The sequence below is a fragment of the Lactuca virosa genome, chromosome 2, assembly GCF_052849685.1.
Source record: "Lactuca virosa cultivar CGN04683 chromosome 2, Lactuca_virosa_CGN04683_v6, whole genome shotgun sequence".
NCBI lineage: Eukaryota > Viridiplantae > Streptophyta > Magnoliopsida > Asterales > Asteraceae > Lactuca > Lactuca virosa.
This window is the reverse complement of record NC_136427.1, coordinates 111213901-111285989: the sequence shown is the minus strand read 5'-3', so window position 1 is coordinate 111285989 and position 72089 is coordinate 111213901.

Below are 72089 nucleotides of genomic sequence, written 5' to 3'. Positions count from 1 at the left end.
ATGCAAATATCACACTTGCTATCTGCCTAAAATCTACTTAGTGAAAGCGTTTCCTCACCATCATTTTCATCAATCGGATAGAAACCTTATGACACTTAGATTTTATGGTGTATGCGTTCCTATCCATGTGAATTTGTCAAAACCATAATCACAAGACAAGGTTAGTGACAAATCCAAACTCATATGGATTGAACTTGTGCAGTCTTAACTTCTTGCCACCTGGCAGCACAAGGGCCTGCCATTGCTTCTAAGTTGTTATGCAACCAATTGAGAACTCTCAGAACTCATATGCAATGCCAACTTCAACTGGAATGGGCACAGAAATAGGAATATGTCAACACGATCGGTTATAAACCACACGTTGTGTGCTAGTGATAAACTTACAGGTTTTTATTCTTGATTAGATCTTGAAGCCTTTTCAAGATCATTAAGACTCCCACTATCCTCTTGACATATAAGACTCTCTTGCCAAGACCCATTCTGTCACACCCCAAAACCGGAACGGCAGAAACGTTCGGGGGTGGAGGACGTCATGTTCAATATCACAACAATGAAAAGTAGTAAATAAGAAACAATATCATCCATTGCATTAATAATATAATTTCATACAAGTGTGTTCTGTCAAGTTATCTAGACACCAAAATAATATACATCAAAATAAAGATGAGTCTTGGACAAGCTCCATCTTCCCAAAAACCTAGCTCCGGTACCTGTCTACTGGCGACCTGAGAATACAAGTTATTTTGAAAGAGTTTATCAACTTTAAAGCTGGTGAGATCATAAGTATATTAGTGTCTGTGTTTGTATGAAAGTGGTTGTAAGTCTTGTAATGTATAAGTTTTGTAAAAGTTTGTAATTGTTTGAACTCTCCTAGAAAACCCTATGTTTTCTACTCAAAGCAGCCTTCTACCAAGGCATCTAATGTCTGTGGGTGTGTCTCTTGTAAGAGTATGTATTTTCCCAATTCTGACTATCATTAATCAAAAATATAGTTTCTACATTATTGTTTATTGTGTGAATATCACAGAGTAAATGTAAAGGGAAAATGAAATAGTACTGTAGTGTTGTATTAAGTAACTACTGATGTACTAATTACTTTAAACCTATTGTTATTTAAAGTACCATGTGATCGGCCTGTATCCTGCTACCGACTCTAGTAAAATGACAATGTAAGATGTCATAAGAAATGACGTTTGGCACCCGTAGACTTGCAAGTCCCACTGTAGCGAGCAGCAAGGTGTAGGATAGTCAATCCAGTATAGATCTATACGCAAACTCATACGCTCCCCAATTAAGGAGATTCTGGATACAAAACGGGTCATGACAGGTAGTGCCATGCTCCCGTTAAGTGGCTCATATAACTGTATGTAATGTATATGTATATGTAGGTGCTAGCTGTATTGTGTGTTCTTTCTCTGTCTAGCCTGTATGTTTTGTTTCTCATCACTCTGTATTATGTTTGTTTCTCATCACTCTGTATTATGTTTGTTTCTCATCACTCTGTATTATGTTTGTTTCTCATCATTATGTATTACTCATGAATGAACTGACTCATTGTATGTTTCATTGTTCTAGTAATAGTATCTCTCTAAACTATACCTATTATAGTTTACTAGTAATGTTGTTTGTGTATATGTACATGCTTGTATACCTTTGCTACCCAAAGGCATTGAACTGAATGAAAGAAGTAACCTTTTATATCTATATACATATACATAATATATAACTAGGATTCAAACGACCTTCGGACAAATAACCCTGATACCCTAAGTCCACAACCAAACAAGGAACAGGAAGCAAGGTAGGCTATCAGTTCTAAGTCCTTTCAATCCTACTTATATAACTATATCTACATAGATACACAGAATATAAGTTAAAAGAGTTTACTAAAAGCATTTGATATGAAAAAGAGTTTGTAAAACAGTTTAAAGTAAAACAGTTTGGTAACACAGTTTGAAAAGTAAGAAATCCTCATGTTTGGTAGTTATTAATCACATGTGATTGATATAATAACTATAATTGATCAACTTGTATTCCCCCCCCCCCCCATAAAAGCATTTAAAAACATTTAAAAGGTTAATTAGGGGTATGAACTCACCTATGGTGAGTGGTTTGGATGTACTGAAGATATAGGATTGCTAGGTGTCAAGTGAAGACTTGTACACACTCAATGATCCTAGTTAACATATAATAACACATATATGTACCCAATTAGTCTTTAAACAACTAAATAACAAAGTTAAGACATCCTAGGACATGTAAAACACCTTATATAAGTGCTATAAGCACTAAGGATTGCATCTAAGTGTTGTAGGACATTGCTATTGGGTTTAGGGTTCAAGGGAACCCCTTACATGAGTTTACGCTTTATTGACCATAACTCATTGATTTTAAGGTCGTAAACCCATGAGTTTACGGCCGTAAACTCATACTTCTTTGACCATTTGTTGCTTTGAAGCTCTACAAGTCCTTAGAAACATTTCCACTTGAAGTATAAGTCTATGGAAGTGATTAGGGCACCATTTCACTCCTAGATGGAGTTTACGGTCCCTAGACCATTTGTCCTTGGGTTTACGACCGTAAACCCTTATGGTTTATGGTATTTTGATGTTTTCAAGTCCTAAACATATCAAGGAAAGGATCTATGCTAGTTTCCAAGGCTTAGGAAGGACTAGGGCACACATTGGTACCCTTTTTAGGGTTTACGGTCCAAGAACATCTTGGACCGTAAACACCTTGATCTTGGTGTTTCTTGGGTGTTTTCTTGATTTAAAGAAGTGTAACAAGCTCTATGATACTCTAGGATATAAGTACTTACAAGATAGAAGCTTGAAAAGGTCCAAAAGTCCAAGAACACTAGTTTGTGTTCTTGGTGAAACTTGAAGATCTAACCTTTTGGAATGATTTCACGGATGGAAGTGTGTTAAATCACTAGATTAAGTGATATACCAACTTAAAAGGGCTAGAAACACTTACAAGTTGAAGATCTTGAAAAACGTTTGGATGATACTTGAGAGAGAATTGAGTTTGGATCTTGAATTTGTGAAAAAGGGTAAATAATGACTAAGTGTCATATATATACCCCCAAATTAGGGTTTACGGCCGTAAACACCTTTGTTTAGGCCGTAAACTCCAAACTCTTGGAGTTTTGGGACATTATTGTTGCACAATAAACCCTAGGGCATCCTCTCTCCTCATATCTCCTGAAGTGTTAATCCTAAAATTCTCAAACTTACTCCTAAAAGCTTGAAAATTAGCAGAAATAATTCTGACTTCTATTGAATTGAAATGTTGTACAGAATAGAAATTTCGAGTTGTCACATCATCCCCTCCTTAGAAGGAATTTTGTCCCGAAATTAGAATTTAAGCAAATAAGTAGTTACAAATAACTAAGTAAAAAGATGAGGATATTTCAGTTTCATCTGATCCTCTCGCTCCCAAGTGAATTCAGGTCCTCGCTTGGCGTTCCAGCGAACCTTCACTATCGGGATACGGCTTTGTTTCTTTTGCTTGACCTCACGGTCCATGATCTCTACAGGTTCTTCCATGAAGTTGAGGCTCTCGTTGATCTCGATCTCGTCGAGTGGGATTACAAGAGTCTCGTCGGACAGACACTTTTTCAAGTTCGAGGCGTGGAAGGTAGAATGTACGTTACTGAGCTCGCGTGGTAAGTTAAGTTTGTAAGCTACAGGGCCGATTCTGGCGAGAATCTCGAAAGGCCCAATGTACCTTGGATTTAGCTTTCCACGCTTTCCGAAGCGTATCAAGCCCTTCCAGGGTGAGACCTTTAATAGAACACGGTCGCCCACCTGGAATTCCAACGGTTTTCTTCATTTATCAGCGTAGCTTTTCTGTCGGTCTCTAGAGGCTTTCAATCGTTCACGAATTTGAACGATCTTCTCTGTCGTTTCCCGAATGATTTCCGGACCCATGAGAGTGCTTTCAGGAACTTGTCCCTTAGCTAACTGGGTATCACCCACCTCAGCCCAGCACAGAGGGGATCTGCACTTGCGGCCATAGAGGGCCTCGAATGGAGCTGCCTTTGTGCTTGTGTGATAACTATTGTTGTAGGAAAATTCTACAAGGGGTAGATGAGTATCCCATGCTTTCCCAAAGTCAATCACACAGGCCCGCAACATATCTTCCAAGGTTTGGATAGTTCTCTCACTTTGCCCGTCGGTCTGCGGATGGTAGGCTGTACTCATGTCTAGCCTAGTTCCTAGGGAACTTTGTAGCGACTGCCAGAACCTCGAAGTGATCCTACTATCTCTGTCCGAGATAATGGATACGGGCACACCGTGCAGTCGTACAATCTCCCTAATGTAAGTTCTTGTAAGCTTCTCCATCTTGTCTGTTTCTTTGATCGGCAGGAAGTGCGCCGACTTGGTCAATCTATCGACGATGACCCATATGGTATCAAGTCCACCCGTTGTCTTGGGCAACTTGGTTATGAAATCCATAGTGATCCGCTCCCACTTCCATTCCGGTATCTCTGGTTGTTGTAGAAGACCTGAGGGCTTCTGGTATTCGACCTTAACCTTTGCGCAAGTAAGGCATTTACTTACGAAGGTAGCAATCACTGCTTTCATGTTAGGCCACCAGTATAGCTTTTTAAGATCCAGATACATCTTATCTGAACCTGGGTGGACGGAATAACGAGTGTTGTGCACCTCGTTCATGACTAAGTCTCTGAAACCACCAAGTTTCGGGGTCCAGATCCGATCCATGAAACAATAAGCTCCGCCACCCTTAACCTCAAAGTTCTTATACATCCCTCTCAGGGATTCACCCGCCACATTTTCAGGTTTCAAAGCGTCGAGCTGAGCCTCCTTAATTTGTGTGGACAAGTGTGAATGGATGGTCATAGTAAATGATTTGACTCTACGACCAAAATATTCTTTCCGACTTAGGGCGTCAGCTACTACATTGGCTTTACCAGGATGATAATGAATTTCACATTCGTAATCACTGAGTAGCTCGACCCACCGTCGTTGTCTCATGTTGAGCTCTTTTTAGTCGAGTATGTGTTGTAGGCTTTTATGGTCTGTAAAGATCGTGCTTTTTGTACCATATAGGTAGTGTCTCCAGATCTTCAGAGCAAACACAACTGCTCCTAGCTCAAGATCGTGTGTGGTGTAGTTGACCTCATGTGCCTTCAGCTGTCTCGAGGCATAGGCGATGACCTTACCTCGCTGCATCAGAACACATCCGAGTCCTTGATTAGACGCATCGCAATAGACTACAAAGTATTCTATCCCTTCGGGGAGGGATAGTATTGGTGCGGTGCATAAGGCTCGTTTGAGCGTTTGGAACGCTCTCTCCTGCTTCTCTTCCCAGTCAAAGGCCACGCCCTTCTGGGTCAGTGTGGTAAGAGGCTTCGCAATGCGGGAGAAGTTCTGAATGAACCTGCGATAGTAGCCAGTGAGGCCTAGAAATTGATGAATTTCTGTAGGCGTCTTCGGTGCTGACCAGCTCTCAATGGCTTTAATTTTGGAAGGGTCCACGTGTATTCCCTCTTCGCTAACCACGTGCCCTAAGAATTCGACTCTTCGGATCCAAAATTCGCATTTCGAGAACTTTGCATAGAGCTTCTCCGAACGTAGCGTTTCTAAGACTTGACGAAGATGTTGGCTATGTTCCTCCTTACTACGCGAGTAGATAAGTATGTCATCGATGAAGACGATGACGAACTGATGTAAGTAAGGACGACACACCCTATTCATTAAATCCATGAATACTGCGGGGGCGTTTGTTAATCCGAACGGCATCACTACGAATTCGTAGTGCCCATAACGAGTTCGGAAGGCTGTCTTCGGAACATCCTCCCCTAGTACTCGTAGTTGGTGATATCCGGATCTTAAGTCGATTTTGGAAAAGAAATTCGCCCCTTGAAGTTGATCAAATAAATCGTCTATCCGAGGCAAAGGATAACGATTTTTGATGGTCAGTTTGTTGAGCTCCCTGTAGTCGATGCACATACGAAATGATCCGTCTTTCTTCTTGACGAACAAGACTGGAGCTTCCCAGGGTGAGAAGCTTGGTCTTATAAAGCCCTTGCTGAGCAGTTCGTTAAGTTGACAGGACAGTTCTTGCATCTCTGCATGTTCTAGACGGTAGGGCGATTTGGCTACGGGGGTAGCCCCTGGAACTAAGTCGATTCTGAACTCGACTTGACGTTGCGGAGGTAATCATGGAAGTTCTTCTGGAAAGATGTCGGGAAAGTCACGTACTACTGGGATGTTCTGAATGTCTTTCGTTTCTTGGCTCACATCGACCACATGAGCAAGGAATGCACGACATTCCTTTCGCAAGAATTTCTGAGATTGTATGCTCGAGATGATACGAAGGTTTGTGCCGGGTTTGTCGCAATATACTACTAGAGTTTCGCCAGACGACAGATTAAGGCGTACAACCTTTTCGTAACACATGATGTCGGCACGATGAAGACTCAACCAATCCATGCCGATTATAACGTCGAAACTTTTAATTGAGACCGGCATGAGGTCGATCGAAAAGGAATGGCTATCTAGTGTTAGGGTACACCCTACGAATATGCTGCTAGTGCTCTCTGTCTTTCTATTAGCCATTTCTACAGTGAAGGGTTCTTTAAGTGCTCGTGATTTTTGCTCAAGTAATTGAGCAAATTTTTGGTTCACGAAGCTCCTCTCCGCTCCACTATCAAATAGAATACATGCATATGAGTTATCGAGGAGAAACGTACCAGTGACCACTGTGGGGTCGGCTACCGCTTCCTCGTGGCCTATGGCCAGCACTCGTCCCATTCTACCGGCATTTCCTGCCTTCGGGCAGTTCCTTTTGTAGTGGCCCACCTCGCCACAACCGTAGCAAGTTTGGCTCACACCAGCGTCAGGGACTTGGGTGATTGGCTTCGTCGGGGCTTTGCAGAAACGGGCAGTGTGCCCCTTCCTATTACAGTTTAAACACTACATTTCTCGGCAGGCTCTCACGTGGTGGAAGTTGCACTTGTTGCACTTGGGCAAACTCCCTACGTACTGCTTTGTTGGAGCAGCAGCAGTGGCAGGTGCTATCGCACTATGAACTACCACGATCTGCTGCTTCTTGGCAGCCTTCTTCTTCTTCTTGTCATCCCAGAATTTCCGCTTGGACTCAGCGGTCCTGACAGGTTCTGAGATGGCCAGGGTCGTTGTTGTTGCGGCCGGGGTACGAACCCCATGGTCTATGAGCCGTTGTGACAATCGCTTGCCACTATCAAATGTAGTGGGGTGTGATGCCAAAACATTTCCCTGGTATGGAGGCATCAACCCCCATATATATCTCTCGATCTTTTTCCCCTCGGTATGAACCATATTGGGACAGAGGGCCACCAGTTCACAGAACCTGGCGGTATACGAGACGATGTCGGAGCCCTTCATGGTCAGGCTCCACAGCTCCTCCTCCAGCTTTTGGATTTCGCCCCTCGGGCAGTACTCCTCAATCATGAGGTCTTTCATGGTATCCCAGCCCATAGCATTAGCCACTACTAGAGATAGTGACTTAACATGGCTATTCCACCATGTTAGGGCTTTTGATTCGAAGGTACAAGCGGCAAACTTGACCTTGCTTCCCTCCGGGCATGAGCAGATCTCAAAGACCGACTCTGTCTTCTCGAACCATTGCGAGAGGACAATGACTCCGCCAGTTCCTTTAAAGGATAATGGCTTGCAGTTTGTGAAGTCCTTGTAGGAGCACTCTCTCGAGCGTACAGGAGCTTCACCCAGAGTAGATTGAACAGGGGTTCCTCCCCCAGTGGATCCTGAATAATTATATTGAGCCATGGCTGTAGCCACAGCCGCAACCACATAAGCATTTAGAGCTGCTGTATCGATTTGAGGAGCAGGTGGAGTTGGTGCGGGAGGATCGCGTCTTGTTGATTTACGAGGAGGCATCTTTCAACTATAAGTTTAGAAAGATGAAGACATTGATAAGAATTTAATAGAAAAATTGATGAGAATGACTCATGGACTAACTCTCCATAGCCCAACAGCACAATTGAACGATAAACTAGTACTAGCAGATGATAGCAATTGGATATTGATTTCCTTAAGATAGATATCTGTCAATAATATTGGAATTACAGATGTAATGAGTTCGGAAAAATGACCTAGAAGTAGGTCTTACATCAACCAAGATGGAAAAATTTTGACAGAACTATGACCTAATCAAGACCTAACAGGTCTAAGATTTACAAAGATAGGGAATTAGACTAGAGTTTTTACACAACTAGGTTATATCCAAAAGAGGAGTCGATAAGACTCTATCGGCGACGAGAACTGCTAGAGTGAGTTCTTGAATCCGATAGGAGACGCTCTATGTCCCTCACACGCCTATCAGATCTTGCTTGCTGAGCTCGAAGTTCCCTGACTTCAGCTTGGGTCTCAGTAAGTTCCCTCTGTAGAACTGCATTGCGGACCTGAGTCCTTTCGTGAGCAGACTCAAGTTGGCGAATGTGAACTGTGTTAATGCCAGAGTTGGCGTCAATCTCCACGACTCGGTCGATAGTTGCTCGACCTTGTACGTCATTCCGAGAAATCCTACGAACCATGATGGGTAGGACCTGTCAGCAGAACCTCCCTCAGTGAGGTTGTAGAAGCTTCTGTCTCCATTGTAGGGAAAGGGTTGACCCTGTTCCTGACTCCATCTGTTCAAGTTTGTGGCCCACAGATGGGTCCTTGAAATGTTGGACGATGGTTCAGGTTTGGGTCTTGAGCAGCTGGGGGTTGGTTGTTGACTTCTGGCTCAGAGTCAGAACCGTCAGAAAAGCCTTCAGCTTCATGATCATCCAAAGGGATTGGGTGATCATCTTCTGGCTCTTCTCCCAGCCATCCTGCATTGCCGTGGTTGGGGTAGTACGGGTCTCCGGGGTTATGGAATCCAGCCATGAAATCTACGCGAGAAAAGGGATATAAGAAATAACTGAATAGACGAACTAATTAGATAATTATAAGATGATCTTTATCAGTTACTTCAACATTTGTGTAGTGCATACCAGTCATATGTAACCTAGACAGGATAGGCCTTCGAATAAGTGACCCTAACTCTAAGCCCACAACCAAACAAGGAACAGGAAGTAAAGCAAAAATCATATATTCTAAGTCTATGACATCCTAGTTATATATAACCTTAGCGTATCCACTCCGCAACTATTGATATATGTCACACCCCAAAACCTAAGAACGGCGGAAACGTTCTGGGGCGGAGGACGTCATGTACAGTATCACAACAATGAATAGTAGTAAACAAGAAACAACATCATCCATTGCATTAATAATATAATTTTAATACAAGTGTGTTCTGTCAAGTTATATAGACACCAAAATATAAATCAAAATGAAAGATGAGTCTTTAACAAGCTCCATCTTCTCTAAACCTTGCACCGGCACCTGTCTACTGTTGACCTGAGGATACAAGTTATTTTGAAAGCGAGTATCAGCTTTAAAGCTGGTGAGATCATAAGTATTTTAATGTCTGTATTTGTAAGAAAGTGCTTGAAAGTATGTACTATGTAAGTATGTAAAAGTTTGTGAATGTTTTGAAAAGGTTTGAATCTCCTAGAAAACCATATGTTTCCTACTAAAGTAGCCTTCTACCAAGGCATCTAGTATCTGTGTGTGTGTCTCTCGTAAGAGTGTGTATTTTCCCAAATCCGACTATCATTAACCAAAAATATAGTTTTTTTTACATTACCGTACATCGTGTGAATGTTCACGAAGTGAATGTAAAGGGAAAAATATTATAGTACCGTAGTATTGTATTAAGTAACTACTGCTGTACTATCTACCTTAAACCAATTGCTATTTAAAGTAACATATGATCGGCATGTACCCTGCTACCGACTCAATAGTAAAACGACGATGTAAGACGCCGTAAGAAATGACATTTGGTACCCGTAGACTTGCAAGTCCCACTGTAGCGAGCAGCAAGGTGTAGGATAGTCAATCCAGTATAGATCTATACGCAAACTCATACGCTCCCCAATTAAGGAGATTTTGGATACAAAAACGGTCATGGCAGGTAGTGCCATTCCCCGTTTAGTGGCTCACATAACTGTAATAATGTTCTAGTATTTGTATGCTAGCTGTATTGTGTGTTCTTTCTCTATCTAGCCTGTATGTTCTCTCTGTATAGTATTGTAATGTACTGTGTGCTAGCTGTATTGTGTGTTCTCTCTCTATCTAGCATGTATTATAATGTTCTGTGTGTACTAGCGGTATTGTGTGTTCCCTCTCTATCTAGCATGTATTGTAATGTTCTGTGTGTACTAGCTGTATTGTGTGTTCCCTCTCTATCTAGCATGTATTGACTCATGAATGAACTGACTCATTGTATGTTTCATTGTTCTAGTAATAGTATTAGTAACTTCCTAAACTATGCATATCGTAGTTTACTAGTAATATGACTTGTACGTATGAACATGAAAGTATACCCTTGCTACCCAAGGGTATTGAATTGACCGATAGAACTTTTATGTCTATACATGTATACATAATATATAACTAATATTTAGACGACCTTCGGACGAATAACCGATGCCCTAAAGCCACATCCCAACGAGGAAAAAGAGATAAAGCGAGCTAGCCTTCCTAAGTCCTTTAAACATTACTTATATAACTATACATATATAGGCATGCAATTGAAAATATAAAAGTATAAAAGAAGTTTTGTAAAAATCTTATAAAAGTTTAACAACTAAGAAAAGATGACTTGATGTCAGTTTGTAAAACGGTTTGAAAACAGTTCATTTGATAAGAACAGTTTTAAGTATAAGGAAAACCTTTGTTTGAAACATAATTGTAACAGAGTTTGAAAAGAATCATTCAGTATGTAAGACAGTTTGATAAAGAGTTTTAAACAAGTAAAAATGTTTTGGAAAGCCATTTGAAGTAATCTGTTTGGTAAAACAGCTAAAAGTGTAATAAATCCATTTGTATGCTAGTTATTAATCACATGTGATTGATATAATAACTAGCATGATTCAACTTGCATCCCCCCCCCATAAAGGCATTTAAAAACAATTTAAAAGGTTAATTAAGGGGTATGAACTCACCTGTAGTGAGTGGTTTGGATGAACGGACTGTATAGGCTGCTAAGTGTCAAGTGAAGACTTGAGCACACACAAGGATCCTAGTTAACATATAATGACACATATATGTATCCAATTAGTCTTTAAACAACTAAATAACAAAGTTTAAGACATCCTAGGGCATGCTAAACACCTTATATAGGTGTTATAAGTGCTAATGATTGCATCTAAGAGTTGTAGGACATTGCTATTGAGTTTAGGGTTCAAAGGAACCCCTTTCATGAGTTTACGGTTTTAAGACCATCACTCATTGAGTTTACAGTCGTAAATCCATGAGTTTACGGCCGTAAACTCAAGCCTCTTTGACCATTTGGTGTTTTGAAGCTATTCAAGTCATTGGGAAGCATCCTACTTCAAGTATAAGCCTATGGAAGGGATTAGGGCACCAATTCACCCCTAAATGGAGTTTACGGCCCTAAGACCATTTCCCTTTGGGTTTACGGCCGTAAACCCTTATGGATTATGGTATTTTGATGTTTTCAAGTCCTTAACATATCAATGATGGGATCTATGCTAGTTACCAAGGCTTAGGATTGGCTAGGGCACACATTGGTACCCTTTTTAGGGTTTACGGTCCAAGAACATCTTGGACCGTAAACACCTTGATCTTGGTGTTTCTTGGGTGATTTCTTGATATATGGATGTATAACAAGCTCTATGATACTCTAGGATAGAAGTACTTACAAGATAGAAGCTTGAAATGAGCCAAAAGTCCAAGAACACTAGTGTGTGTTCTTGGTGTTCTTGGTGAAACTTGAAGATCTAGCCTTTTGGAACATTTTTACGGATGGAAGTGTGTTAAAACACTAGATTAAGTAATATACCAACTTAAAAGGGCTAGAAACACTTACAAGTTGATGATCTTGAAAAACTTTTGGATGATACTTGAGAGAGAAATGGATTTGGATCTTGAGTTTTGTGAAAAAGGGTAAAAAATGACAAAGTGTCATATATATACCCCCATTTAGGGTTTACGGCCGTAAACACCCTTGTTTAGGCCGTAAACTCCAAACTCTTGAAGCTTTGGGGTATTATTGTTGCACAATAAACCCTAGAGTATCCCCTCTCCTGATATCTCCCTAAGTACTAACTCCTAGATACTCAAACTTATTCCAAAAAAACTTGAAAATTAGCAGCAACTGTTATGACTTCTATTGAATTGAAATGTTGTACAGAATAGAAATTTTGGGTTGTCACATCATCCCCCCGTTAGAAGGAATTTCGTCCCGAAATTAGGATTTAGGTAAAGGAGTAGGCATGAATAATCGAGCCAAGAAGTGGGGAATACTTCCTAATCGATTGATTTTCGCGCTCCCAAGTGAATGCAGGTCCTCGGTTGGCATTCCAGCGAACCTTCACTAATGGGAAACGGCTATGAACCGTTCGCATGACCTCTCGGTCCATGGTCTCTACGGTTCTTCTACGCAGGTGAGGCTCTTGTGGAACTCGATCTCTTTGAGTGGGATTTCAAGAGTCTCTTCGGATAGATACTTTTGCAAGTTCGAAACGTGAAGGGTAGAATGTACGTTACTAAGATCGCGTGGTAGATTGAGTTTGTGAGTTACAGGGCCATTCTGGCAAGAATCTCGGAGGTCCTGACTATCTTGAATTTAGCTTTCCATGCTTTATGAAGCGTATTAAGCCTTCCCAGAGTTAGACTTCCAAAGGATTTGGTCTCTCACCTGGAGTTCCAAGGGTTTCTCCCTTTTGCTTCTCTTCCCAGTCAAGGGTCGCTCCCTTCTGGGTCAAAGTCGTAAGGGGTTCCGTAATTTGCGAGGAGTTCTAAATGAACTACGACAGTAGGCCTGTGAGACCTAGAATCTAGCGAATTCCCGACGGCGTCTTCGGTGCTGACAAATTCTCAACGGTTTTGATAAATTGAAAGGGTCCTCAAGAATTCCCACATCACTAATAGCATGTCTTAGGAATTTGACTCTTCAATTACCAAACTCGTATTTAGAGAAATTCGCGCAAAGCTTCTCTGATCGCATTGGTTCCATGGTTTGTTGTAGATGCTATTTGTGATTTCGTTCTTACTACTAGAGTAGATAAGTAAGTCATTTACAAAGTTAATGACGAACTGATCCAAGTAAGAATGGCGTACCCTATCCATTAAGTTAATGAATACTACGAGCGTATTGGTCCTATCCGAGGGGTATCACTACGGACTCGTAGTGTCCGCATCGAGTTCGGAAGGTCGTCTTCGGGACATCCTTCGCTAACACTCGTACTGGTGAAATTCAGATCTTAGGTAATTCGTTCCTTGCGTTTGTGCAACCAACTCATCTATGTGAGGCAGAGATAATAATTTCCAATGGAAATCTTGACGAGGTCTCCGATAGTCGATGTACTTATGATACAATTCGTCTATCTTTTTGTAGAATAAGACCGGAGCTCTCCAGGGCGAGAAGCTTGGTCTTTCAGTTCCATTTGTTGTGTAGTCGTTAAGCTGTCCGGACGGTTCTTGTATCTTCGCAGGTGTTAGACTGTAGGGCGATCTTGTTACATGAGTCGTACTGGGTTCTAAGTTTGTTCGCATGACGATGCGATTACTCGTAGTCTTGGGCAGTCTCCGTCCTGAAGTTCATATTAGAATTCATACATGGTTCATCGATCACAGTCTCGTGTATACGAGTCGTATATAATTAAGATTGAAAAGGAAGTCGAATAAATGATTCTTCTTTAAGCTCACATCCCAACGAGGAAAAGAAGTAAAAGGGGAATCATTAATTCTAAACCTGTAGAACCTTGATTATATACCACCCTTGTGTATACATTCTTCATCGATAGATTAACCGTAAGAGTCCTTGTATTGAACTTGACGTACTGTACGAGTGGTACTTCGGGGAGGTTTGCAGAAGTTTCTCCGGAAGGGATAAGAAACATGAGGCACTCTACGCATGAGTACTTTGGAGTTCTGAAATGACGGCTTTGCTTAAAAAAAACGTCTACAGAGAAAGGGATGTACGTACGAAACTGGTATTGTGCGTATCGAATTGAATCAAGCTGTATGATAATATCAGACTCACTTGGGAATAAAGACATTAGACTTGATCATAAAGGCGTTACAGACAAAATCTAACAGTGCAACTTTTAACAGAGTTACAGTACTATAGATTCACTACAAAACCATTGCTGCGAACTAGGTATACTATAAAAGACAAGTATACGCAGCACGAGCATCCCTTTACTGATGGGATCTCGCAAAAGATAAGACTCAAGTTGCACTAGTTTCTAACAGTTTATAAGTCTACTATTACAAAGCAGCTTGCCTTAGTATTTCAACGTGGGTCCGGAGTAGTCTCCCCTGCAGCTGTGATCCTTAGAATCTTCCCGTCTGCGCCAGAGTTCTTTGCTATTGGACAATCCTTCTTGGGATGTCCAATCTCACCACATAAATGACAAATCTGGCTTGTACCAGCATCAGTGGTGGAAGTGAAGTGTCGAGTCGGAGTTATGTGGACCCGGTTGCTTTCGTTGATCTTTCTACAATTTCTATGATAGTGCCCTGCCTCACCACAACTATAGCAAACTAAGCTGGCTCCAGTGGTGGAGGTAGTGCTACAGAAACGAGCAATGTGCCCCATTTTGTTGTAATTGTTGCATTGCAATACTCGGCAAATTCCCTTATGGTGATACATGCACCTGTTACACTTCGAGAGTGTTCCCTCATATCGCTTCACCGGCGCTGAGGGTCGCCACTGGTTGCCGTTGCATGGCAATCCTCTGAATTCGCTTGCGTTCCACCTGGGCTTGACGCTTTCGTTTCTTAAACTCTGAGTTGTGGCCTTGAGTGTTTGCAACCGTTATCATCTGTTGACTCCCAGGGTTGTTACTACGATCGGGATTGTCAACCCCCTTGTCAACATTGCTTGCGTTGATAGCGCTGCGGTTTGCAAGGACAGCGGCCACGGCAGCCGTCACGGCAGCTGTAACTGCGGCTTGGAAAGTAGCGGCGTCCATAGGAAATGCAGGGGTTTCGTTGTTCGGCCGACTACTTCCGGATGACGACATGATTCTGTAACACGAAAGATAAGGAGTTTGTGAGTGAATATGGTTGACTCTAGATGTATTTCGATCGTTCATGAAAAGAGTAGAAGTATGTTATCGAAGGTTTGACCTACATCCCTATGATGCAGTCCTTAGTACGGAGTAGAAGTAAGTTCATAGAATGGTCACAAGATGCTTGACGTCTAAAACAAGGTACTATCGGTTGGTAAATAAAATGATCCAACTTTTGATAGAGAATTGGGAATGATCCCTGAGCTAAATTTCCCTAGTCCAGCAACTTGACCAGAGTGGGTTTCAGATAGACTTCCATGATAGCATGATGAAAGTATTTGAATAAAGAATGACACATAAGTTAGCCGACTGTCAATATCTTTGATATTCATGACGCAAAAGTTCGGGAAAAGTTGACCTTGTAGAAGGTCTTACATCATATCCAGAGTAGAAAGGTTTTGGCCGTATAAAGGCCTAACTAAAAGTACCTATAGTACAAGATAGTTTCATAGAAAAATGCCACATATGACATTGACAGGAAAAACAATTCCTTTTAACATGGAAAGAAAGTAAGACATCTACTACTGGTGACGGTCATCCCTCTGGTGAACTCTTAGTTCAGCCAGTTGACGTTCCATATCAAGCAGGTGTCTTTCGTACACCCTCTGGCGTACTCGGAGTTCTATGACTTCGGCTCGTGATTCAGCCAGTGCTTGTATCAGGGTTTCATGGTCTCTCTCAGATCTCTCACGAGCATCTCCCAGACGAATGGTGCGGAGGGTATGCATTCTTGCATTGGTGACAACTTATGTGATTTGATGTAGGGCTGTCCTGCCTTGAATCTCATTCCGGGCGACTCTGCGGACTAGGATTGGCAAGACTCTGTCTGTTGAGCCCCCTTCGCTCAGGTCATAAAAGCTTCGGTCTCCATTAAATGGCATGGGTTGATCCTGTCCTTGGCTCCATGTTTCCAAGCTTTCTACCCATGGAGGCGTCAGACCTTGAAAAGCCGAACGATGGTTAGGATTCGGAACAAGAGCCATCGGGGGTAGGTTCTCAACCTCAGGCTCGGAGTCAGAACCATCTCCAAAGCCTTCAGCCTGGTGACCATCCACAGGGATTGGGTGGTCATTTCCTGGATCAGCTTCAAACCCGCCTTCATTACCTTGGTTAGGGAAGTACAAGTTTCCGTAGGGATGGAATCCAGCCATATTATCTACGCGAGAAAAGAGATATAAGAATCTAGCACATAAGTAGCTTGTAGTAACACAAAATACCCCTATAGTATTTTAAGTTTAGGTTCTATTGTTCTCGTTGTGGTATTGTGGGTAAGTTTTTAGACTTGTTGCAACCTCACAACCACACTTAGGCACATGCTAGTCAACCCCCGGATAATATAGTTGATCAGGCTATATCTTCCCAGTTTTGACTATATGTCTCTAAGTCTACTTGTGCTGCCCAACAATCGTAATACTTTTGTACTGTCCTAGTGACACTGTTTTTAATATGAATGCAGGCACGTATACTTAATTAAATATTTTATTATTTAAAGTATAACTCTTTGTCAGAGTATTTTAATCCCATTGTATTTATAGTCTGTATATCTTTTATGGGTTGATATACTCAATTCACTATAAACAATGCTCTGATACCAATCTGTCACACCCCAAAACCTAAGAACGGTGGAAACGTTCTGGGGCGGAGGACGTCATGTATAGTATCACAACAATGAATAGTAGTAAACAAGCAACAACATCATCCATTGCATTAATAATATAATTTTAATACAAGTGTGTTCTGTCAAGTTATATAGACACCAAAATATAAATCAAAATGAAAGATGAGTCTTTAACAAGCTCCATCTTCTCTAAACCTTGCACCGGCACCTGTCTACTATTGACCTGAGGATACAAGTTATTTTGAAAGCGAGTATCAGCTTTAAAGCTGGTGAGATCATAAGTATTTTAATGTCTGTATTTGTAAGAAAGTGCTTGAAAGTATGTACTTTGTAAGTATGTAAAAGTTTCTGAATGTCTTGAAAAGGTTTGAATCTCCTAGAAAACCATATGTTTCCTACTAAAGTAGCCTTCTACCAAGGCATCTAGTATCTGTGTGTGTCTCTCGTAAGAGTGTGTATTTTCCCAAATCCGACTATCATTAACCAAAAATATAGTTTTTTTTACATTACCGTACATCGTGTGAATGTTCACGAAGTGAATGTAAAGGGAAAAATATTATAGTACCGTAGTATTGTATTAAGTAACTACTGCTGTACTATCTACCTTAAACCAATTGCTATTTAAAGTAACATGTGATCGGCCTGTACCCTGCTACCGACTCAATAGTAAAACGACGATGTAAGACGCCGTAAGAAATGACATTTGGTACCCGTAGACTTGCAAGTCCCACTGTAGCGAGCAGCAAGGTGTAGGATAGTCAATCCAGTATAGATCTATACGCAAACTCATACGCTCCCCAATTAAGGAGATTCTGGATACAAAAACGGTCATGGCAGGTAGTGCCATGCCCCGTTTAGTGGCTCACATAACGGTAATAATGTTCTAGTATTTGTATGCTAGCTGTATTGTGTGTTCTTTCTCTATCTAGCCTGTATGTTCTCTCTGTATAGTATTGTAATGTACTGTGTGCTAGCTGTATTGTGTGTTCTCTCTCTATCTAGCATGTATTATAATGTTCTGTGTGTACTAGCGGTATTGTGTGTTCCCTCTCTATCTAGCATGTATTGTAATGTTCTGTGTGTACTAGCTGTATTGTGTGTTCCCTCTCTATCTAGCATGTATTGACTCATGAATGAACTGACTCATTGTATGTTTCATTGTTCTAGTAATAGTATTAGTAACTTCCTAAACTACGCATATCGTAGTTTACTAGTAATATGACTTGTACGTATGAACATGAAAGTATACCCTTCCTACCTAAGGGTATTGAATTGACCGATAGAACTTTTATGTCTATACATGTATACATAATATATAACTAATATTTAGACGACCTTCGGACGAATAACCGATGCCCTAAAGCCACATCCCAACGAGGAAAAGGAGATAAAGCGAGCTAGCCTTCCTAAGTCCTTTAAACATTACTTATATAACTATACATATATAGGCATGCAATTGACAGTATAAAAGTATAAAAGAAGTTTTGTAAAAATCTTATAAAAGTTTAACAACTAAGAAAAGATGACTTGATGTCAGTTTGTAAAACGGTTTGAAAACAGTTCATTTGATAAGAACAGTTTTAAGTATAAGGAAAACCTTTGTTTGAAACATAATTGTAACAGAGTTTGAAAAGAATCATTCAGTATGTAAGATAGTTTGATAAAGAGTTTTAAACAAGTAAAAACGTTTTGGAAAGCCATTTGAAGTAATCTGTTTGGTAAAACAGCTAAAAGTGTAATAAGCCCATTTGTATGCTAGTTATTAATCACATGTGATTGATATAATAACTAGCATGATTCAACTTGCATTCCCCCCCCCCATAAAAGCATTTAAAAACAATTTAAAAGGTTAATTAAGGGGTATGAACTCACCTGTAGTGAGTGGTTTGGATGAACGGACTGTATAGGCTGCTAAGTGTCAAGTGAAGACTTGAGCACACACAAGGATCCTAGTTAACATATAATGACACATATATGTATCCAATTAGTCTTTAAACAACTAAATAACAAAGTTTAAGACATCCTAGGGCATGTTAAACACCTTCTATAGGTGTTATAAGTGCTAAGGATTGCATCTAAGAGTTGTAGGACATTGCTATTGAGTTTAGGGTTCAAAGGAACCCCTTTCATGAGTTTACGGTTTTAAGACCATCACTCATTGAGTTTACAGTTGTAAATCCATGAGTTTATGGCCGTAAACTCAAGCCTCTTTGACCATTTGGTGTTTTGAATCTATTCAAGTCATTGGGAAGCATCCTACTTCAAGTATAAGCCTATGGAAGGGATTAGGGCACCAATTCACCCCTAAATGGAGTTTACGGCCCTAAGACCATTTCCCTTTGGGTTTACGGCCGTAAACCCTTATGGATTATGGTATTTTGATGTTTTCAAGTCCTTAACATATCAATGAAGGGATCTATGCTAGTTACCAAGGCTTGGGATAGGCTAGGGCACACATTGGTACCCTTTTTAGGGTTTACGGTCCAAGAACATCTTGGACCGTAAACACCTTGATCTTGGTGTTTCTTGGGTGATTTCTTGATATATGGATGTATAACAAGCTCTATGATACTCTAGGATAGAAGTACTTACAAGATAGAAGCTTGAAATGAGCCAAAAGTCCAAGAACACTAGTGTATGTTCTTGGTGTTCTTGGTGAAACTTGAAGATCTAGCCTTTTGGAACATTTTTACGGATGGAAGTGTGTTAAAACACTAGATTAAGTAATATACCAACTTAAAAGGGCTAGAAACACTTACAAGTTGATGATCTTGAAAAACTTTTGGATGATACTTGAGAGAGAAATGGATTTGGATCTTGAGTTTTGTGAAAAAGGGTAAAAAATGACAAAGTGTCATATATATACCCCCCATTTAGGGTTTACGGCCGTAAACACCCTTGTTTAGGCCGTAAACTCCAAACTCTTGAAGCTTTGGGGTATTATTGTTGCACAATAAACCCTAGAGTATCCCCTCTACTGATATCTCCCTAAGTACCAACTCCTAGATACTCAAACTTATTCCAAAAAAAACTTGAAAATTAGCAGCAACTATTCTGACTTCTATTGAATTGAAATGTTGTACAGAATAGAAATTTTGGGTTGTCACAATATACTAATAAAGACCTTTAATTCTCAGATAAGTAATTGATATTAGCACAAAATACTCCTATAGTATTTTAAGTTTATGTTCTGTTCTACTGTTCTCGTTGTAGTAGTGTTGGTAAGTTTTTAGACTTGTTGCAACACCACAACCATACTTAGGCACATGCTAGTCCCTCCTCGGATAATGTAGTTGATCAGGCTACATCTTCCCAGGGTTGACCATATGTCTCTAAGTGTACTTGTGCTGCCCAACAATCGTAATACTTTTGTTTTGTCCTAGTGACACTGATTTTAGTATGAATGCAGGTATGTATACTTAATTGAATATTTTATTATTTAAAAGTATAAACTCTTTATCAGAGTATTTTAATCCCGCTTGTGCTCATAGTTCGTATATCTTTTATGGGTTGATACACTCGATTCACTATAAACAATGCTCTGATACCAATCTGTCACACCCCAAAATCGGAACGGCGGAAACGTTCGGGGGTGGAGGACGTCATGTTCAGTATCACAACAATGCAAAGTAGTAAATAAGAAACAACATCATCCATTGCATTAACAATATAATTTCATACAAGTGTGTTCTGTCAAGTTATCTAGACACCAAAATAATATACATCAAAATAAAGATGAGTCTTGGACAAGCTCCATCTTCCCAAAAACCTGGCTCCGGTACCTGTCTACTGGCGACCTGAGAATACAAGTTATTTTGAAAGAGTTTATCAGCTTTAAAGCTGGTGAGATCATAAGTATATTAGTGTCTGTGTTTGTATGAAAGTGGTTGTAAGTCTTGTAATGTATAAGTTTTGTAAAAGTTTGTAATTGTTTGAACTCTCCTAGAAAACCCTATGTTTTCTACTCAAAGCAGCCTTCTACCAAGGCATCTAGTGTCTGTGTGTGTGTCTCTTGTAAGAGTATGTATTTTCCCAATTCTGACTATCATTAATCAAAAATATAGTTTCTACATTATTGTTTATTGTGTGAATATCACAAAGTAAATGTAAAGGGAAAATGAAATAGTACTGTAGTGTTGTATTAAGTAACTATTGTTGTACTAATTACTTTAAACCTATTGTTATTTAAAGTACCATGTGATCGGCCTGTATCCTGCTACCGACTCTAGTAAAATGACAATGTAAGATGTCATAAGAAATGACGTTTGGCACCCGTAGACTTGCAAGTCCCACTGTAGCGAGCAGCAAGGTGTAGGATAGTCAATCCAGTATAGATCTATACGCAAACTCATACGCTCCCCAATTAAGGAGATTCTGGATACAAAACGGGTCATGACAGGTAGTGCCATGCTCCCGTTAAGTGACTCACATAACTATATGTAATGTATATGTATATGTAGGTGCTAGCTGTATTGTGTGTTCTTTTTCTGTCTAGCCTGTATGTTTTGTTTCTCATCACTCTGTAGTATGTTTGTTTCTCATCACTCTGTATTATGTTTGTTTCTCATCACTCTATATTATATTTGTTTCTCATCACTTTGTATTATGTTTGTTTCTCATCACTATGTATTACTCATGAATGAACTGACTCATTGTATGTTTCATTGTTCTAGTAATAGTATCTCTCTAAACTATACCTATTATAGTTTACTAGTAATGTTGTTTGTGTATATGTACATGTTTGTATACCTTTGCTACCCAAAGGCATTGAACTGAATGAAAGAAGTAACCTTTTATATCTATATACATATGCATAATATATAACTAGGATTCAAATGACCTTCGGACAAATAACCCTGATACCCTAAGTCCACAACCAAACAAGGAACAGGAAGCAAGGTAGGCTATCAGTTCTAAGTCCTTTCAATCCTACTTATATAACTATATCTACATAGATACACAGAATATAAGTTAAAAGAGTTTACTAAAAGCATTTGATATGAAAAAGAGTTTGTAAAACAGTTTAAAGTAAAACAGTTTGGTAACACAGTTTGAAAAGTAAGAAATCCTCATGTTTGGTAGTTATTAATCACATGTGATTGATATAATAACTATAATTGATCAACTTGTATTCCCCCCCCCCCCATAAAAGCATTTAAAAACATTTAAAAGGTTAATTAGGGGTATGAACTAACCTGTGGTGAGTGGTTTGGATGTATTGAAGATATAGGATTGCTAGGTGTCAAGTGAAGACTTGTACACACTCAATGATCCTAGTTAACATATAATAACACATATATGTACCCAATTAGTCTTTAAACAACTAAATAACAAAGTTAAGACATCCTAGGACATGTAAAACACCTTATATAAGTGCTATAAGCCTTAAGGATTGCATCTAAGTGTTGTAGGACATTGCTATTGGGTTTAGGGTTCAAGGGAACCACTTACATGAGTTTACGCTTTATTGACCATAACTCATTGAGTTTACGGTCGTAAACCCATGAGTTTACGGCCGTAAACTCATACTTCTTTGACCATTTGTTGCTTTGAAGCTCTACAAGTCCTTAGAAGCATTTCCACTTGAAGTATAAGTCTATGGAAGTGATTAGGGCACCATTTCACTCCTAAATGGAGTTTACGGTCCCTAGACCATTTGTCCTTGGGTTTACGACCGTAAACCCTTATGGTTTATGGTATTTTGATGTTTTCAAGTCCTAAACATATCAAGGAAAGGATCTATGCTAGTTTCCAAGGCTTAGGAAGGACTAGGGCACACTTTGGTACCCTTTTTAGGGTTTACGGTCCAAGAACATCTTGGACCGTAAACACCTTGATCTTGGTGTTTCTTGGGTGATTTCTTGATATATGGATGTATAACAAGCTCTATGATACTCTAGGATAGAAGTACTTACAAGATAGAAGCTTGAAAAGGTCCAAAAGTCCAAGAACACTAGTGTGTGTTCTTGGTGTTCTTGGTGAAACTTGAAGATCTAACCTTTTGGAATGATTTCACGGATAGAAGTGTGTTAAATCACTAGATTAAGTGATTTAGGCATCATTCCTAAAATAAACTAGTGCTTGTGTCCATTTAGGTGTACTACCTAACATATTTTAGACACACTCCTCACGATCAATACTTAGCATTCTAAGTTTAAGTCTAGAAATTTCCTACAAATTCCTAGTTCGCTTAAACTAATGCTCTGATACCAACTGTGACATCCCCAATTTCTCGGCCAGAAAAGACCGATTTTGTTTATGCTTTGTTTTATAAATCAGAGTAATCTTTTAAAGAAAACGGTTGCGGAATTTGTTCCCAAATAAGACATGATAAAAATTTATCAAAACATTTCTCAAAGAGAATGTACTTTTCATTAAATAATAAAATCTCGGGATGTCATGTTCCGATACAGACCAAAAGCATAAACAGTACCATATAGGCCTTACAACATTTATTTATATCTAATGGCCTATAATCCAAAATCTCTCGTCAAGTCCACCAACTTATACTCTTGTGCCATTACCTGTAATGCAAAGAAAACTGAGTGGGTCAGGCTTGGGAGCCTGGTGAGCATATAGTGTTTTCAACCCACAATATTATAATTTTTATATTTAATCATCAAACAAACAATCCAATCACCCATCCCCATTATCTTCTTTATTTCTTAAGTTCTTACCTTAAGAATCCACTATCATTCATTCGTTCGTTCCTAAGGATTGACCTAAGGAATTGGCACAAAGTCCATTGCTGCCTGAGGTTCATTTACGCAGTACTAAATCCATAGCTACCAAGGCTCATCTATACGGTACTAAATCCATAGCTACCAAGGTTCATCTATACGGTACTAAATCCATAGCTACCATTGTATTTATATAAGACACTAAGTCCATAGCTGCCAGGGTTTTTAGAGTACACCGGTGAACACATCGTTCACAACACCTACAAGTTGCGAGCTTGCTAGTGTTCCGCAGGACTGTCTAGAATAGTTTGTGGTTGTCATCCCTACTCTGTTGAATGACGGGGGCCATCGTTTGGGTAACGGTTTCACTCATTTTTCACCTGTCACCCTCATCTCATGATCTATATCATCTTTCGTCTCATCCTCAAACAAATCTTTCATCACTCACCAACTATTTCATCTACCCATGTTCTACCCAACATATTTGTAGATATAAATTACGTATATAGTTTAAATCATATACAAACCTGTATAAAACATTCCTCCAACATCCATCTCAAATAAAAAAATATAAACACATAACACGTATTTCATAGCAAATACTTCATATTTATGTGTTAGAAGAAAGTAACTGTACACTCACTTGATAACACGATGATCAGACAGCACCTCGTCTCTTAAAATAATCTTTTCCGATAAAACCGGGATGTTTTCTCCAAAACCGGGCTTTACGCGGGCAGAATCTCGGCTCGGAAACTTTACTTCTCGGGATCCTCGGGGTTTCGGGGCTCGGGAATGATACCGGGGCTTCAGGATAGTTCTTGCACGCAAAACGAGGAGAATATGGGAGAGAAAGAAGATTTTGAGCAAAAAGAATCGGCAGCCCACGACATCTATTTATAGGGTGCTAAAACCCCGATTTACGCTGGGTGTAAATCCTAGTTACGCTGGGCGTAAGCAGTACGCTGGGCGTACATAGAGTATGTTGGGCGTACTCTTCGGATAAGCTTTGGTATGCGTGCCACGATCTTCAAAAATTCATAACTTTCGCATACGAGCTCCGTTTTCGACGTTCTTTATATCCACGTGTAGGTGAGATTATGCTCTACAACTTTCATTTAGACTCCGTCGGCAAATTTTGACTTTATTTTTATTATATTATTTTTAGTAGGCCGGGACAGGAAAACTTCGTTATAAAATCATAACTTCTTCATCTGACGTCTGTTTTCGTCTGTCTTTTTACCGTTGGACTACTAACGACAAGATCTTCGATTCTCGTTTAGATTGCTTCGGCCAAATATCGCTCGATCTCATATTCGAACTTCGGGCTGTACACTGCTAAGCCGAAACTTCGAAAAATCATAACTTCCTCACACGAAGTCAGATTTGGGCGTTCTTTTTATGGGTGCTCTCGGTTTAACGTTTTCTACGACTTTCGTTTAGATTGCTAAGTCTAAATATTGCTCTAACGTAAATTCACTATTTACGTTGCGCTGTGTCGTGCCGGTTCTGTCGCGAAACTTCGACAGGTCATAACTTCTCCGTTATAACTCGGATTTCAACGTTCTTTATATGCACGGAATCCTTGTGACATATACTTCAACTTGGTTAAGATTATTCATTCTAAACAAACTTCCATCAAAAAGTCATTTTTGATGCTTATCGTCTCTAAATTGACTAGCCCTGATCTACGAGCGTTACAATTAGCAGAAATAATTTTGACTTCTATTGAATTGAAATGTTGTACAGAATAGAAATTTCGGGTTGTCACACATTCCTTGACAAACAAATATTCAAGAGATAGTGCAGATTCTTATCAAGACAAACACTTCACACAATTGGCCTAAGTTGGTCTCTGTTTTATCCAAAACATCACAACTTACCAATTTCAAATGTACAAGAGTAGGACACATTTTACTCTTTACATTTGACAAGTGTTAATAAACCTTCTTTAAGATGTGTCACTCAAATTACAATCTTGGAGTATGATTCTAAGACTTGTTTTGGGACGAAGTATGTATTCACCTTCTTGATTTAACCATTTCAATAATTCATGACTCCTCTTTTTAGCCATAAGAATGCACTAAGATGTCCCTAGAGGATGAATTGTGATATGGTCTCACAATCATTAAGGTGATCATAAAACATGATACTAAAGTACTCTCCCATTTTTCCAGATTTGAGAAACTTTTATCTTTCTGCCAAATTTGATTCTTCTCATTCGTTCTGCCATACATCGAAACTTTTCCAATGTTTCAGAATTATACTTAAACTTGTAAGTATAACCATATTTACTAAACTTTATTAAATCATGACGAATAGTCTTATCGATCTTTGTGGTGGACTTGACCAGTGCACAAGAATGTGTACTCGATCCCTTAGTCCTTCACTTGACATACATGTGAACAAGGAATTAGTCTTAATTTTCCAAAGGTGAAAGTTCTCATTCGTCATACTATACAACTTGCATGATTCCAAGTTTCGGTCCAATTGAAAACTTGGGTGATGAGAATCTTTCCTTATTTGGTAAATTTAGACACTACCACAAAAGAAAGAATCAAATTCATATTTCCATTATTGCTAGAAACATACAAACATCAATTTTTTTTCATAAATGCCATTGCAAGGAGATATAATAAAATAAAACAAAATTTTATTTCTTTATAAAATGAGGAAAAACGTTTTCCTTACAATGCAACTTTAAATGAAAACTATGATATTACATATTTCCTAGCAATCTATCATAACTCCTAAGTAGTAGCTCAAGAATCCGATCTTCGAACCATGCGATTGAAATCCATCTTCGCGATCAGATTCAACATACTCTTCTTTTAAGTTTCCTTCCCTTTGCTTGATCCCGCCATACATCAAAATGTATTAAGAACCTTCAAATAGGAACTTAAGAGAGTTAGATAGTGGACTTACCTGAAGCAGAGTCAAACTTTTTGACTTGACCTTCTCTCAGATCTTTCAGGTAGTTAGGGCAGCTTCGCAACCAATGCCCCTTCCTTTGGCAATAGAACCATATGGACTCTTTGGTAATGGTACATGGGACTATCTCAGACTTAGCCTTTCTCTTTACCATTTGGTCAACTGAGTTGACTATGACAGATCCCTTTCCATTGGGAAGAGAAGGCTTTTCTGGATATCCAATGTTACCATTGTTAATGTCCATGGAGGTTTGGGAAGTTTAATCTTCTAATCAAATTTGCTTTACCAGTCCTCTAAATCATTGCTGATTCAGCAGCACCAAGCAAATAGATAAGATCATTAAGGGTCATGTCATAGTCTGTTTCATAGTAGTCCCAAAGGAAACTCACTATGTGACTTAGAAATTGATTGAACAACCAACTTTCTCAAGACTTTGACACCCAACTCTCCCGGTGTGACAACCCGATATTTCAAGTCGATGTAATGACCTAGAAGTCAAAGATTTGTAATCTACTTTTGATAATAAAAATAGCGTCAAAAATAAAATGTTCTAAAGTCTCAATTGGGTTGCATAAAGTATTAGATATCGTATCATGGTTTTCAGAAATATAGAGAACACAAAAATCCGAGTTATAACGAAGAAGTTATGACCAATCGAAAATCGGCAGCAAAACCGGTAAAACACTGTTAAGCGTAAAACGAGAAATTTCAATAAAATACTTTTTAGCCTTATGTATCTAAATGAATGTCGTAGATATCATTAAACCATGAACGCACATAAAAATAACGTCCAAATCTGACTTCGTATGAGGAAGTTATGATTTTTCTAAGTTTCGGAGTAGCGGTAGACAGCTAAAAACTCGAAATAGAGATCGAGCGATATTTAGCCGACACGACCTAAACGAGAATTGAAGGTATCGAAAATAGTAATACAACGGTAAAAAGACAGACGAAAACGGACATCAGATGAAGAAGTTATGAATTTTTAACGGTCTTTTCTTGTCCCGGCCTATTAAAAATAAATAATTAAAAATAAAGTCAAAATTTGCCAACAAAGTCTAAATGAAAGTTGTAGATTACATTCTCACCTATGCGTGGATATAAAGAACGTCAAAAACAGAGCTCGAATGCGAAAGTTACGCATTTTAGAAGATTGGGGCACACAAACCGAGAGGGAGTACGCTATAGCGTACGAGGGTACGCCCAACGTACTCAGTACGCGGCCTCGGATTGACCACGTCTCCCCAATGCACTCTAGCCCGTCCCATCCGAAGTCTGGTATCTGACGAAGACGTCATCGCTGACGTACGCCCCGCGTACGCGAGTACGCCCAGCGTACGAGGGCCAGTCCCACCCCTATAAAAAGGGTGCGAGACTTCCGAACTTCTTTGCTAATTCACAACATCTCTCCTATATTTTCACACTCTCGAGCCTCTCGAAACTATCCCGACGCTCCGGTTACGTATCCAAGCCCCGGTGAAGGTCCGAATGTCCGAAACTCCCGAGAAATTTTCCACTTTCCAATCGAAGTGCTGCCCGAGAAAAATCTCGTTTTCTTCAAATCATCACACTTTCTAGGTGAGTTCATACCCCTATATTTTCACGTTTTTATTATATTTTAGGGGGAGAAATACAAGTGAAACACAAGAAAAACTTATGTTAAAAGTGCAAGTCGTTACATACAGTTTCAAACGCTTTATCTACATTTTGGGTATAAATGTTAAATACGTAAAATAACGTTATTACAAATGTTATACTTTACATGCAAGGTTGATAATACATTAAGGTTTATCATTCAAATGAAACACAGTTTTGAAAAACTATAATAGGTATAGTTTACGAGATATTCATGACATTTTACACTTTATAAACACTATAGAAAGGAAACACGTACATTTACAAGAAAAATGGACTTTTCATACGTATATCTATTTGATACAAACTTTTGTGAGACATTTAACTTCACGTACTTTCAAGTATGCATTTCAAGTCCTGTGTTATAAACCATAATATCCTGTAGGGAGAGAGTGATACTTGTGTATAGATCTATACGGGATTGACAATCCTGCACCTAAACTGTTAGCTACAGTTAGACCGGAAGGTCTGGGGTGACAAACGTCATATCATTTCAACGCCTGAAGAACGTTGTTACAGGCAGTTTGGGTCATTAGCACGGTTATAAAACTCACACAAAGTACTAGAACATTTGATTTACGGGGCTATCAAACGTCTTATATACATATATAAATCTACTTACACTATTTTAGGTATGGAAAATACTTATGCATTTCGGTTTTCGAATCTTTTAAAACTACTACACATTTATGGAAAATATTGGATTTTCTAGGAAACCAACACAGTTATTTTTACAGAAAGCATACAATTCTAATACAAAACGCTTATGAACTCACCAACTTAATTGTTGACACATTTTCAAAACTACTTGTATTTCTCAGGGATTCAGTAATACAGGTAAACAACAGCTTTTGGGGAAGGGACGCTAAGGCGTCAATTTCAAACTTAATATATCATCATAATGTAATTTCTTTTGAAACATGTAATACTATCAACAATGTAACTTTTTAAATTATATTTATGATGGTTGTGTTTGCTTTCTTTACTATTTACTCAACCGTTATGATACTACATGAAGTCATCCACCCCCGAACGTTTCCGTCGTTCTGGTTTGGGGGTGTGACAGATTGGTATCAGAGCACTGTTTATAGTGAACTAAGTATATCGAACCACATAAGATATACAAACTATAAATGCTTAGGGACTAAAATCTCTGTCAAAAAGTTTTACACCCGATCCATATTTTTTTTAAACTTCAATTTTTAGTTTCATAAAAGTACAAAGACATGCATGCAAACGATTTATTTCCATAGTTAGAACTATACAAAAGTATTAAGACAAGTTGGAAACTACGACTAAGCCTCGGAATGTGTAATCGGATTTGGGACGAATATAGCCTGATCAACTATATTTATCCGAGATGTGACCAATGTATGTCGAGGAATAGTCGTAGTGAACAACAAGTCAAAAACTTACCAAGGTAACACTACAATCAAACTTTCAAATTAAAATACTATAGGAGTATTTATGACACAATAAAAACTATAACAAGCGAGTAAACCCCGACATTTCGGTAGGACTAGGAGCGTCAATTAAAAAAATTAGCTTATAAAAACTAAAAACCTTCACTAACAGGGCTATAATTGCAAAGTGCATACTTTAAGGTTACACATGAGTGAGGTTGCATGGACTTAGGACTTATGATTTCGCTTTAGGCTCTTTTCCTTGTTTGGATGTGGGCTTGGAGTGAAACTACTTATCCAACGGTCCATTCAATCTCAATTGTATGTAATTCGTATACACTAGGTAATTATAGGAGGACTCGGTGTAGGTCTCATCATAAAATTTTCTCTTTACACTCAAATTCTATATATAATTCTATTATCTTCATTATCGATCAGACGAAATGGCAGGATTTCATATCCCCGGGGATCCCTACTACCCAAATCAGGGCAATGGTGGTTGGATCGAAGAAGATCCAGAAGAGGATCCCGAAGAGGTTTTCGAGGAGGACCCAGAAGAGGATCCCGAGGATGAAGAAGAGGAGGAAGAGGAAGAAGAAGGAGATGCAGACGATGAAGGCACAGACTCGGAACCAGAAGTCTATGACCCTCCCCAAGTGGTACCAAATCCCCGATGGAACTTTCAGGGCCCGGCGCCCCTATGGGCTATAGTGTCACACCCCAAAACTGAGAACGGCGGAAACGTTCTGGGGTGGAGGACGTCATGTACAGTATCATAACAATGCATAATAGTAAAGGCAAGCAACAACATCCATTGCATTAATATAATAATTGTAATACAAGCGTGTTCTGTATAGTTGTAAGACACCAAGAGTATAATCAAAATAAAAGATGAGTCTTATATGTGCTCCATCTTCTCAAAAGCTTCATCTGTACCTGTCTACTGATGACCTGAGAATACAAGTTATTTTGAAAGCGAGTATTAGCATAAAGCTGGTGAGTTCATAAGTATATTAGTGTCATTGCTTGTATAAACACGTTAGTAACAATGTAGTGTAGTAGTTGATTTCAAATGTTTTGGAAATAGGATACTCTCTAGAAAACCCTATGTTTTCCAGTATAAACGTAGTCTTCTACCAAGACCCGCTTGTTTGTATAATTGTTCTTTTGTAAATGTAAAGGTTTTTTCCCCCAGTGAAACTATTTGTATAAAAATATAGTTTACTAAAACGAGTATGTGACAAAGTCACAAAGTAATGAAATACAGACCCCAGGTAGTACTACATGTGCAGTACGCCTCGAAAAGTCTAAAGTAGAAATGTACAGACTCCAGGTGGTATTAAATGAACAATAAGCCTCGAAAAGTCTAAAGTAGAAATGTATAGACTCCAGGTGGTATTAAATGAACAATACGCCTCGAAAAGTCTAAAGTAGAAATGTATAGACTCCAGGTGGTATTAAATGAACCATATGCCTCGAAAAGTCTAAAGTAGAAATGTATAGACTGCAGGTGGTATTAAATGAACAATACGCCTCGAAAGGTCTAAAGTAGAAATGTATAGACTCCAGGCAATATGCCTCGAAAAGTCCCTTTTTGCCTTAAATCTTTGTTTAGTTAATTTAAGGTTTGAATGTGAACTCGTATGTAACCATGCTGATCGACGGCTGAATAACTGATGACCCTCCAGGTCACATGTAGTATGGTGACATTTTGTCACCCCTGGGCCTTAACGGCTCGGACTGTAGCTAGCAGTCGGGATGTGGGAGTGTCTGTCCCGTATAGATCTATACACATAATGCCCGCTCTCCCTCCAGGAGACTCTGGTTACACGGTGATAGCACAATGAAGTGTCGTATCAAGAAGTAGTATGTCACATTCTATTATAGCATTCACATGTTTGTATTGTGTATAGAATGTTCTATTGTATAGTGTATAGTATGTTCTCTTGTATAGTGTATAGTATGTTCTCTTGTATAGTGTGTAGTACGTTCTCTTGTATAGAGTGTAGTACGTTCTCTTGTATAGTGTGTAGTATGTTCTCTTGTATAGTGTATAGTATGTTGTAAACCCTTAACTATACCTATTATAGTTAAATAGTAGTGTGGTTTGTATGCCTCTTGTTACACAAGGTACTGAACTGTAGTAAAGACTTTTATATCCAACACAAATATACATGATATATAACTAAGAATTCAACGACAGTCGTACAAATAACAGGATACCCTAAGTCCACAACCAAACAAGGAACAGGAAATAAGGTGAGCTATCAGTCCTAAAGCCTTCAAGTCTTACTTATATAAATATATTGGTGTAGATATGTGTTTGAAAATAATGTAAGTTTAAAAGAGCTTCAAAACAGTTTTAGCATTTAAGAGTTAAATAAAAGGTTTGAAACACTTGAAAAATCCAAAGTTTGATAGTAAATCTTGCTGTTTGTTCTAGTTATCAATCACATATGATTAAAGCAATAACTAGAAATGTTCAACTTGTATTCCCCCCCATAAAAGCATTTAAAATCATTTAAAAGGTTAATTAAGGGGTATGAAACTCACCGGCAGTGAGTAATTCAAATGATAGGTCGATGTAGGATCGTCGGGTGTCAATTGAAGTCTTGAGCACAAACGAATCCTATTTTCATGTAATAGTACATATATGAATACGTTTAGGATATATGACCACTAAAAGACACTTGGACACGCCTTAGGGTCATGAAAGCACCTAGAATTTAGTGTTACAAACACCTCTTGAAGTCCCTAGTGAGTGTAGGGCCTTAAATTTGAGTGTAAGGCCACCAAACTGAACTTTTTGTGAGTGTGCGGCCAGAGTGTGCTGCCAGACCTGTGTGCGGCCAGAGTGTGCGGCCAGGCCTATGTGCGGTCGCACACACTCTTGTAAATGTGTCCAGATCGATTTTCCAAGGCCTTGCGATGAGCCTAAGAAGGTATTTTGGTCGATGCTAGGCTTGGATGAGTGTTTAAGCCCCTTTTTAGGACCAAAAGACGTGTGTGCGGTCACACATGATGTGTGTGCGGCCGTTCACACATGAAGATCATCTAGAATGATGATTTCATGGAACAACTCGAGGATAATGTGTTATAACGTGTTGTAGTAAAGATCTAAGGATGTTTACTTACTTGTTTTGGAGTTTGGAGAGGAAAGTTTGAAGAACTCTAGAGAGAAAAGTGTTCCAGCTTTGAGGGAGTGTAAAAGGGAGTGACGTTGACTTGGGGTCCTTTATATAGGCTAGAGAGTGAGGCTTGGAGGGTGTTCGGTCAGCTGTGTGCGGCTGGCTGGCCGCACACACCTTGTTGGGTGTGTTTGGCTCGATTTTGTGATGTCACACACGTTCCCACCCCTCCTAAGACTCATATCAAGATTATACTAAGCCTCAAGTGCCCATAAAGATGAGGATGTTTATGTTTCATTTGATCCTCGCGTTCCCAAGTGAATTCCGGTCCTCGCTTGGCGTTCCAGCGAACCTTCACGATTGGGATGCGGATTTGTTTCGTTCGTTTGACCTCTCGGTCCATGATTTCTATCGGTTCTTCCACGAAGTTGAGGCTCTCGTTGATCTCGATCTCGTCGAGTGGGATTACGAGAGTCTCATCGGATAGACACTTTTTCAAGTTCGAGACGTGGAAGGTCGGATGTACGTTACTGAGTTCGTGAGGAAGATTGAGTTTGTAAGCTACAGGGCCGATTCGGGCAAGGACCTCGAAAGTCCCGATGTATCTTGGATTCAGCTTTCCATGCTTTCGGAAGCGTATCAAGCCTTTCCAGGGTGAGACTTTCAAGAGGACTCGGTCTCCTACCTGGAATTCCAGAGGTTTCCTTCGTTTGTCTGCGTAGCTTTTCTGTCGGTCTCTAGAGGCTTTCAATCGTTCACGAATTTGAACGATCTTCTCTGTCGTTTCCCGAATGATCTCCGGACCCATGAGAGTGCTGTCAGGAACTCGTCCTTTAGCTAATTGAGTGTCACCCACCTCAGCCCAGCACAGAGGGGATCTGCACTTCCGGCCGTAGAGGGCTTCAAATGGAGCAGCCTTGATGCTCGTGTGATAACTGTTGTTGTAGGAGAATTCGACGAGGGGTAAGTGGATGTCCCAAGCCTTACCAAAGTCGATCACATAGGCTCGTAGCATATCTTCCAAGGTTTGGATAGTCCTCTCACTTTGTCCGTCGGTCTGGGGATGGTAGGCTGTACTCATGTCCAACCTCGTTCCTAAGGAGCTTTGTAATGACTGCCAGAACCTCGAAGTGAATCTACTATCTCTATCGGAGATAATAGATATAGGAACACCATGCAGTCTTACGATCTCCTTAATGTAGGTTCTAGTAAGTTTCTCCATCTTGTCTGTTTCTTTGATAGGCAGGAAGTGTGCGTACTTGGTCAATCTATCGACGATGACCCATATGGTATCAAGTCCACCCGTTGTTTTGGGTAGCTTGGTTATGAAATCCATAGTGATCCGCTCCCACTTCCACTCAGGTATCTCCGGTTGCTGGAGTAGTCCTGATGGCTTCTGGTATTCGACCTTGACCTTCGCGCAAATAAGGCATTTACTTACAAAGGTAGCAATCTCTGCTTTCATGTTAGGCCACCAGTATGACTTTTTGAGATCCAGATACATCTTATCTGAACCCGGGTGGACGGAATATCAAGTGTTATGCGCTTCCTTCATGACCAAGTCTCTGAAGCCACCGTGTTTCGGTGTCCAGATCCGGTCCATGAGATATAAGGCTCCGTCACCCTTAGTTTCCAAGTTCTTATCCATTCCTCGCACCCCGCCACATTTTCAGGTTTCAAAGCTTCGAGCTGAGCCTCCTTAACTTGTGCGGGTGGATGCGAATGGATAGTCATTGTCAAGGACTTGACTCTTTGACCAGAATATTCTTTCCGACTTAGGGCGTCTGCTACTACGTTGGCTTTACCCGGGTGATAACGAATGTCGCATTCGTAGTCATTGAGTAGCTCGACCCACCGTCGTTGTCTCATATTGAGCTCCTTCTGGTTGAATATGTGTTGTAGGCTCTTGTGGTCTGTGAAGATTGTGCTTTTTGTACCATACAGGTAGTGTCTCCAGATTTTCAAAGCAAACACAACTGCTCCTAATTCGAGATCGTGGGTGGTGTAGTTGACCTCGTGTGTCTTCAGTTTTCTTGAGGCGTAGGCGATGACCTTACCTCGTTGCATAAGAACACAGCCGAGCCCTTGGTTTGACGCATCGCAGTAGACCACGAAGTCTTCTGTTCCTTCGGGGAGGGACAGTATCGGTGCGGTACACAAGGCTCGTTTTAGCGTTTGGAACGCTTTTTCCTGCTTCTCTTCCCAGTCAAAGGCCACGCCTTTCTGGGTCAATGTAGTAAGGGGTTTCGCGATTCGAGAGAAATTCTGTATGAATCTGCGGTAGTAGCCAGCGAGGCCTAGAAATTGACGAATTTCTGTAGGCGTCTTCGATGCTGACCAGTTCTCGATGGCCTTAATTTTGGAGGGGTCCACATGGATTCCTTTTTCTCTAACCACGTGTCCTAAGAATTCGACTCTTCGGATCCAAAATTCGCATTTAGAGAACTTCACATAGAGTTTCTCTGAGCGTAGGGTCTCTAGGACTTGTCGTAAGTGATCGCTATGCTCCTCCTTACTTCGGGAGTAGATAAGTATATCATCAATGAAGACGATGACGAACTGATCCAAGTAAGGACGGCATACCCTATTCATTAAGTCAATGAATACTGCAGGCGCATTGGTCAATCCGAATGGCATCAATACGAACTCGTAGTGTCCGTAACGAGTTCGGAAGGTTGTCTTCGGGACATCCTCCTCAAGCACTCGTAACTGGTGATACCCGGACCTCAGATCAATCTTGGAAAAGTAGCTCGCCCCTTGTAGTTGGTCAAATAAATCATCTATGCGAGGAAGGGGATAACGATTTTTGACCGTAAGCTTGTTGAGTTCCCTATAGTCGATGCACATACGGAACGATCCGTCTTTCTTCTTCACGAACAAGACTGGTGCTCCCCAGGGTGAGAAGCTTGGTCTTATAAAGCCCTTGCTGAGTAGTTCGTTCAATTGACCGGACATTTCTTGCATCTCGACAGGTGCTAGACGATATGGCGCTTTGGCCACGGGGGTAGCTCCTGGAATTAAGTCGATTCGGAACTCGACTTGACGTTGCGGGGGATATCCTAGGAGTTCTTCTAAAAAACGTCGGGAAAGTCGTGTACTACTGGGAGATCTTTTAGGTTTTTGGTTTTCTGACTTGTATCCACAACGTGTGCAAGGAACGCACGATATTCCTTACGCAAGTACTTCTGGGCTTGAATACTTGAGATGATACGAAGACTCGTACTGGGTTTGTCTCCGTAGATCAACAAGGTTTCGTTATTGGGTAGATTCAGGCGGACTGCTTTTTCGAAGCACAGAATGTCGGCACGATAAAGACTCAGCCAGTCCATGCCTATGATGACGTCGAAACTCTGGATGGCTACTGGTATGAGGCCGATTGGGAAGGAATGATTATCTAGTGTGAGGGAACAACCTAAGTGAATCTCGTGAGAACTCTCTGTCTTGCCGTTAGCCATTTCCATGACAAAGATTTCTTTTAGTGTTTGCGGTGATTGCTTAAGCAAGTGTTTAAAGTTTTGGTTTACGAAGCTCCTTTCTGCCCCACTATCGAATAGGATACAAGCATAAGAGTTATCGAGAAGGAACGTACCCGTGACTACCGTGGGGTCTGCTACTACTTCATTGTGGCCAATAGCGAGTAGTCTCCCTGCTCCTCCCGCATTCCCAGCTTTAGGGCAGTTTCTTTTGAAGTGTCCTGTCTCGCCGCAACCGTAGCAGGCTTGACTCACACCGAAACTGGGAACCTGGGTGATGGGTTTGGGTTGTGTTCGGCAAAACCGGGCGGTATGGCCCTTCCGGTCGCAATTAGTGCAGTGCATCTCACGGCAGGGGCCGTTATGATGGAAAGAGCACTTAGTGCACTTGGGTAGGTTCCCTGCATATGTTTTGGCTGGTACAGGGGCAGCAGGAGTAGTGGCAGCATGGATAGTCACCGTTTGTTGTTTCTTAGAAGAGTGTTGGTTTGATCTGCCCTTCCTTCGATCCCCATGCTTCCTTTTGTTGTCAGTTGCGTGGGCTGGTGTTGCGGTAGTGGTTGCAGTTGTTGATGGAGCAGAAGGGACTTCATGATCAATCAACCTTTGGGCCAATTCCTTGGCACTTTCAAAGGTTGCAGGGTGTGATGCTAAAACGTTCCCACGATACGGGGGAACCAGACCCCAGATGTATCTCTCGATCTTCTTGCTTTCGGTGGGAACCATGTTAGGACATAGAGTCACCAGGTCGCAGTACCTGGCTGTATAAGCTACTATGTCGGAACCCTGCATTTTGAGGTTCCACAGTTCCTCCTCGAGTTTCTGAATTTCGCCCCTTGGGCAGTACTCCCTTACCAGAATGTCCTTTAGTGTATCCCAGCCCATGGCGTTAGCTGTTACTAGGGAGAGTGTTTTGACATGGCCATTCCACCACGTCAAAGCCCTTTGAGTGAAGGTGCAAGCAGCGAACTTTATCTTGCTCCCCTCAGGGCAGGAGCACATCTCGAAGATTGCTTCTGTTCGCTCGATCCATTGGGACAGAGCAATTATCCCTCCGGTTCCATTGAAGTATGTCGGTTTACAGCTGATGAAATCCTTGTAGGTGCACTCCCGTGCACGTGGTTGGGTTTCACCATGGCTAGAGTTTGTGCCCAAACCTCCTCCACTGGCACCACCAGAATTTACTTGAGCCATGGCTGCATTCACAGTTGCGATCACCGCAGCTTGAAAGATTACCGCATCGAACTGCGGAGGGGGTGGTGGTGGAGTTTGGTTTGCAGGTCTGCCCCTGGTCGGACGCAGACGAGGCGGCATCTTATACTGAAAGTTAATATGGATGGTGATAATAGTGAGAATCAATTATGAGAATGATGAGAATGTTCCATGGGCTAAATTGCCATAGTCCAAAATCAGATAGGGTAATATCAATAGAGTAGTAAGACACACGTGTAAGGGCTTCCCAAAGATTAGATAACTGCCAATATTACTGGTATTAATGATGTAAAAAGAGTTTGGGAAAAATGACCTAACAGAAGGTCTTACATCAAACCATAAAAGGAAAATGTTGGCAGTCTAGGAGTCTAGTTAGAGTACTTTAAAAGTTAGGAATATTTTACAGACGAGTGCTCCCTAGGGCACAGAAAGAAAGGCTATTCCTTAATTCAAAAGAAAAGATGAGTCGACATCCTTTAACGACGACGGTTATTCCTCGGGCGGATCCTCAGATCTGCCAGTTGGCGTTCCATGTCGAGTAGGCGCTGCTCGTACACACGCTGGCGTACGCGATGCTCTATGACTTCTGCCCTAGTCTCAGCTAGTGCCCGAAGTAGAGACTCGCGGTCATTCTGAGTCCTCTCCTCAGCATCTTGCAGACGGCGGATGTGGATGTCACTCAGCCTCGTGTGGGTGACTATTTCAGCAATTCAGTTAATGGCGGTTCTCCCCTGAATCTCGTTTCGAGCAACCCTGCAGACTAGGATAGGCAGACCCTGTCCGCGGTGCTTCCTTCATTCACGTTGTAGAACCCTTGGTCTCCGTTGTAGGGGATGGGTTGGTCCAGCTCCTAACTCCAAGCCTCCAAACTCTCCACCCACGGAGGTGTTGGGCCTCGGAAGACTGGGCGTTGGTTAGGGTTTGGTGCGACTGGGTGTAGGTTGTTGACTTCTGGTTCGGAGTCGGAGCTATCCGAAGAGCCTCCTGCACGGTGATTACCCAGGGGGATTGGGTGATCGACTTCGGGTTCATTATCAAGCCACCCACCATTTCCTTGGTTGGGATTGTACGGATTGCCGGGAGGATGGAAGCCAGCCATGATATCTACGCGAGAATAGGGGAAAGAATAGTCAATATGCGTACTTATCTAGGATAATCAATAGGTGATCGTTATTAGTTGACTCAGTACTTGCATAGTGCATACCGATTACATGCAACCGAAACAGGATAGACCTTCGAATAAGTGACCCTAACTCTAAATCCACAACCAAACAAGGAAGATGAAGTAAACAAAGATCACAGATTCTCAGTCTATAGCGTCTTAGTTACATGTAACTTTAGAGTGTCCACTTAGCCACTATTGCTCTACTAGTAACGACCTTTTTAGTAATGCAGAATACTCCTATAGTATTCTGTCCTAATGTTCTTGTAATAGTGTTGGTAAGTTTTTAGACTTTTTGCAAGACCACAACCACTCTTAGGCACATGCTAGTCACTCCTAGGAAAATGTAGTTGATCAGGCTACATCCACCCAGATTTGACTATATGTCTCTAAGCCTAATTGTGTTGTTCAACAATCTTAATACTTTTGTTCTGTTCTAGTATGATACTGACCCTTTGTATGAATGGATGTATATATATATACTTAGTTAAATATTTTATTATTTAAAAGTTTATATTCTTGGTCAGAGTGTTTTAATCCCGTTGTGTTTATAGTTCGTATATCTTTTATGGGTTGATATACTTGATTCACTATAAACAGTGCTCTGATACCAATCTGTCACACCCCAAAACCGAGAACGGCGGAAACGTTCTGGGGTGGAGGGCGTCATGTACAGTATCATAACAATGCATAATAGTAAAGGCAAGCAACAACATCCATTGCATTAATATAATAATTGTAATACAAGCGTGTTCTGTATAGTTGTAAGACACCAAAAGTATAATCAAAATCAAATATGAGTCTTATATGTGTTCCATCTTCTCAAAAGCTTCATCTGTACCTCTCTACTGATGACCTGAGAATACAAGTAATTTTGAAAGCGAGTATCAGCATAAAGCTGGTGAGTTCATAAGTATTTAGTGTCATTGCTTGTATAAACACGTTAGTAACAATGTAGTGTAGTAGTTGATTTCAAATGTTTTGGAAATAGGATACTCTCTAGAAAACCCTATGTTTTCCAGTATAAAGGTAGTCTTCTACCAAGACCCGCTTGTTTGTATAATTGTTCTTTTGTAAATGTAAAGGTTTTTTCCCCCAGTGAAACTATTTGTATAAAAATATAGTTTACTAAAACGAGTATGTGACAAAGTCACAAAGTAATGAAATACAGACCCCAGGTAGTACTACATGTGCAGTACGCCTCGAAAAGTCTAAAGTAGAAATGTATAGACTCCAGGTGGTATTAAATGAATAATACGCCTCGAAAAGTCTAAAGTAAAAATGTATAGACTCCAGGTGGTATTAAATGAACAATACGCCTCGAAAAGTCTAAAGTAGAAATGTATAGACTCCAGGTGGTATTAAATGAACAATACGCCTCGAAAAGTCTAAAGTAGAAATGTATAGACTCCAGGTGGTATTAAATGAACAATACGCCTCGAAAAGTCTAAAGTAGAAATGTATAGACTCCAGGCAATATGCCTCGAAAAGTCCCTTTTTGCCTTAAATCTTTGTTTAGTTAATTTAAGGTTTGAATGTGAACTCGTATGTAACCATGTTGATCGACGGCTGAATAGCTGATGACCCTCCAGGTCACATGTAGTATGGTGACATTTTGTCACCCCTGGGCCTTAACGGCTCGGACTGTAGCTAGCAGTCGGGATGTGGGAGTGTCTGTCCCATATAGATCTATACACATAATGCCCGCTCTCCCTCCAGGAGACTCTGGTTACACGGTGATAGCACAATGAAGTGTCGTATCAAGAAGTAGTATGTCACATTCTATTATAGCATTCACATGTTTGTATTGTGTATAGAATGTTCTCTTGTATAGTGTATAGTATGTTCTCTTGTATAGTGTATAGTATGTTCTCTTGTATAGTGTGTAGTACGTTCTCTTGTATAGTGTGTAGTATGTTCTCTTGTATAGTGTATAGTATGTTGTAAACCCTTAACTATACCTATTATAGTTAAATAGTAGTGTGGTTTGTATGCCTCTTGTTACACAAGGTACTGAACTGTAGTGAATACTTTTATATCCAACACAAATATACATGATATATAACTAAGAATTCAACGACAGTCGGACAAATAACAGGATACCCTAAGTCCACAACCAAACAAGGAACAGGAAATAAGGTGAGCTATCAGTCCTAAATCCTTTAAGTCTTACTTATATAAATATATTGGTGTAGATATGTGTTTGAAAATAATGTAAGTTTAAAAGAGCTTTAAAACAGTTTTAGCATTTAAGAGTTAAATAAAAGGTTTGAAACACTTGAAAAATCCAAAGTTTGATAGTAAATCTTGCTGTTTGTTCTAGTTATCAATCACATATGATTAAAGCAATAACTAGAAATGTTCAACTTGTATTCCCCCCATAAAAGCATTTAAAATCATTTAAAAGGTTAATTAAGGGGTATGAAACTCACCTGCAGTGAGTAATTCAAATGATAGGTCGATGTAGGATCGTCGGGTGTCAATTGAAGTCTTGAGCACAAACGAATCCTATTTTCATGTAATAGTACATATATGAATACGTTTAGGATATATGACCACTAAAAGACACTTGGACACGCCTTAGGGTCATGAAAGCACCTAGAATTTAGTGTTACAAACACCTCTTGAAGTCCCTAGTGAGTGTAGGGCCTTAAATTTGAGTGTAAGGCCACCAAACTGAACTTTTTGTGAGTGTGCGGCCAGGTGTGCGGCCAGAGTGTGCTGCCAGACCTGTGTGCGGCCAGAGTGTGCGGCCAGGCCTGTGTGCGGTCGCACACACTCTTGTAAATGTGTCCAGATCGATTTTCCAAGGCCTTGCGATGAGCCTAAGAAGGTGTTTTGGTCGATGCTAGGCTTGGATGAGTGTTTAAGCCCCTTTTTAGGACCAAAAGACGTGTGTGCGGTCACAGATGATGTGTGTGCGGCCGTTCACACATGAAGATCATCTAGAATGATGATTTCATGGATCAAACTCGAGGATAATGTGTTATAACGTGTTGTAGTAAAGATCTAAGGATGTTTACTTACTTGTTTTGGAGTTTGGAGAGGAAAGTTTGAAGAACTCTAGAGAGAAAAGTGTTCCAGCTTTGAGGGAGTGTAAAAGGGAGTGAGGTTGACTTGGGGTCCTTTATATAGGCTAAAGAGTGAGGCTGGGAGGGTGTACGGTCGGCTGTGTGCGGCTGGCTGGCCGCACACTCGGGTGTGCGGCCGCACACACCTTGTTGGGTGTGTTTGGCTCGATTTTGTGATGTCACACACGTTCCCACCCCTCCTAAGACTCATATCAAGATTATACTAAGCCTCAAGTGCCCATAAAGACCCAAAACTTCATTATAAAATAGCAAAACGAGGCTAACTTTGATAACAATGAAGAAGGTACATGTTAGAAGTTTCGGGTTGTCACATATAGATCTGAAACGATGGAGCAGGGAACAAGGACAACGTCCACCCTACGGCATGGGACAAGGCTTTTATAACCTCAGTAACGGAGGTTCAGTTGACAGAGCACTCCCTGTCATGGTTCTTCGCATCGCCAATCAAGGCGAGCAAGCAAGGGTAAACGCCAACCAAATCATGGACGTTGATGTCACAGCCCAAATCACGGCGGTACGTCTTCGTCGCCTGGATGAACAACATGCTCGAACAATAGAACACACCTTTTCCCTTCAGAAAGACATTACCGCTGCCAGAGTCGAAGTAAGGGAGTTCCGGACAAACCAAGCCGCAATGGAGAGGCGCGTCATCGAGGCTGAACGTCAAGTAGCTCGAGCTCGGACTTCCACGACAACGTACCAGGGTCCGCATCGTACCACCCGCTCGGAGTAGAGCGTGTACTTCTTGCGCTATATGTATATACTTATCGAGTGAGCGTTGGTGCTACTCTTTCCTTTATGTATGTAAACCTGACGGATTGTGAGTACACGATTCGGAGGTCTGAATGCGGTCAAATTTTCCATTTTCATCGATGTACTCTAGACCTGTGTTAAGGTCAAATTTTCCTGATCGATGTTCCGGGGAATGCACTTACAAGGACTTCACCAACAGCAAACCCATAACCTTTAATGGTACTGGAGGAGTTATGGCTCTATCCCAATGGATAGAGAAAACGGAAGCAGTGTTCGAGATCTGCTCATGCCAAGAGGGGAGCAACGTAAAATTTGCTGCCTGTACTTTCTCCGAACGAGCTCTAACATGGTGGAATGGCCACGTCAAGTCACTAACTCTAGTAGTGGCTAACTCCATGGGATGGGAAAACCTGAAACAAATGCTCATGCAAGAGTACTGCCCGAGAGGCGAAGTACAGAAGCCCGAGCAAGAGCTTTGGGGCCTTACGATGGTAGGGTCGGACATCACAGCCTATACCAATAGGTTCAGTGACTTAGCAATACTTTGCCCGGGAATGGTTGCTCTAGAGAGCAAGAACATCGAGAGGTATATCTGGGGACTGTCACCCTAGATTCGAGGAAGTGTACTAGCTTCCAAGCCAGTTACTTTCGATAGTGCCAAATAGTTGGCACAGTCCCTCGTCGATCATGGCGTCTGCCAAGGATTCGTGACTGCTATTCCGAAGCAAACCATAGAGAGCAACAACAATACCAACAACAACAGCAAAAAGAGGTTTTGGAACAAAAGGAAGGGTCAATCTTCGCAAGAACCTTCCAAGAAACAACAGATAGTGGCAGTCCATGCCGCTACTACTCCCACTACTGTTCCTGTTACCCCAACACCATCGAAGCAATACGCTGGAAACCTACCAAAGTGCAGCAAATGCAATTTCCATCACAACGGAAATTGTCGGGAGATGCACTGTAATAACTGCAACAGGAAAGGGCACACTGCCCGTTTCTGTATGGCACCGGCGCGACCAATCACCCAAGTTCCTGGAGTCGGTATGGGCCAGGCGTGTTATGTGTGTGGTGAAGCTGGGCACTACAAGAGGGATTGCCCTAAGGCAAGGAATGCTGGCGGCGTAGGAAGAGTGCTGGCAATAGAATAGAACGAGGCAATAGCCGACCCCACGGTGGTTACGGGTACGTTTCTTCTCTACAACACTTATGCATGCATACTTTTTTTACTGTGGTGCGGAGAGGAGTTTCGTGAGCCATGAATTCAAACACTTGCTTAAACAAAAACCCCAATCACTCAATAAGATATTTACAGTAGAAATGGAAAACGGTAAAACAGAAAGCACAAACGATATGTACACAGGCTGCACACTAGCTCTAAATGAACACTCTTTCCAAATCGATCTAATGCCAATCACTATAAGAAGCTTTGATGTCATCATCGGTATGGACTGGTTAAGCCTTCACCATGCCGATATACATTGTCACGAAAGGGCCGTTCGCCTTAATCTGCCAAATGGCGAAACTCTTATCATTTATGGTGATAAACCCGGTACAAATTTACAAATCATCTCTTGCGTCAAAGCCTAAAAATACCTGCGCAAGGAATACCATGCTTTCCTAGCCCACGTGGTAGATAGGGAAAAATAAACGAAAGATATCAAAGACATCCTAGAAGTCTGCGATTTCCCCGACGTCTTTCCTGAAGATCTTCCAGGAGTTCCACCAGAACGTCAAGTCGAGTCCAGAATCGACTTGATTCCCGGAGCTACCCCAATAGCAAAATCGTCGTACCATCTAGCCCCGGCAGAGATGCAGGAATTATCCAGCCAACTAAACGAGCTATGCAATAAAGGATTCATCAGGCCGAGATTCTCACCTTGGGGAGCACCAGTCCTATTCATAAAGAAAAAGGATGGATCTTTTCGCATGTGCATCGACTACCGAGAACTAAACAAGCTTACGATCAAGAATCGATACCCCCTACTGCGCATAGACGATCTGTTCGACCAACTCCAAGGAGCAAGCTACTTCTCAAAGCTGTGAGTCCTGGAAGGAGATGTTCCCAAGATGGCCTTCCGAACTCGTTATGGTCACTACGAGTTTGTAGTGATGCCCTTTGGATTAACAAATGCACCGGCGGTGTTCATGGACTTAATGAACCGAGTATGTCGTTCTTTCCTAGATAAATTCGTGACCGTGTTCATAGATGATATACTCATCTATTCGAAGAGTGAAGAAGAACATAGTCAACACCTCTGGCAAGTCTTGGAAACATTAAGGGCAGAGAAGTTATACGTATAATTCTCAAAGTGCGAATTTTGGATTCGGAAAGTAGATTTCCTTGGTCATGTGGTCAGCAAAGAAGGGATACACGTGGACCCTTCCAAAATCAAGGCAATCGAGAACTGATCAACTCCAAGAACGCCAACGGAAATCCGACAATTCTTAGGCCTTGCTGGCTACTACCGAAGATTCATACAAAACTTCTCAAAGATTGCCAAACCTCTTACCACCCTGACTCAGAAGGGTGTAACCTATAACAGGGGAGAAAAGCAAGACACTGCGTTCCAGACGCTGAAACAAGCCCTATGCAGCGCACCTATATTATCCCTGCCAGAAGGAACATAAGACTTTGTGATCTACTACGATGCATCAAACCAAGGTCTTGGATGTGTTCTAATGCAACGAGGAAAGGTCATCGCATACGCCTCGAGACAACTCAAGACGCACGAAGTCAACTACACTACCCACGACTTAGAACTGCGAGCAGTCGTTTTCGCCCTAAAGATCTAGAGGCACTATCTCTACGGCATGAAATGCACAATCTTCACCGATCATAAGAGCCTTCAGCACATTCTCAACCAAAAAGAACTCAACATGAGACAGAGACGATGGGTTGAACTACTGAGCGATTACGAATGCGAGATTCGTTATCATCCGGGAAAAGCTAATGTAGTAGCTGATGCTCTCAGTCAAAAGGAATACTAGGGCCGCCGAGTGAAGTCCTTAACCATGACGATCCATTCACACCTGCCCACGCAAATCAAGGAAGCTCAAAAAAATTATGTTAAAATCATCACACTTTCCAGGCATACCCCTATATTTTCACGTTTTTACTATATTTTAGGGGGAGAAATACAAGTGAAACGCAAGAAAAAATTATGTTAAAAATGCAAATCGTTACATACAGTTTCAAACGCTTTATCTACATTTTGGGTATAAATGTTAAATACATAAAATAACGTTATTACAAATGTTATACTTTACATGCAAGGTTGATAATACATTAAGGTTTATCATTCAAATGAAACACACTTTTGAAAAACTATAATAGGTATAGTTTACGAAATATTCATGACATTTTACACTCTATAAACACTATAGAAAGGAAACACGTACATTTACAAGAAAAATGGACTTTTCATACGTATATCTATTTGATACAAACTTTTGTGAGACATTTAACTTCACGTACTTTCAAGTATGCAGTTCAAGTCCTGTGTTATAAACCATAATATCCTGTAGGGAGAGCGTGATACTTGTGTATAGATTTATACGGGATTGACAATCTCGCACCTAAACTGTTAGCTACAGTTAGACCGGAAGGTCTGGGGTGACAAACGTCATATCATTTCAATGCCTGAAGAACGTTGTTACAGGCAGTTTGGGTCATTAGCACGTTTATAAAACTTACACAAAGTACTAGAACATTTGATTTAAGGGGCTATCAAACGTCTTATTTGTTTATATTTACATATATAAATCTACTTACACTATTTTAGGTATGGAAAATACTTATGCATTTCGGTTTTCGAATCTTTTAAAACTACTACACATTTATGGAAAATATTGGATTTTCTAAGAAACCAACACAGTTATTTTTACAGAAAGGCATACAATTCTAATACAAAAAACACTTATGAACTCACCAACTTAATTGTTGACACTTTTTCAAAACTACTTGTATTTCTCAGGGATTCAGTAATACAGTTAAACAACAGCCTTTTGGGGAAGGGACGCTAAGGCGTCAATTTCAAACTTAATATATCATCATAATGTAATTTCTTTTGAAACATGTAATACTATCAACAATGTAACTTTTTAAATTATATTTATGATGGTTGTGTTTGCTTTCTTTACTATTTACTCAACTGTTATGATAATACATGAAGTCATCCACCCCCGAACGATTCCGCCGTTCTGGTTTGGGGGTGTGACACCCGACTTGTCAATATGTGACTTCATCTCCAAGATGTGAGCACACATAGACCTTGCTTGCCAATAGGGCTTGAGTGACCTTGAACTATTCAAGAACTTGTGGGTTAGGGAGAATAATTGGAGGAGGTGGAGGAAGTGAAGAATGATTTCCATGAGCCAACCATGGGACATCATCTTCATTAGGAAAGCTTGTTCCATGAGATTTGGGAAGATCATAGTTGTCTAAACCAGACATCTACAATGGGAGAAATTCAAGTTAGTTGATTTAAAGTCCTTAATATAACACCCAATATGAAATATTAAGGCTAGGACCCAACACAATATTTTATAACATGGAAGAGGGATGCCGTAATTCAAGCTATAAAATATTTGAAGGTAGGCGAATGACGATTCATCAATTTCCACCATGAAAAACGAAATAATTTATTAGGTTTTAATTGGATTTGAAACTCCTAGATCTTTTGAGATTCATTGAACTTTTCAATGGCATGTTTCAATCTCGATTGTGCCCTCTCAAGTTTTGTGACTGGGATGCCGAGGATCACAAAACAAGGTGTGAATAACCATGCAAATATAATTGGTACCCTTAATATTTATCACTTACTCGATGCGCCGGTTAACCACACGCACTCCACCGATCCTATGATAAATATGAAGTTACCCTTTTCCTACCTTGTTAAATCTAGGTTAGTGTGCCGGTTAACCACACACGCTCCACTAACGACTTAAGCAAAGTGCAATTTGTAATTTCATGGGTTAGCACCACATTCACATTTTCCTAAAGTAACTAAGATTGGGAATTTTATAAAAGGTTTTGTTACTTTATATTTATCATTATATTTATAATGAAAATTATAGTCCTTGTCCTACCCGTTCGGCTAACGACCCTCCACCAGTCAAGGAAGCGGTGGATGAGAGTGGACACCCATTAAGCTGCCATTTTATAGGCAACAACCTTATACCCTTCTTATAGACCGGCTTCATGAATGAGGCCTACTAACGGTAAGACTGAATTTCTCTTATATATATATATATATATATATATATATATATATATATATATATATATATATATATATATATATATATTATTAACTTATAATACTATAAAGTATAAGGGTTGAATTTTAACTTTTAAAACTCTAGGGTTTGGAATTAATGTGTGTGTTAGAGTTTACAAATTCCAAAACTTGAGGGAAAGTTTTGAACTATTCAAAACACTTTTGGATTTTCATAACTTATGAGTTTAATTAAGGTTTTAAAACCTATAATGAAGGGACTCTTGAACATCCATAACTTGAGGACTCTTCAACTTTTGTAACATATGCATTTTAATGGATCTTTAAAAGAAATGACTTTTGGTAATCCATAACTTGAGGACAAATTATGGACTCTATTAAAACACATTTAGATCAAGAATTAACTAACAAACAATTTTGCAAATAATTCCTATGATCTACCAAAACTCAGAAGTGTATGAACAATCATATCAACAATTTCAAGAATTACATAAAAACACATAAAACTTGAAATTTTCATAACAACCTTGAAATTGGTTTACCATCATCATTACCACATCAAAAAACAGGTTTTATAAGTCCAAAACAGTTTAAGGTAATGATTCTAGACCAATTCCAGCCTTAAAACTCGAAGATATGTTGTCAGGGGGTCGAACTCGTCGAGTGCCTGAACCAACTCGATGAGTTGGATGAATTTAGGCATGGACTCGTCGAGTCCCTTAATGGACTCGGCGAGTCAGCTGTCCAGACAACATATAAACTTTGATTTTCAGCAATTTGCATCAAGTATATAAGAAAACAAGCCTAGGCTCTGATACCACTTATGGTTTTGAGCATTTTAACACTCCTATGGTGTACATGCAACCCTATAAACCTTGGATCTATGTTTTCTCTATTATACATGCAAATATTCAATATTCCAAGGTTTTATCCTAACTAGCATAATATAAAGCAACTATACTACAAAAGCCTAGTTAGATAACATACCTTTTTATGTAGCTTGAAGTCTTGAACTTTAAGAGATTATCCCTAATAGTGTGGAAGCCTCAAGTGGAATCACAAATCACCAAAAACACCTTGGAAAACTTGAGAGAATAGAATGAACACTAGAAATCGGCCCACTCTTGTATCCTCACACACTAGTGCCATTTCATGTGCCAAAGACCTCTTTATATAGTATGGAGGATTAGGGTTTCATCCATGTAAACCCTAATACCCATGACCTTTCATTTCCATAGGATCCATGGGTTAAAAACTCCATGGACTATCCATGCAAGCTTAGCCCAACCTAAATGAACTTGGCCCACACTACATATAAGAGTCCATATTTAATTAGTTCCTTTTGATCACTAAATTAATTCTAAATTAATTCTTGATCAATACTAATTAAATAATATGATTCCATATTAATATATTAGAACTTATAATATATTAATATAAATCATAAGCATACTATTCTCAAAAGACTATCCATATAAATTGTTCCGGTGAAGTGCAACCCAAATGGACCACGCCAAATCAGGTCAAGTACATACCAATTATAGTTATGGACTTAGACACTAATCCAACAGCTGCAACATGAGACGCTTTTGTAGATGCTTGAATCTTACACAAAGATTGGTTGCAAACAAAATGTTTTGCCTACTAGTAGTGTGATAAAATAATGACCCAATCTTTCCTTTGTATAGAGAAGGATTTACATCCTTTCCTTCTGGATCAACCCAAATATTTGCAAAAGTTGACATTGGAGTTTTGACAAGCTATATAGTCTAGAAGTGTGTATTTCTTCAAAAAAATCATGAATGTGTTTACTTTAATAGATGAAGATTCCTCATGGAAATTGCTTTACATGTAGACCGAGGAAAAAGGGCATCTTACCAATCATGCTCATATCAAATTTGCTAGCCATAATGTTGTCAAATTCCTCAGACAGTTTCTCATTCATGGAACCAAGGATGATAACATCAACATACTCTTGAGCAAGGATATGATCTGAAGTTGTCTTCTTGAAGAAGAGAGTTTTATCAATTGCACCTTTCTTATAACCATTTTTTTACCAAATACACAGACAAAGTGACATACCATGCTCTTGGATCATGCTTGAGCCAGTAGACAACTTTGTGCAATCTATACACATGGTCAGGAATGTCTTCAAGTTTAAAGCTTGGGGTTGCTTTAGGAAGCCTTCTTCTTGAAGATCAACATGAAGAAAGGCAATCTTGACATCCTTTTGAAACACTTTAAAGTTCTTGTAGAGGCACATGCAAGAAATTATCAGATTGCCTCTATTCTAGCCACTGGAGAAAAGTTTCATCATAATCCAATCCTTATAGTTGACTAAAACCTAGATCAACCAATCTTTCATTGTTTCTTGTAATAAATACATGTTCATTCTACTTATTCTTATAAACCCAAAGAGTTCCAAAAATTGTCTTATTTGTGGTCCTTGGAACAAGAGTCTTGACCTTGTGTCCCTTAGATTCATGCAACTTATCTTACATGGATTTAATCCAATCTGGGTCTCTTAAGGCACCAACTATCTTCTTGGGTTCAATGAGGGGCATGAAGTTAGCATAAAGGTAAAAGTTATTAGGGTTTTATCTTCTTGTGTTGACACCAGTTGATGGATTTACAATGAGTGGAAGCAATAATAGAATTAGTGGAAGGATCAATTGTATTGACATCAACTGAGAAATCATTGACTGGATCACTTTCATTATCATCAAGTGTACCAACATCAGTGGTAAATTCTCTTTGATAAACTGGGAGTGGGACAATTGCAACTTCTTCTTGGTCTTGTTAATCATTAAATGGTTCAATGAATACACAAGATATACTTGAGGAGACACTTGGAGAGACACTTTCAATTTCAACATCAGCATTGGAGTAAGTGGTTTGAATCAATTCATCTAGAATATTTCCTTGATCATCAAAAGTTGAGGCTTTTGGAATAGAGATCTCATTGAACTTTACATGAATGGATTCTTCAAGAATGTTTCTTTTACATGAATTAGGGTTTACATACCTTTAGATTGATTGTAGCTAATAAATCTTTGATCCTTTGCATTGTGTCTTTAGAAAGGAAGCATCAAAAGTATGATGACTCTAATGGCTCACACCTAAAACCCTAGAAACCCTAGAATGAAGAGAAGAGAGAGGAGAGGGGTAGAAATTTCATTCCTAAGCTTGTAGGTAAGGGTATGAACGAAATTTGTTGGTCTTGTGGTCCTATGTATAGTTTAGGTAACTTGCAGGCAAAGCCAGATTTGAATTAGTTGAATAATAGATTTAATCTCAATTCAAATCCTTTCCTTATCTACATCAAGGAGGCATCTAGAAAACATAGGAATCAAGCCAAAATCGTCCATACCATGGATGATTCTAGAATTGCTTCTTTTGTTCAACTATTGATCAATTACAATTTATCCCTTACACCTTTAATTAATTCCAATTAATCCCATATTAATTTCAGATTAATTCTGATTAACAATTAATTAATTCTTATTGATTTCTCATTGATTTATCAATTAATAAATAAGTTATTTAACAATTGATCTCATGTTAATTTATTAATCACATAACAAATTAACATATCAATTATCTATTTCTAATTAATATATTAATCACATAATATACCAACAAATAATTTCTCTCTCTCTCTCTCTCTATATATATATATATATATATATATATATATATATATATATATATATATATATATATATATATATCTCCTAATATCATTTCTAATTATTTATAGCTATGAGGGCAACCCAAAAAGAACTTTGCTTTTATTTGAAAGTTTATAGCAATTTAGTTATGAGCTTAAACACCTTAATCCAATTGTCTCTCACTTGGATAAGTCTATAACTACTATTGCAAGTATAACCAAACAACAAAGAGTGCTTTCCTAAGCACTGCCAAACTCTGATTCTAATCAAACATCGACCCTAAGATAAGTGATCAACTACTCCTTCATTCTTCAAGATATCATTTGAATATAGTCATGGATTAAATGATCAACCTTATGTTCATTTTCTTGTTTCTCGGTCTTCGATTTAATGATAAATTCAGACTACAAACTCAAACACATCAATTTAGTCTAGATTAGGCCTAGTTCTTATAGATCAACTCAAATCACAAAGGGCCCCAAACATATCGCTTTTCCTTATTGATGAAAAAGGAATGAATTACATTTACTACATGGTCATACCTTTTACTCACCAAATCATACATGGAATAACCACTTTGTAACATCTAGTTACAAAATGCGTTAGAGTAAACCAAAGCACAACTAATTTGTAAACTATGAGCTATATATCTCTAATTTAAGAATAGTCCATATTATTCTATTAGAATTACTTATGATTGAATCCATGAAGTAATCTCTAAGCGTGGATTTATCCAATACTTAACATCTACATTTTCTAAGTACTCATTAATATTGTAGCAATCCTTTTGCAATGTCTAATCTCCATAGACGATCTACAAAAATTAATGACAGTCTTAATTCACTACTTACTACCAAAAGTATGAACGACTATGGAATTTTGAATAATAAAATTATTCAGGAAGTAAAAATGCCAATTGAAACACAATAATAAACTAATTGACCATGTTATCAAACCCTTTGAATATAAATAAATCTCTATTATTTAATCACCATAACAATTATGAATTTATTCATTGTAGATTGTTTTGTGTAATCAACTAACTACTTGAATTAAGTAACATCAATCATGCTATGTTCTAAACGTGCATACTATGCCTCTCTATGGACCTTCTTTTATGAACAGATCAACTGGACATTACTCCAGTGATGCTCATTTCAGAATTCCTAATTCTCATCGCTATCTAAGATGAGGTGGAATTTCTTCTTTACATGTATTGTCCATATTAGATGTAAAGGTTCTAAAGTCATAGAAACTAAGCCTCCGATATTACTGAATGTCCCACTAGAACTTGTTACTCAGAACAATTCCATGGTTATGAAGTTTCAAATTCAAGGCACACTCCTTGAACACTTCTCTTGCATTAAAGTTTCCAAATCACATGTAGATTTTATAACCAAATCTTATGTTGGAAACATTTCCATATACTCATATCATATTATGGAATCATTTCCATATTCCCATATACCCATAAATTTTGACCAAGAATCATCTCAATGCAAAACGTGCCACTACGGTCCTTCCAAAACACTACCATACTCCCAACTGTCCACAAGCAAACAATCTTCAGTACACCTCAAAATGTTCTTTATACGTTTAATAACTCTAGACAATTTAAATTTTAGTCCTTTTTCTCACAATGCTCCGAGCATTTGAAAAATTAGATTAAGTGAATATTATAGCATATGTAATCAATCCTATATCTGAAACATATGAGACTTGACTCATTATATCTTATATAAGGATTTGACATCTATTCAACCTCTTTCTATATTATTTCCATATAGAATCTTCTATGTTGAAACATTTCAACATACTATTCATATATCATTTTGACTATGTTATATTAGACTACGATCTAAAGCTTTAGATTCGTAATGAGGTATGAGTGCCCTCTCCCTCAAGTCCACTATAGTGAAACAGTTCCCAACTTTTGTAACCTGCAAACTAGAGACATTGTTGCCTATCAATAGTATTGATAACATGCATTAACAACATTACAATTATGTTTCCCCTAGCTTTGACATGTACTCAGAAATCAACTGCACTTCAAGAAATCAATACCCTTTGACTTTCTCATGGAAATGCAGATTCCTATTTCGCGATGCTTCGTCAAGTTTTTAATTAAGCTTCTTAAGTTTATGCACTTTATCCGAGTATTGTATGTGTTCAAACCCTTTCAAGATGTGAGAAACATATCTCCTAAAAGTTTAAACAATTCATTGCCATTCCTCACAATTTGAAATATGAAAAGGGATGTCATAACCATTTTCACAATTTGAAATACAACCAATATCAGAATTGATCATTACCAGATCCTTAAAGTCTACTAGTGAAAGTGTTTTATCATAACCATTTTCATGAATTAGAGTAAAACCTTTTGCCATATAGATTCGAAGGTTGTAAGTCCCAAAATTCGCTTGATGTATCAACCCTATCCACTTGATGGTGATGAATCCCAATCAAGTGGATGATGCAAGATGTAAAGGAGAATAAGAAGAACAAGAACAGGATGAATCTTCAATGTATTCAATGATTTGAATGATGATCAATACATGAGATTCACACACACACTTGCACCTTCTCTCTACTTTGTCTCTCTAGAACATAGTTATGACAATGGTAGCTCCTCTAGAACGCCCCTCCCCTCCTTAGACACTAGTGTCACTCCTTTAAACACTCCCCTAATGACTATTTATACCTATGGACTAAAACCCAATACCCAAAACTCAAAGGCTAGACCGAAAACACATGAGTTTTCGGTCCAAGCTACAATTAAACCCAGGATAGTTTTCGGCCCAAGACCGAAAACTACAAATACTTACAAAATAAAAGTATAAACCATATTTTAGACCCAACAATCTCCCCCATGGTTTATAGCTTTCTTTTCTTTTGACCTAACAAACTCCCCCTAGGTTTGTAGCTTGCTATTCTTTTCAATCTTCATTGTGTGCTTGGGTTCAGTGTTAATCTTTGATTTCTTCACAACTTCAAGATGAACATATGAATCTTCTATATGAATAACTTCATCTTGAACAGTTGGGCTTTTCTTTAAAATTTGACTGTGAACGCACGTTGGGTGTGGAGGCTTCTTGTAAGGATTTTCGAAAATCTGCACTTTGAGCTTGAGAATCTTCAGAGAGAATAACAGAGAGACCGATTCTTCTGGATCACTTCAGCAGGTTCATAAATAGCAGCAAATTGAAGAACACGAAGATTAAGGAGGCTTCAATGCAATCTGTCACATAATCTTCAAATACAGCTTCACCATGCTTTTGGGGTTTAAAGATTTAATGTTGAAAAATAATCTTCATTTCTTGTTCCTTCGAATGAACGTTCTTCAATGATCACTGTTGCGCCTTGAAAAGTAGCAAATGTCTAAAAAGTCAGTGTGGATCATAGAGTTATGAAAAACCATTGTCACCACAGTTGTTTAAGGACCCAGCCTTGGCTCAAAGAGTTCCGATACAGTCTCTATGAGTCTCATCTACATCTGAATTCACTTTTCAAGACAAAGAAAATTTTGAGATAAAAACAAAACTAAAAGAAAACTTAGCACACAATATTTTTGGATTTTTCACATTTTCTGAAAAAAATAAAACAGAAATAACACTATTTTTGGATTTTTAATTTTCTGATTTTTGTTTAATTTTTAAAATTTTTAATTCTCCCCCTTAAATTTGTGCATAGAGGAAAACTATGAACAAATTTATCAAAAACAAAAATAATAGCTAACTTTAAGACTGATTTAGGATCAAGGTTGTCAGGTAATTCAATATCGTTTATTAGCACACACCTGCATGTTTAGATCTGATCAATCACCGATATTGTGGTCCACTTAAACACGAAGGATTTTTGACAATTTTGACAGAAATAAATAACAAGTCATTGCACCTAAATTCTTAAATGGACCATTTAGCTGACGATGACCAAGGGTATTGTTGTCCACTTAAATTTAGCAACAAGATCTACAGACAACCTATTAAATGGTCCAATTTTAAATGTACTAGAATGTGTTTCCCACTTCCCGATATACCCTGGCAATCAAGTGCTTCCAAAGAATTCCTTACTTTAGGTGAGTAGACAATTATTAAGAGAGAAATCAGATTTAGAAGTGCATATGTTGTGCCCCAGGTTGGATCTCTTTCAAACACAGAGGGGACATGTGACTAACACAGATAGAGGAGTTGAGAGATAGAATGTTGCATATGCTGTGTTCCAGGTCAGATTATTTCAATCACGCAGAGGAGACAACATATGGCTAACAGATAGAAAGAATTGCATAGATAAGAAGATGCATAGAGATAGAGTTGCATATGTTGCATTCCTAGTCAGATCTCTTCCAATCACGCAGAGGAAGCAAAATATGACTGACAGATAGAAAGCCAAAAAATAATTTCCTATAGACCTACTTTATCAGAACCCCCCAGTTGCCCCATCAGTACCGAAATTAAGGACATGAGTCCATACATCGAGGAAACGTTAAACCACAATTCTAGATACATAAGACTTTAGTGTTTCCTGCAGGTTCTCATGTTTATCTCACTGCTCAATCTACCCAAGAGTCATATGGTCAGTCCAAATGAGACTATCTAAGTTCATATTGTCTAGTCCTATCATTGTCAATCAATGTCTAGTCCTTTTGAATCCTTTGTGCCTACCAGCACATTGAACACATAGTCTAGACAATTTGGCTTCAATGCATTACACGGATTTCATATTGCCCTTTAGCACTAGACTTCATATCACTTCCCAAACAATACCTACAAACGAAAAATTATAAGAAAATAAAAGATTGTCTTCAAAACGAATCATTTGAAGAAAAACTCAAGAGTATTAAGAAGAAAACTCAAAACGTAATTCACCAATGGAAGTTGAAACTGGGTTGACCTTTGTCATCTATGCAAGGTACTATCTCCCATGACATATCCTGCTTATCACAAACAGAAGATCAAGAAATGTTAAAATCATTGGGTGAGTTGGGAGAATGAACCTTTGGTGCCCATCTGTAGTCTGGTTTAACCCATTTCTTGTTCGAGCGGATGGATGCTTATCACTTGCTTTTGAACTTGAAGCCGATCGCCGAGATGACTTTGACCTAACCAGTCTTGGTTTCACTGGAGCATCTCTTGAATTTGGCTTCTTGGCCAGCATTCCCTTCTTGACCTTGGGAGTTTGAATCTTGGCCTTCTTGGCATTCCAGTTATCATTGTTTGAACGTGGCCTCGAAGGGTTTCTTTTGAAATATGTCCCTCTTGGCGCATTCTCCCAACCTTGTGCATAGTAGGGAACATATGCGCGATTTGGACAATTTCTGGCAATGTGTCCAGGTGTTCCACAGTGAAAACATGTCGTTTTATTCATGTAGGAATTATTTCTTCCAGCCCATGGTGGCGTGTACGTGCCTTGTCTCTGATTGTTCCCACATGCACACTTGCAGCAAGCAGTCTGTTTCGCTTGTTTTGGAGGCCTGTATTTACTAACAGCGGGTTGATTAGAAGCAACATAATCAGTAGCAACAGATTCAGAGTTCAAGGAGATATTTGTTTGACAGTCAACAGAATCAACAGAATTGGAATTAATTTTGTTCTCCTTGTCCCCCTCTTCCAATTTACCTGTACAGGAAGTAGAAACATTAGAATCCTTTACCTCAACACTCTCAATTGGCCTAGATTGTTTAGTGTCACACCCCCAAATCGGAACGGCGGAAACGTTCGGGGGTGGAGGACATCGTCAAGTATCACAACACATGCATTATAGTAATCAAAGTACAACAACCATTGCATTAATAAGGTATAAGTTTTTACATAATTGTTTAAACATTATATATTCAAACATCAAAAGTAGATATAGTAAAAGACAAAAGACACAGCACGGTACTAGGATGTCTTTTTAAAAGCTCCGGGAGTAAACCTGTCTACTGGATTCCTGAGAATACAAGTTATTTTGAAAGAGAGGATCAGCATTTAAGCTGGTGAGTTCATAAGTATTTTTGTTATAAAAAGTATACTCTAAGTTCCTTGGAAAAGTTCGCCTGTTCCTCCAGAAAATCCTATATTTTCTGATGTGATGAATGACAAGTAAAAATGACTCTTACAATTCCTTTTATGAGTACATAATGAATACAAGTTATATACAATCCAGATCCAACAGACAATTGATTGTGCGAATCTGCCCTAAGCCCACAACCGAACAAGGAACATGAAATGAGGCGGAGTCACACATCCCATTGTTTGTTTGATCCTTATTGTATATAACCCTAACGTATTCACCAGGTGCTTACGGAGTTAACTGTAATAGTTCTTTTATATTTGATGAAAATATTCCTTAAGAAAATTGTGACAACCCGGAACTTTTATCTTGTACATTAAATCTTTTCATCCGTATTTAAACTTGATTTTATCATCTTTTAACGCCATTAAAGGGTCCATAGGAGTGTTCTAGGCTTAGTATAACCTAGAAATGAGTCTTAAGAAGGGTTAGAAAGTGTGTAACATCACAAAATCGGGCCAAACACACCAAAGAAGGTGTGCGCGGCCGCACACCCGTGTGTGCGGCCAGCCAACCGCACACCCAGCCGCACACACCCTCCAGCCTCACACCCGACCCTATATATTGGAAGAGAGCCCCCTTTCATTCACTCCTTTCCTCCTTTGGCTGCACTCTACTTTCTCTCACTACTTTCTCTCTCTAAGAACTTCATCCAAGAACACTCAAAAGGCCTCAAAAACGTGAACCACTTCATCATTCAGCTTGTTATAGTGGTAAGACACCTGAATCTAAGCATAAAACTCATAGTGTTCTTCGTGCTCTTCATCCTTTGAAGGTGTACGGCCGCACACCTTCATAAGGTCGCCGCACACACACCAAACTCTCCAAAGTGTAGAGTTTTGGCCTCCATCTACTAATAGGACTTAGTATTAGCACAAGAACACCCCGGAAACACCTTAAAATCGACATTTCGGACACCAACGAGGAGTGTACGACCGCACACTCCTGTGTACGGCCGCACACACCCTCTGTACGGCCGCACACTCTTGTGTGCAACCGCACACACAGTCTGGCCGCACACCCTGGCCGCACACTCACTCAAATGGCCGTACACTTCCCTTATTTGATCATATAGGGTCCCGACAAGCATTTCCAAGTCTTTAGGGTGGTTTCCCGTCATATTTAGCCACAAAACACCCTAATTCTAACCCACATATGTATTATCACTTGCTAATAGGATCCACTTGCGTGCAAAACATCGGCTGACACTCAACACTCATAACAAATTGTGCTTTCGGATCCTACGATAAACAGTGAGTTCATACCCCTAAATTAACCCTTTTGAATAATTTTAAATGCTTTTATGGGGGGGGGGGAATACAAGTTGAACTGTTATAGTTGTTGTATCAATCACATGTGATTAATAACTAGAACAGACTACAAGAATTACTACTGCTTTCAAATTACCATCAAACTTTGGATCTTCAAATGTTTCAAACCTTTTATCAAAATCCTTAAATGCTAAAACTGTTTTCAAATGCTTTTATACTTGCTTTATTTTCAAACCCATATCCATACTAATATATTTACATAAGTAAGACTTGAAGGACTTAGGACTGATAGCTCACCTTATTTCCTGTTCCTTGTTTGGTTGTGGACTTAGGGTATTCTGTTATTTGTCCGACTGTCGTTGAATTCTTAGTTATATATCATATATATTTGTGTGGATATAAAAGTCTTCACTTCAGTTCAGTACCTTTGTGTAACAAAGGCATGCTACCAACATTACTATTTAACTATAATAGGTATAGTTAAAGATTACTACTCATTACTACTATTACCATGACATCTACCAGAGTCAGTACAGTATGAGTCAATACATGCTATATACTATACAAGAGGATAATAAATACTATACAAAGAGAATACATTATACTATACAAGAGAACACTCTATACATTATACCAGGAAGTACATTATACATTATACAAGAGAATATACTAAAACAGAATGTGACATACTATTTCTCGATACGACATTTCATTGTGCTATCACCGTGTAACCAGAGTCTCCTGGAGGGAGAGCGGGCATTGTGTGTATAGATCTATACGGGACAGACACTCCCACATCCCGACTGCTAGCTACAGTCCGAGCCGAAAGGCCAAGGGGTGACAAAATGTCACATCACTACATATGACTCGGAGGGTCATCAGGATTCGATCGTCAATCAGCATGGTTACATACGAGTTCACATTCAAACCTTTAATTTATACAGTTAGAATTAAAGGCAAAACAGGCTCCCCGAGGTGTATTGTACATTTAATACTACCTGGAGTCTGCTTTTTCATTTCATATAACCAGCAGTGCTGCTGCTGGGGTAAAACACTATTTTTCCCAATTATTTTACATAAATGAAGTCTAAAACTATATTTTCATATTGATAGTTTAACTGGGAAAACTCTTACATTTTCAAAGGATCAAACATGTAAACAACCGAGTCTTGGTAGAAGACTACTTTACTGGAACACATAGGGTTTTCTAGGGAATATACTATTTTCAAACATTGAGATCAGTTATCGTTCTACATTGTTGTAAAAAAAATTTATACAAGCAAAGACACTAAATACTTATGAACTCACCAGCTTTATGCTGATACTCGCTTTCAAAATAACTTGTATTCTCAGGTCATCAGTAGACAGGTACAGATGCAGCTCTTGAGAAGATGGAGCACATACAAGACTTCTCTTTATTTTGATTATACTTTTGGTGTCTTACAAACTGTACAGAACACGCTTGTATTACAATTATTATATTAATGCAATGGACGTTGTTGCTTGTCTTTACTATTATGCATTGTTATGATACTGTACATGACGTCCTCCACCCCAGAACGTTTTCCGCCGTTCTCGGTTTTGGGGTGTGACAAAAATCATATATTTCCTTTAGTAAAATGGTAACCACAATAGTTCCTTCTATAATCACTTAGTTTATACTAGCTATATATAATATAATATCGAACGGACAGTTAAATGTGTGAATCTGCCTTAAGCCCACAACCAAACAAGGAACAGGAAGTAAGGCGGAAGTCACACATTCCACTGCCTATCGGATATTAATTATATATAACTCTGATGTATAAACTAAGAATTATAGAATTAACCATTTAAGGTCCTTTATGTTATACTAGTTTAATAATACGTATTAAATCTTTTAAACATAAGTTTCTAGTTTCACTAACTCTATTGTGAAACATTGTTTTCGGTAATAAATGTTATTGTTTTCAGAAAGTTCTATCGAAAAATGTTTACCTTAAAAGAACGATGTTTACCATAGAAAATCCTATATTTTCTATAAAACCGACTGGTAGTCTATGTTGTTCCAAGATCGAAAAGCACAAGTATAATCAATATACTTACTTTAATGATATCTAGTTTAGTTAATAAGTTAAAATGAATAATGACTTGTTTACCCTGAAAACCTGATACGGCGATACTACCCTCCTATGATCACTTAATACATATGAGTTGTATATAACCGAGATCGAACAGATAGCTGAATGGGTGAATCTGCCCTAAGCCCACAACCAAACAACGAACAGGAAATGAGGCGGAATTCACACATTTCACTGTCTACCAGACTTCAATTTTATCTAACCTTATAGTATATACTGAGTATCATATAGTTAATATCCCTTGTGAAAGTTTAGGAAAAGTATATTTCAACGCAAATATATATCGTTGTTTTCTCCTTGTGAGTTCTCATAACCATACTTGATGACCTAAGATGGCCTGAAATGACGTTCTTTAGGCATCGGAATTGGTATGACGTTTGTCACCACAGGTCTGCCGACCTAGCTGTTGCAAGCAGCTCTGGTGCGGGATTGTCAGTCCCGTATAGATCTATACACAAACTCACGCTCTCCCTCCAGGAGACTCTGGTTATAAGTCAGGACTTTAATGGGTACTTAGATAAGTACATGAAGGCGTCTAACAAATTGCTTTAACGCATTTACTAGTAATAAAGTAGAAAATCTTTTTCTAAATAACAAGTAGTTTTCTAAAAAGAGTCCTTTGTTCCATAAACTATACCTATTATAGTTTATAAGTTTATTTCCATGTTTTAACCTGGACTCTATAAATAGTTCATATGATCCATAAACTATACCTATTATAGTTTATATGTTCTTTTTCATGATTTTCAACAAGTTTCATGTTTTCATACATAATAATGATAAGTAAAACATAATAAGTAAATTGTATTTTAAAACACAAAATTTCTTGTGTTTTACTTGTATCCCCCCCCCCCCTTAAAAATTTTAAAAAAACGTGGAAAATATGGGGGTATGAACTCACCTGGTAAGTGGTGATTTGGGCAGCGTTTCGTTTCTATAAATGATCTTTCTCGAAGAAACCGTGAGTTTCTAATGAAAAATCGGGCTCCCTGCGGGCAGAGTTTCGACAGGAAAAGATTATTTTCTCGAGGACTTCGGGGCTCCGGGCTTTCTTTGGGTGTGAAGGGGTGTTTCTAGGCTTCGGGGGATTAAAAGTAGCTTGAAAGAGTGTTAAATGTGAGAAAAATGTTGAAATTTGTAAACAAAACCCAGAGGTCTCGCATACTATTTATAATGGCTGGAATATCGATTTACGCTGGGCGTACATTTCCTACGTGGGGCGTAGTGCTTTGGTCGTTATCCGAAACCTCGGACGTGGCTGATACGTGGCTTCAGACGTGTCGATTACGATACACGTGTTGCATGCGAAGAAATAGGTGATGTGGACAATCCGAGGCCTAGCCTCCGAGTACGCGGGGCGTAATCTCGTACGCTGGGCGTACTCCTTCGGACCAGCCTCGTAATTTGTGCCTTGAACTTCTAAAATTCATAACTTTTGCATACGAGCTCCGTTTTTTACGGTCTTTTTATCCACGCGTAGGTGAGATCAAGCTCTACAACTTTCGTTTAGACTCTGTCGGCTAATTTTGACTTTATTTTTAAAGTTATATTTTTAACAGGCCGGGACAGGAAAAGTTCGTTAAAAATTCATAACTTCTTCATCCGACATCCGTTTTCGTCTGTCTTTTTACCGTTGAACTAAAAATGTCAAGATCTTCGATTCTCGTATAGGTTGTTTCGGCTAAAAATCACTCGATCTTTATTTCGAGTTTCGGGTTGTGTACTGCTATGTCGATTCTTAGAAAAATCATAACTTCCTCATATGAATTCAGATTTGGACGTTCTTTTTATGTAAAATCTCGGTTTAACGTATTCTACGACTTTTATTTTGATTGTTAAGGCTAAAAAGCATTCGATTGTAAACTCACTTTTTACGTCACACAGCGTTGTGTCGGTTCTGTCGCGGATCTTCAATTGGTCATAACTTCTTCGTTATAACTCGGATTTTGGCGTTCTTTATATGTATGGAAACCTTGTGACATATACTACAACTTAGATAAGGTTATTTGTTCTAAATAATCCTTTATCAAAAAATCATGTTTGACGTGAAATAATGGGATGTTACATTATTCCCCCGTTAGAGGGAATTTTCGTCCCGAAATTAAAACTATAGAGATAATCTAGGACTAGGGAAAAAGATGTGGATACTTTTACTTCATTTGATCCTCCCGCTCGCAAGTGAATTCAGGTCCTTGCTTTGCAATCCATCGAACCTTCACTATCGGGATACGACTTTGCTTGGTTCTTTTGATTTCCCTATCCATTATTTCTACTGGTTCTTCTACAAAGTGTAGACTTGTATTTAACTTGATTTCATCGAGTGGGATAATAAGTGTTTCATCGGATTGACACTTCTTTAGATTAGATACGTGGAAGGTGGGATGAATGTTACTAAGTTCTTATGGTAGTTTGAGTTTATAAGAAACTGGACCGATTCTAGCAAGAATCTTGAATGGTCCTATGTACCTTGGATTTAGTAATCCACGCTTTTCGAAGCGTATCTTGCCCTTCCGGGGTGAGACCTTCACATGACGAGGTCACCAACCTGGAATTCCAAGGGTTTTCTCTTATCGAAGGCGTAGCTTTTCTGATTAACTCTGGAAGCTTTACGTCGCTTCCTGATTCGTACTCTCTTTTCGGTAGTTTCTCGGATAAATTCCGGACCAGCGAAGGTGCCTTTTGGAAATTGAACCTCTAGCTAGTTGCGTGTCACCTACTTTAATCCAGTGCAGAGAGGATCTGCACTTGCGACCATAGAAGGTTTCGAATGGAGCAACTTTAAATGCTAGCATGGTAAAGGACTCAACTAGTTGGTAAATGGGTATCCCATACTTTACCAAATTCGATCACATATGCTCTCAGTGTGACTTTAAATGCTTGAATCGTCCTCTCCTTATGTCCGTTGGTTTAAGAATGGTAGGCTATGCATCATGACTGGCCTAGTTCCCAAAGATTTCTGAAGTGACTGCCTGAACTGGGAGATGATTCTACTATCTCTAACGGAGATAACAAATATTGGAACACCGTGCAGTCCAACTAATCTCTTGGACACCCGTTCTAGTTAACTTCTCTATTTTGTCTGTTTCTTTAAAATTGTAGGAAGTGCGCGGATTTGGCTAATCTGTCGACGATCACCCAAAATGGCATAAAGTCCACCCGTTGCCTTGGGTACTTGATTATGAGGCCCATTGTAATCCACTACCACTTCCACTCAGGTATCTTCGGTTGTTGTAGCAAGCCTGTGGGCTTTTTCTCTGAAGTTCATGATAAGACTCATACTTGGCTAATCCACCGTCACTTCGTGTATACAAGTCGTATATAATTTAGGTTGACAAAGCGTTCGGTTGGGTGGCTCTGCCCCAAGTCCACAACCAGACAAGGAACATGAGATAGGGCGGAATCACACATCCTAAATCTTGTTGAGTCTAAATTATATACCACTCTTGCGTATACACTTAGCAGCGATAGATTAACCTAATGAGTTCTTAGTCTCTATTCTTGAACTTAACCTGCGGTACAAGTGATCTTCCTATGAGATCTATTAGGGATACTTCGGTGGTTACTGACTTATGAGACTTCATTGGTGCGTTTCGCTTCATGTTTTCTATCTACTGGGCAGGCTAGAAGGTGTGGTACCCCTCGCATGGGTACTTCAGAAGTTTTGAAGTGAGAGATGATATACGGATTTGCGTTATAGATTGGAAGAATTTTATCTGACAGCTGATTAAGGAGAAGGTTCTTTTACACATGTAACGCCCGTAGATCAGGGCTAGTCAACTTAGAGGCAATAAGTGTCGAAAACGACTTTTCTACAAAATATTATTTAGAATAAATAATCTTAACCAAGTTGTAGAATATGTCTCAAGGTTTCCGTACATATAAAGAACGCCGAAATCCGAGTTATAACGAAGAAGTTATGACTCGTCGAAGTTTTACGGCAAAACCGGCACGGCACCGGGAAGCGTAAATAGTGAATTTACGATAGAGCGATATTTAGCCTTAGCGATCTAAACGAAAGTCATAGAATACGTTAAACCGAGAGCGTCCATAAAAAGAACGCCCAAATCTGACTTCGTATGAGGAAGTTATGATTTTTCGAAGTTTCGGCTTAGTAGTGTACAACCCGAAATTCGAATATAAGATCGAGCGGTTTTTAGCCGACACAACCTAAACGAGAATCGAAGATCTCGTTAATAGTAGCATAACGATAAAAAGACAGACGAAAACGGACGTCGGATGAAGAAGTTATGTATTTTAACGGACCAATCCTGTCCCGGCCTGTTAAAAATATAACTTTTAAATAAAGTCAAAATTAGCCGACGGAGTCTAAACGAAAGTTGTAGAGCATAATCGCACCTACGTGTGGATATAAAGAACGTCGAAAACGGAGCTCGTATGCGAAAGTTATGAATTTTTGAAGATCGTGGCACGCATACCAAAGCTTATCCGAACTACGCCCACCGTAAGGCTTAGTACGCCCAGCGTACTGAGTACGCCCAGCATAACTAGAGATTACGCCCAGTTTAATCCTTCTTCCAGCACCCTATAAATAGATGTTGAGGGCTGCCGAGTTTTGGTGCTCCATTCTTCTCTCTCTCTCCCGTTTTGCATCGTTTTTCGCGCCGGAATTATCCCGAAGCCCCGGTATCATTCCCGAGCCCCGAAGCAAGTTCCGAAGCCCCGAGGATCCCGAGAAGTGAAGTTTCCAAGCCGAAACTCTGCCCGCGAGAAGCCCGGTTTTGGAGAAAACGCCCCGGTTTTATCGGAAAGGATTATTTTAAAAGACGAGGTGCTCGTATTATCAAGTGAGTGCATAGTCCCTTTCATCTTACACATAGATATGAAGTAATTTAATATAAACTACGTGCTATGTGTTTATATATTATTTGTCTATTTGAGATGGGCGTGGAATTGAAGTTTTATACAGGTGTTAAATGATTTAAAACTGTATATGTATTTTTATCTACAAATATATTGGATAAAACCATGGGTAGATGAATTAGATGGGGTGTGAAGAAAAGAAAGTGATGAGAGGTATCGATGTTTAAGATGGTCTAGTCATCTAGTAGAGTATAGATAACGACCACAGACTATTTTAGATAGTCTAGTGGAACGTTAGTAGACTTGTAATCGGTACGTGTGATTGAACTATATGTTCATAAAATGTTCTTGAACTATATGTTCCTTAGGTGTTTTTGAACTACGTGTTCATCCGTAAGTTCTTCTTTTTGACACTATTACGTGTCGGGGTACGGGAGCGTACGGGAGTACTTCATTAGTATTTTCCCTATGCTTTTATTTTGAAGAGCTTTGGAGTCTTCGTTTCTTTTGTGAAGTGATCGGACGAGCTTCATGTGTCAGTGTTTTCATTTCCATTGCCGGATAGGGGTGAGTCTGGAGGTTCAGACCACAGCCTAGGCATTAGTCAGTGTTTTCATTTCCGATGCCGGATAGGGGTGAGTCTGGGGGTTATATACCTCACGATATTCAGACCACAGCCTAGGCAAAGTTTGATGCTGGATAGGGTGCGTCTGGGGGTTATACACCTCACGATATTCAGACCACAGCCTAGGCATTGATAACTACCTCGGACTTAACGGTCTTGTGGTTTTTTCTTTTACGAACGAAGGTTCGTGGTGAAACTTATCCCATTCCCTACATTTGATGTCTTTATCGATCCTCGTTTGCTGCCAGGGAATTTCCGAATCAGCTTCGTCAGTTGTTGTTCATATCGATTCCTTAGGCTAGATCTCGTAAGATCATTGTATAGGGTCAGTATGCGGGAATCGACGGGATGGGATAGATTGTTTTAGATGTTTTGAACTGTGTGTTCGCCAGGGATATTTGAACTAAGTGTTCACTAGATGTTTTGAACTGTGTGTTCGCCAGGGATATTTGAACTAAGTGTTCACTAGATGTTTTGAACTGTGTGTTCGCCAGGGATATTTGAACTAAGTGTTCACTAGATGTTTTGAACTGTGTGTTCGCCAGGGGTTTTTAAACTAAGTGTTCATTAGGTGTTTTTGAACTAGGTGTTCGTTAGGTATTATTGAACGGAGTGTGTTCAATGGGTGTTCTTGAACTAGGTGTTCATTAACTATTTTGAACTGCGTGTTCACCAGAAGTGATCTAAGAACCATGGCAGCAGTATACTTTATGCCAATTCCTTAGGGTAATCCTTAGGAGTTAATGGGAGAAGGGTAATCGGTTCTTAGGGTAAATCTTTATGAAATAAAGGAAGATAATGGGGGTGGGTAATTGGATTGATTGTTTGATAATTAAATATAACAATTATATTATTGTGGGTTGAAAACCCTATGTACTCACCAGGTTTCCCAACCTGACCCACTCAGTTTATTTATATCACAGGTGTTAATATGAAGTCACTGAGAGATTAAGGAGATATAAATCACCAGCGATAATGAATGTAAGTTCTGTTTATGCTTATGTTTCTGTATTGACGATGACATCCTAAATGTTTTAAAATGAATAAAAATACATTTCTTCGGAAATGCTTTGATAACGTATTTATCATGTTTTTCTGGGAACAAATTCCGCAAGATTTTTATTAAAAGAAGTACTCTGATTTTTATAAAGCATAAACAAAATCGGTCTTTTCTGGCCGTGATTTTGGGGATGTCACAGTTGGTATCAGAGCATTAGTTTAAGCGAACTAGGAATATGGATTTATTTCTAGACTTAAACTTAGAATGCTAAGCGATGATTGTGAGATGAGTGTCTGCTATATTTTTAGACACGAGCACTAGTTTATTTTAGGAAAGATGCCTAAAATGTTTTATGTGCTAAATGTTTTATGATGCCTTATATGATATCATTTGTTCGGATCTATGGTCTGTTGCCGACCGGATCTGGAAATTTTATGTGCTCAGGTTTCTAAACGTTTAATTACGATATTAGAACTAGCATGTAACTTTTTGGAGTAATAAGGAGTATTACACGTCTAAATCTTTTCTATCTGTATTCTCGTCTTGATGCGCTGGACGCATGCTTCCGTGAATGTAACGCCATGGTGAAGGCTCGTAGCAAATTGAGTAAACGGAGGAAACGAAAAGGCCTATGATAGTGAATGATACCTATCGGAAGATATCATAAGAGAGGTATCTTGCCTTTAGAATATGTCTGATAAAATGAAGGAACTTTAGAGGAGTACGGTACATCTGAAGTACACCTTCGATTGGCGGGATGATGGAATATTGGTGTTATTCATAAAGTTGTGCCATCGGATGAACTTTCCACCACCAACCAAGTTGAAGCAGAATTGGTGATTGAAGATGCGCATGGAAGATATCCTAGTAGAGTCTAGGAAAATTTTATGATTAATTGGACACATTCGTATGTGTTAAATTGTTTTGTGATATTAGGACTTGGGGACTGCGAGACAATACTTGGGACGAGTATGAGTAGGTGTGAATAGTAGTAGAGATCTATACTACTGGAAGCACAGGACTCACGCTTGGATCAGGAAAAGTCACAAGGTTACCAAGAAGCCAGTAATTGATTCCGTTTTATTCGAGTATGCCATTACCCTTGTTTCGGTAATGATTAGTGAGATGGTTGTTTTTCCGACCCTAGTGGTCATATCGAATTGAGTCCGACTACGATGAGTTGTTCCGTGGTTCAGAGAACCGAGTTCGATGTAGCCTTTGACTTAAGCCAGAAGATTGAAATCAATGCAATCGATAGCATCGCGCTCGTTGTTAAGGAAGCTTGTAGCTAGAAATGCTACATGTAAAAATGTGATTATATCACATTTAGAATATGAAGGAAGGTATATTCCATTCTGGAATTTAACTTTAAAAAGGCCGAGTCTAAGCGTCGCATCGTGCGATGAAAGGTCAATAGAGCATGACCCATCGGTCTGTTGCAATAGATAAGGGAAAGTATTTATCCTAAGAAGAAGAAGGAGTCCACAATAAGTACTTAGTTGGTAACTCGAAAGTTATGACTGAAAGTATAGCATAGTACGAAAAGCAGATGCAAGGTTGAGCATCGTCTGCAGTCAAGAACCCTAGAGTTAAATACTCATTCAAGGAAACATGGAAGTTACGATTATCACTTAGGATGAAGAGGTAACGTATGGAATCATTATCCAAGCCTTATTTTCGTTGATGATTCCGGGACGTAATCATCCTAAGGGGGAGATAATTGTAACGCCCGTAGATCAGGGCTAGTCAATTTAGAGGCAATAAGTGTCGAAAAAGAATTTTCTACAAAAGATTATTTAGAATAAATAATCTTAACCAAGTTGTAGAATATGTCTCAAGGTTTCCGTACATATAAAGAACGCCGAAATCCGAGTTATAACGAAGAAGTTATGACCCGTCGAAGTTTTACGGCAAAACCGACACGGCACCGGGAAGCGTAAATAGTGAATTTACGATAGAGCGATATTTAGCCTTAGCAATCTAAACGAAAGTCGTAGAATACGTTAAACCGAGAGCGTCCATAAAAAGAACGCCCAAATCTGACTTCGTATGAGGAAGTTATGATTTTTCGAAGTTTCGACTTAGCAGTGTACAGCCCGAAATTCGAATATAAGATCGAGCGGTTTTTAGCCGACACAACCTAAACGAGAATCGAAGATCTCGTTAATAGTAGCATAACGATAAAAAGACAGACGAAAATGGACATCGGATGAAGAAGTTATGAATTTTTAACGGACCAATCCTGTCCCGGCCTGTTAAAAATATAACTTTTAAAATAAAGTCAAAATTAGCCGACGGAGTCTAAACAAAAGTTGTAGAGCATAATCTCACCTACGCGTGGATATAAAGAACGTCCAAAACGGAGCTCGTATGCGAATGTTATGATTTTTTGAAGGTCGTGGCACGCATACCAAAGCTTATCCGAACTACGCCCAGCGTAAGGCTTAGTACGCCCAGCGTACTGAGTACGCCCAGCGTAACTAGAGATTACGCCCAGCGTAATCCTTCTTCCAGCACTCTATAAATAGATGTTGAGGGCTGCCGAGTTTTGGTGCTCCATTCTTCTCTCTCTCTCTCTCTCCCGTTTTGCATCGTTTTTCGCGCCGGAATTATCTTGAAGCCCCGGTATCATTCCCGAGCCCCGGTATCATTCCCGAGCCCCGAAGCAAGTTCCGAAGCCCCGAGGATCCCGAGAAGTGAAGTTTCCAAGCCGAAACTTTGCCCGCGAGAAGCCCGGTTTTGGAGAAAACGCCCCGGTTTTATCGGAAAAGATTAGTTTAAAAGACGAGGTGCTCGTATTATCAAGTGAGTGCATAGTCCCTTTCATCTTACACACAGATATGAAGTATTTTAATATAAACTACGTGCTATGTGTTTATATATTATTTGTCTATTTGAGATGGGCGTGGAATTGAAGTTTTATACAGGTGTTAAATGATTTAAAACTGTATATGTATTTTTATCTACAAATATATTGGATAAAACCATGGGTAGATGAATTAGATGGGGTGTGAAGAAATGAAAGTGATGAGAGGTATCGATGTTTAAGATGGTCTAGTCATCTAGTAGAGTATAGATAACGACCACAGACTATTTTAGATACTCCAGTGGAACGTTAGTAGACTTGTAATCGGTACGTGTGATTGAACTATATGTTCATAAAATGTTCTTGAACTATATGTTCCTTAGGTGTTTTTGAACTACGTGTTCATCTGTAAGTTCTTCTTTTTGACACTATTACGTGTCGGGGTACGGGAGCGTACGGGAGTACTTCATTAGTATTTTCCCTATGCTTTTATTTTGAAGAGCTTTGGAGTCTTCGTTTCTTTTGTGAAGTGATCGGACGAGCTTCATGTGTCAGTGTTTTCATTTCCATTGCCAGATAGGGGTGAGTCTGGAGGTTCAGACCACAGCCTAGGCATTAGTCAGTGTTTTCATTTTCGATGCCGGATAGGGGTGAGTCTGGGGGTTATATACCTCACGATATTCAGACCACAGCCTAGGCAAAGTTCGATGCTGGATAGGGTGCGTCTGGGGGTTATACACCTCACGATATTCAGACCACAGCCTAGGCATTGATAACTACCCCTGACTTAACGGTCTTGTGGTTTTTTCTTTTACGAACGAAGGTTCGTGGTGAAACTTATTCCATTCCCTACATTTGATGTCTTTATTGATCCTCGTTTCCTGCCAGGGAATTTCCGAATCAGCTTCGTCAGTTGTTGTTCATATCGATTCCTTAGGCTAGATCTCGTAAGATCATTGTATAGGGTCAGTATGCGGGAATCGACGGGATGGGATAGATTATTTTAGATGTTTTGAACTGTGTGTTCGCCAGGGATATTTGAACTAAGTGTTCACTAGATGTTTTGAACTGTGTGTTCGCCAGGGATATTTGAACTAAGTGTTCACTAGATGTTTTGAACTGTGTGTTCGCCAGTGATATTTGAACTAAGTGTTCACTAGATGTTTTGAACTGTGTGTTCGCCAGGGGTTTTTGAACTAAGTGTTCATTAGGTGTTTTTGAACTAGGTGTTCGTTAGGTATTATTGAACGGAGTGTGTTCAATGGGTGTTCTTGAACTAGGTGTTCATTAACTATTTTGAACTGCGTGTTCACCAGAAGTGATCTAAGAACCATGGCAGCAGTAGACTTTGTGCCAATTCCTTAGGGTAATCCTTAGGAGTTAATGGGAGAAGGGTAATCGGTTCTTTGGGTAAATCTTTATGAAATAAAGGAAGATAATGGGGGTGGGTAATTGGATTGATTGTTTGATAATTAAATATAACAATTATATTATTGTGGGTTGAAAACCCTATGTACTCACCAGGTTTCCCAACCTGACCCACTCAGTTTATTTATATCACAAGTGTTAATATGAAGTCACTAAGAGATTAAGGAGATATAAATCACCAGTGATAATGAATGTAAGTTCTGTTTATGCCTATGTTTCTGTATTGACGATGACATTCCAAATGTTTTAAAATGAATAAAAATACATTTCTTCGGAAATGCTTTGATAACGTATTTATCATGTTTTTCTGGGAACAAATTCCGCAAGATATTTATTAAAAAAAGTACTCTGATTTTTATAAAGCATAAACAAAATCGGTCTTTTCTGGCCGTGATTTTGGGGATGTCACAACACAACATAAGAATTTTACACGGTAAAGACCAAGCCAAACCATGTCGGATGATGATGTCGGAATTTCTCGACGAAAATAGATATTAAGTCAATCTGGAAGAAATGATTACTAGGACGACGAAAATAGATATTAGCCAAACCAGCGAAGCCCTTTTTAGATTCAAAAATGGCGACTACTTAACAATACGAGGGTTCTGATAATTTGATATTATGGACTTTCATGAAAAGATCCCTACTAGGTCTCTCTATCATCGCTTGGTGTACACAAGTCATGCATAATTAAGGTTGGTAAGACAGTTGACTGAGCAACCCTGCCCTAAATCCACCACCAAACAAGGAACAGGAAATGAGGCGGGATCACTCACTCTAAATCTACAAATCTTAATTACAAAGGA